Here is a 72,089-nt window from a genome sequence, read left to right on the forward strand (position 1 = left end):
ACTGGAGGGCGCACGGCAGAAGAACTACCGCGGAGACAAGGTAAACACGCAAGTCCACTTTACTGAGGGAGAGGCAACAGTTTTATAGGGGCTGGGGAAGGCTGATTGGTCGAAGCCACGCCCTGTTCTGATTGGTTGCCGGCGAAAGGTCAGTGGGCGGTACTGGACGGGGGAGGGGTGGTGGTTAGGGATTGGCTGTCGCTGTTGCTGGGGGAAGGGGCAGGGTTTAGGGATTGGTGGCTGCTGTTGCTGGGGTGGAGGGCAGACTTGAGTTTCCCGCCCACGCCTGGCTGTTGCTGCTGTCGGGGGAAGGGAAAAGGGCGGGCTGGATTTTTCCGCCCACACCTGGCTGTTGCTGCTGTCGGGGGAGGGGAAAAGGGCGGGCTGGATTTTTCCGCCCACACCTGGCTGTTGCTGCTGTCGGGGGAGGGGAAAAGGGCAGACTGGAATTTTCTGCCCTGCGCCTGCGCAGGGAGAAGGAAGAAGAAGGGTGCCGCCCCACAAGGCATCGGGTGGCGCCATCTGGGAGGAGGGGCGGCCGCGGAAGCATGGCTGCCGAGAAGGGGAGACCCGAGGGCACTCTGCGCCCATGCCGAGCTTCCTTCAGGGGTGGCGGTGGGCCCGACCAACCACCCTATTATGGGGGCAGCGGAATTAGGCCTACCGCGGCCGCTCCCCTGCCAGGCCAGCAAACCACACTTCAGCCGGAGGGGTGACCGCATTTCCCCCTTCTTTTCAAATAAGGACCAGGATGGCAGCAGCAACAAGTAGCTGAGGCCCAAGAGGCAGTAAGCAATGAGGGAAGCGGGGCTGAAGAGGGAGGTGAGTATGACGGGGATATAAATGTACAATTTAGGGGGTGGTATCTTGCCGTTGCAAGCAAGGGTGGCCAATGTCCAATTCTTGTTGATCTCGGCGGCTATAAGATCCATCTGTTGTTAAAAGTCCAGGATGATAGCGCGTTACAGGTGGTTGATCTCTTCTTGGCGGCGAAGAGCGGTAGAGGCAGACTGTGTGATGGTCTGGAGGATCGCAGCGGTGAGGACAAGTCGCGTCAGGGCACCAGCGACGGTGGTGGCGGCAGCGTCGGGAGTGGTGGAGACGTAGGCGAGGACAATAAGAAGGCCAAAGTCTTCACGGGTGCGAGAGAGGCCGATGTTAATGGGGCGGGCCGACATGGGGCGGCCCAATCTGCAACGCAGTAGGGGTTCAAGCGAAAAAAGGAGGGGGGCGGGGGACGAGAAAGGACGCTTTGGATGGCTGAGAAGAGGAGTGAGGTCGAGACAGGAGGAAGCTCCGCAGAAGTATGGGGAGCTGTTAAAAGCAGAAACATTATTAGATGCTAGAAAGCAGGCCGCAGGCCGGGGAAAGCGGGTTGTGGGCCGTTTTGCGGGCCTGGTGCTGCTTGAGAGCGATGGCGGCATGGGGGGCCGCGGTTACAGAAGACTTGGGGCTGTTTCAGAGAGATCTTACACCGGTGAGTGTCTAGGAGACCAGCGAGAGCCCGAACTTGTGGGGCTTGCTTAGCAGATAGGATGTTACCCATTGCTAATGGCCTTTTGGAGCCGATAAGAAAAGGGGCCCTTACCTTGAGAGCGCGGCGATGGGAGCCGAGGTGCGCGGTGAGACGAGGGGTCGGAGCCGATGGGACTCCGACGGTGGTCGCGGGCCAAGAGAAGGCCCCGACGAGGGGAGGGCGGGACGACGAGCAGTGGAGCAAGGCAAAGGGGAGCAAGCACAGAGGGGAGGAGGCAGAGGTGAAGGCAGGGGTGGAGGTGCTCAGGCACGCGCTCCTGAGAGTTTTATTGGCGCCTCTTAATCATAGCGGGTCGGTATAAGCCCCCGACATGGAAGGAGAAAGCCATCCAGCGATTCTCCCAGACCGCCGTGGATCATATGAGGTCACCAAGGTTCAGGAGCAGCAATGCAGAGCGAAAAGATAGGGGTGAGAAGAGAGGAGAGCATAGGGCTATGGTAGGGTGACTTCAGACGTGCAAGCGCGTGCTCCCGAGAAATCCAAGGCTCCTCTTAATCATAGCGGGTCGGTATAAGCCCCCGACATGGAAGGAGAAAGCCATCCAGCGATTCTCCCAGACCGCCGTGGATCGTATGAGGTAGCCAAGGCTCAGGTAGCAGCAATGTTGCACGAGAGAAGTCCCAAGGTGAGAAGAGAGGAGGGGTAGGGCTGTGGTAGGATTACTTCAGACGTGCAAGCGCACGCTCCCGAGAAATCCAAGGCTCCTCTTAATCATAGCGGGTCGGTATAAGCCCCCGACATGGAAGGAGAAAGCCATCCAGCGATTCTCCCAGACCGCCGTGGATCGTATGAGGTAGCCAAGGCTCAGGTAGCAGCAATGTTGCACGAGAGAAGTCCCAAGGTGAGAAGAGGGGAGGGCGTAGGGCTGTGGTAGGATTACTTCAGACGTGCAAGGGCGCACTCCCGAGAAATCCAAGGCTCCTCTTAATCATAGCGGGTCGGTATAAGCCCCCGACATGGAAGGAGAAAGCCATCCAGCGATTCTCCCAGACCGCCGTGGATCGTATGAGGTAGCCAAGGCTCAGGTAGCAGCAATGTTGCACGAGAGAAGTCCCACGGTGAGAAGAGAGGAGGGGGGGGCTGCCAGGTTATGGAGTGAGGCTGTGGTGGGGTTGCCTTGCCCCACGTTGGGCGCCAACTGCGACGGCTTGCTCGGTCGGTAGAGGTGGGGTCTGGCTGCGGACGAGGGGTCGGTCCAGCTCTGGACGAGGGGTCGGTCCCGCTTGGGACGAGGGGTCGGTCCCACCTGGGATGAGGGGTCGGTCCGGCAGCAGACGAGGGATCGGTCTCACAAGGGGTTGCGCGGTTCGGCTGACGGGGTCGCCCGGCGAAGCCGGCGACGAAGGGGTCGCCCGGAGAAGCAGGCGACGAACTGGGGACAAGGGAGGCCAGGCCCTTGTCGGGGGCTCTCAGGACTGGAGGGCGCACGGCAGAAGAACTACCGCGGAGACAAGGTAAACACGCAAGTCCACTTTACTGAGGGAGAGGCAACAGTTTTATAGGGGCTGGGGAAGGCTGATTGGTCGAAGCCACGCCCTGTTCTGATTGGTTGCCGGCGAAAGGTCAGTGGGCGGTACTGGACGGGGGAGGGGTGGTGGTTAGGGATTGGCTGTCGCTGTTGCTGGGGGAAGGGGCAGGGTTTAGGGATTGGTGGCTGCTGTTGCTGGGGTGGAGGGCAGACTTGAGTTTCCCGCCCACGCCTGGCTGTTGCTGCTGTCGGGGGAAGGGAAAAGGGCGGGCTGGATTTTTCCGCCCACACCTGGCTGTTGCTGCTGTCGGGGGAGGGGAAAAGGGCGGGCTGGATTTTTCCGCCCACACCTGGCTGTTGCTGCTGTCGGGGGAGGGGAAAAGGGCAGACTGGAATTTTCTGCCCTGCGCCTGCGCAGGGAGAAGGAAGAAGAAGGGTGCCGCCCCACAAGGCATCGGGTGGCGCCATCTGGGAGGAGGGGCGGCCGCGGAAGCATGGCTGCCGAGAAGGGGAGACCCGAGGGCACTCTGCGCCCATGCCGAGCTTCCTTCAGGGGTGGCGGTGGGCCCGACCAACCACCCTATTATGGGGGCAGCGGAATTAGGCCTACCGCGGCCGCTCCCCTGCCAGGCCAGCAAACCACACTTCAGCCGGAGGGGTGACCGCACAAAGCTTTAAAACATTTTTCATTTTATTAATACACCAATTTATTTTTACTTTATTTTAGTATTTCTAAATTATTATGAATTCTATTTCTAAACTTTAAACCCATCACTGTATTTCAATTTCCTATTTTAGGCAAAATATTTGACTTCATAGTTGAATTTGGCAATATATTAGACTTCAGATTTGAAGAAGTTTTGAACCACAGAGAGGTCCAACTATGGCAGATGAGGAACTCTGGCTTGGGGTGTTATTGATGGGGGTCACATGAGTGGGGGGGAGTTCTCCAGGGCATGTATATAGGGTACATAAAAATGTACTGATATATATTGGGTATTTTTATAGTAGTTACAGTTACAAACATCAACTGAGGAAGTGCTGAGTTCCTACCCAGGGCAGCTCTGTCACATTCCCTAATGAAACAACAATAATCCCCCAAGTGCAACAACAAAAATCAACATGGAAGGATGGTCCAATAATGAGCTCTTGATACTGATGACTATGATTAGGAGCCTGTGTGCCTGAAATATGAACTAGGCCTAGAGCTACAGGGTTCCTAAGAGTTACCTCCTGAAGGCCTCCATGTTGCTCAAATGTGGCCAATCTCTAAGCCAAACTCAGTATGTAAATGCATTACCTTCCCCCCAGTGTGGGACATGACTCCCAGGGATGAGCCTCCCTCGTGCCAAGGGATTACTACCAATCACTAACTGGTGATGCAACAAGAAAAAGACCTTGAATAAAAGGGTCAGCTCAGTCCAGCAGAATATCTCAGCCTACATATTGGATGAAGTGTTAAAAACTGTTTTTTGACCTTGAATAAAAAGGGGAAATGGTAAAGTCAAAAGAGTTTATATTGGTAAGAGTCTTCCAAGAAGAGTCAGGAGGTCATCAGAGGGGTCACACTTATGCACGCCTCAGCAGGACCCCAGAGAGAGACAAGGTAAATACAACCCTAGGTGCTGGTTCTTCTGAAGGCTATGGAGAGCCACAGGGTATAGGGTCATGTCAGATGGATTTGGAGTTCTGTGCTGTGTCAGAGGGCCCTACTTTGGAATTTGTGCTCCTGAGTGTGATAGAGCTAGACTCAGATGTAACCTTCCTACACACGCCTCTTGTCACTTTTACTGAACATGTGGTTGGTGCTAGGGATAGTGCATACTCAGGGGACTTGAATCTCTGGACTGTCCATGTGCCAACTGGGCCCTGAGCCTCAGCAGAGTTGCAACTCCTACTCTGGTTCATTGGACTTACCCAGGTCAACTAACAGGGAAGTGAAGATGGTCAAACACCACACTAGGGAATCAAGAGTGCCTACATCTGTAAGCAGAGGAATTGCATCCATCATCCATGTGGAATCTGAGCACCTTCTTGATCTAGAGGTGGAGGGGACATCACCATCCCAGGGTCCACAGAATGGAGGAATAAAATATGGATTAGAGTGGACTTACTGATATTCTACTATAAAACTATTGTGACTAGGAGTAGAAGAAATTGTAGCATAGAGAAGGAGAAAGTGACCACAGTAGTTGCTGAGGGCAGGGAGAGGGAAGAAGAGATGTGATGTGGGGTCATTTTGGGGACTTGGAGTTGTCCTAAATGATATTGCAGGGTCAGATTATGGACTTTATATATCCTACCTTAACCCACTGAATGCACTGGGGGATAGTGTGAACTACAGGGTAAACTATTATCTATGTGGTGCAGCAGTGCTCCAGAATGTGTTCACCAAGTGCAATGAGTGTGCCACAATGATGGAGGAGGTTGTTGGTGCAGGAGGAGTGGGGTGGGGGGGTGGGAGGCATATGGGAACCTCTTATATATATTTTAATTTTTTAAAAATAAAGTTAATAGATCACAAGGAATGTTACATTAAAAAACATTTTTTAAAAAACATAAGAGGTTCCAATATAACCCACTCCCCACCCCTCACATCATTTTTGTACATCGTATTTTTTTAGGATATACACGTCACAAAAAAAATTTACACTAAAAAATATAGTAGGAGTCACCACTCTGCTGAGGCTCAGGGTCCAACTGGCACATGGGCAGTCCAAAGATTCAAGTCTCCTGAGTATGGATCATCCCTAGCACCATCCACAGGTTCAGTAAAAGTGACAGAAGAGGCATGTGTAGAAAAGTCATATCTGAGTCCAGCTCGGTCACATTCAGGAGCACAAATTCCAAAGTAAGGCCCTCTGACACAGCACAGAGCTCCAAATCCATCTGCCATGACTATATACTGTGTGGATCTCCATAGCCCCAGGAGAACCAGTACATAGGGTTGTATCTACTCTGGCTTTTTCTGAGGTATGCATAAGCACAACCCCTCTGATTGCGGAAATACAAAGGAAAATGGATACTGGCCCCTTGGGTTAATGACACTTATACAAAAGAATTTGTGGAAAATATTTCTTGGAATTGCACCTATTTATGAATGGGTGGATAATAAAAATAAGACAGGACAGTATTTGACCTTTAATCAACCATATCATCTTAAAGCCTGTGTTAGAGATCCATTTGTTTTCATAACTGATAAGATAACTATTAAAGAATGACATTTATGAAAATGGTGCCTTGTATACTTGTCTATCAGAAAGTGTGTTGCAGGATGGAGAAACAATAATGATGGCAAGAAGAAGAGGCATTTGGATACCTGTAAGAATGATGTGGATTTGGCAATCCTCTCCTGAAAGCCAGTTGCTGCTTCACTTGGGACAAGAATTTCTGAAGCGAACAAGATGCTTTATTGGACTGCTTATTATAAGCATTTTGGTACTAATTGGAATCATTACAGCTGCTGCTACTGCTGCAGTAGTTTTACATGAAGCAGTACAAACACAACAATATGTATATGATTGGCAGTATATTAGGATTCTTTGTTGAAGAAGTTTTGGACCACAGAGAGGTTCAACTATGGCAGATGAGGAACTCTGGTGGGGAGTGTTATTGATGGGGGCACACAGGAGGGAGGGAGTTCTCCAGGACATGTATATAGGGAACATAAATATGTTAGGATATATGTTGGATTTTTTTAGTAGTTACAGTTACAAACGTCACCTGAGGGAGTGCTGGATTCCCTAGAAGCTTGCCCCTATACCATTTGCCTGCCCCCCCCAAACACCTTAAACGTGTGATCCTTCCTTATTATATTTCTAAAGAATTCTCTCAACAGTATAGTTTCAACCATATACCTGACATTCTCCCATATTCAACTGTTCCCACCAGCCCTCCCCCTAATTCCTTAGGTCATCTGACCCATCCTCCCAATCCTAGCCCCCTCAAGCCCACACAGCCCCACCCAAAGGTATCCCTATGCCCCCATCTTATCCCTCCCCTGTACAAATACTTACCTCCAACTTGTCATAGACTTCACCCATGTAGGTGTCAGCATGCAACCTTCCTCAAACCCCCAGATTCCTTTCAGCCTCTCTTCCACTCTTTAGCTCTCTGAGACAGCTCGGGTTGCTTGTTTCATATCAGAGAGGACTTGTAGTATTTGTACTTCAATGCTTGGCTTGCTTCACTGAACATAAGGTCCTCAAGATTCATCCATGTTATCACATGTGCTTGTACTGTATTCCTTCTTATAGCTGAGTAGTATTCCATTGTATGTATATACCACATTTTATTTAACCATTCACCTGTTGATGGGCATTTGGGTTGATTCCAACTTTTGGCAATAGTGTATAATGCTGCTTTGAACATTGGTGAACCTATATCGATTTGTGTCCTTATTTTCAGATCTTCTGGGTATATACCCAGCAGTGGAATTGCTGGGTCATATGGTAAATCTATAGTTAACTTTTTGAGAAACTGCCAAACTCTCCTCCAGAATGGCTGGATCCTTCTGTATTCCCACCAGCAGTGGATGAGTGTTCCCATTCCTCCACATCCTCTCCAGCAATTGTAGTCTTCTGATTTTTGATAGCTGCCCATCTTATGGGAGTAAGATGGTATCTCATTGTAGTTTACATTTGCATTTCCCTCATAGCTAGTGATTTTGAGCATTTTTTCATGTGCTTTTTAGCAATTTGTATTTTTTCTTTGGAGAAGCATCTGTTCAAATCTTCTTCCCATTTTTTAAATGGGTTGTTTGTCTTTTTATTTTTGAAATATAAGAGTTCTTTATATATGCAGGATAAAAGTCTCCTATCAGATATATGGTTACCAAGTATTTTCTCCCTTTGGGTAGGCTCTCTTTTCACTTTCATGACAAACTCCTTCGAGGTGCAGAAGGCTTTAATTTTGAGGAAGTTCCATTTATCTATTTGTTCTTTCGCTGCTCGTGCTTTGGGTGTGAAATTCATGAAGCTATTTCCTATTACAAGGTCCTGTAGATGCTTCCCTACATTGTTTTCCAAGATCTTTTTTTTTTAAAGAATTATTTATTTAATTCCCCCCCCCGCCCCCCCGCAGTTGTCTGTTCTCTGTGTCTATTTGCTGCGTCTTGTTTCTTTGTCCGCTTCTGTTGTCATCAGCGGCACGGGAAGTGTGGGCAGCACCATTCCTGGGCAGGCTGCACTTTCTTTTGCACTGGGCGGCTCTCCTTACGGGGCACACTCCTTGCACGTGGGGCTCCCCTATGCAGGGGACACCCTGTGTGGCACGGCACTCCTTGCACGCATCAGCACTGCACATGGGCCATCTCCATAGGTCAAGGAGGCCCGGGGTTTGAACCCCAGACCTCCCATGTGGTAGACAGACACCCTAACCACTGGGCCAAGTCCATTTCCCTCCAAGATCTTTATGGTCTTGGCTCTTACATTTAGGTCTTTGATCCATCTTGAGTTGATTTTTGCATAAGGTGTGAGATGATAATCCTCTTTCCTTCTTTTGCATATTGATATCGAATTCATTAGACACCATTTGTTGAAGAAGCCATTCTCTCCCAGTTGAGTGGGCTTGGTAGCCTTGTCGAATATCAGATGACTGTATATATGAGGATCTTTATTAGAACTCTCAATTCAGTGCCATTGGTCAGTGTGTCTATCCTTGTGCCAATACCATGCCGTTTTCACTATCGTAGCTTTGTAGTATGTTTTGAAGCCTGATAGTGTGATTCTTCCAGTTTCATTTTTCTTTTTCAATATGTCCTTGGCTATTTGAGGCTGCTTTATTTTCCAAATAAATTTCATAGCTAGTTTTTCTAGTTCACTAAAAAATGCTGTGTTGATTTTTATTGGGATTGCATTGAATCTGTAGATTGGATTCAGTAGGATAGACATCTTAATAATACTTAGTCTTCCTATCCATGAACAGGGAATATTATTCCATTTGTTTAGGTCTTCTTTGATTTCCTTGAACAGTTTTGTGTAGTTTTCTGTGTATAAGTCTTTTACATCTTTAGTTAAATTTATTCCTAGGTATCTGATTTTTTATTTACTATTGTAAATAGTATTTGTTTCTTGATTTCCTCCTGATCTTGCTCATTATTGGTGTACAGAAATGCTACTGATTTTTGTGCATTGATCTTATACCCTGTGACTTTACTGAACTCATTTATAAGTTCTAGAAGCTTTGTTGTAGACTTCTTGGGACTTTCTATGTATAGAATCATGTCATCTGCAAATAGTGAAATTTTGACTTCTTCCTTTCCTGTTTGGATCCCTTCCATATCTGGGTCTTGCCTCAGTGCTTGAGCAAGTACTTTTAACACAATGTTAAATAGAAGGGGTGGCAGTGGGCATCCATGCCTTGTTCCTGATCTTTGAGGGAAAGATTTTAGGATTTCACCATTGTAAATGATGTTAGCTGTGGGTTTTCCATATATACCCTTTATTATGTTTAGAAAGCTTCCTTCTCTTCCTATCTTTTGCAGTGTTTTTATCAAGAAAGTGTGCTGCATTTTGTCTAATGCTTTTTCTGCATGTATAGATATGATCGTGTGATTTTTTGCCTTCAATCTGTTAATGTGGTGTATTACATTAATTGATTTACTTATGTTGAACCATCCTTGCATACCAGGAATGAAGTCCACTTGGTTGTGGTGTATAATTTGGTTAATGTGTTGTTGAATACAATTAACAGGTATTTTGTTGAGGATTTTCACATCTAGGTTCATTAGAGAGATTGGTCTGTAATTTTCTTTTCTTGTGGTGTCTTTGTTTGGCTTTGGTGTTAGGGTAATGTTGGCATCATAAAATAAATTAGGCAATGTTCCTTCTATTTCAGTTTTTGAAAAGATTTTACACAAAATTGGTGTTATTTCTTTCTGGAATGTTTGGTAGAATCCACCTATGAAGCCATCTGGCCCAGGGCTCTTCTTAGTTGGGAGGTTTTTAATGACTGAGTCTATCTCTTTACTTGTGATTGGTTTGTTGAGATCATCGATTTCTTCTTTTGTCAATGTAGGCTGCTTATGTGTTTCTAGGAATTTGTCCATTTCCTCTAAATTGTCTTTCTTGTTGGAATACAATTTTTCAAAGTATCCTTTATGATAGTCTTTATTTCAGTGGGGTCAGTGGTGATATCACCCTTTTCATTTCTTATTTTGTGTATTTGCATCTTCTCTCTTTTTTTCTTTGTTAGTCTTGTTAAGGGTTTGTTGATTTTATTGATCTTCTCAAAGAACCTGTTCTTTGTTTTGTTTATTTTTTCAAGTGCTTTCCTATTTTCTATTTCACTCAGTTCTGCTCTGATGTTGTTATTTCTGTCTTTCTTCTTTCTTTGGGGTTAGTTTGTTGTTTTTTCACTAATTCCTCCAAGTGTGCAGTTAGTTCTTCAATTTTAGCTCTTTCTTCTTTTTTGAGGCATGAATTTATGTCTGTGAATTTCCCTCTCAATACAGCTTTTGCTGCATTCCATAAGTTTTGATATGTTGTGATATCATTTTCATTAGTTTCAAGGTAATTATTGATTTCTGTTGAGATTTCCTCCTTGACCTACTGTTTTTCTAAGAGTGTGTTGTTTAACTTCCATATCTTGGTGCCACGTCTGGGCCTCTGGTCCCTGCAGATTTCCAGCTTCACTCCATTGTGGTCAGAGAAATTATTTTGTATGATTTTGATCTTTCTGAATTCATTGAGACTTTCTCTGTGGCCTAGCATGTGGTCTATCTTGGAGAATGATCCATGTGCACTTGAGAAAAATGTATATCCTGCTGTATTTGGGTGTAATGTTCTGTATATGTCTATTAGGTTCAGAATCCTCTAATATGTTGTTCAAAGTCTGTTTCTTTATTGATTCACTTTTGAGATGTTCTGTCCAATGGTGATAGTGGTGTGTTAAAGTCCCCCACTATAATTGTAGAGGCATCTATTCCTTCACGTAGTTTCTCCAGTGTTTGCCTCACGTATTTGGAGGCACCCTTGTCAGTGGCATAAATGTTTATGATTGTTCTTCCTTCTTGAAAGATTATCCCTTTCACTAATATGTAGTGTCCATCTTTGTCTCTCACAACAGTTTTGCATTTAAAGTCTATTCTGTCTGATATTAATATAGTTACACCTGTCCTTTTTTGGTTATTGTTTGCTTGTAAGATTGTTTTCCAGCCATTCACTTTCAATATCCTTGAATCCCTGGGTCTAAGATGAGTTTCCTGTAGACAACATATAGATGGGTCATATTTCCTTATCCAATCTTCCAATCTGTGTCTCCTAACAGATGAGTTTAATCCATTGACATTAAGTGTTATTACTTTCAAGGAATTACTTATATTAGCCATAGTTCTTTGGATTTGTGTTTGTCATATATTGTTTGATTTTTTCCCCCTTTTTGTAGTTTAGTTGTCCCTACATTCTCCTCCAACTCTGTCTCTTCTGTTTTTTTCTTTCCTGCTGCAGAACTGCCTTTAGTATTTCTTGAAGGGCAGGTTTCTTTTTGGCATACTCTCTTAGTTTCTGTTTATCAGTGAATATTTTGAACTCTCCATCATTTTTGAATGCTAGCTTTGATGGATAGAATATTCTTGGTTGGAAATTCTTTTCTTTTAGTACCTTGACTATGTCATACCGCTGCTGTCTTGCCTCCATGGTTTCAGATGAGAGATCAGCACTTAATCTTATGGAGCCTCCCTTGTATGTGGTGGTTCTCTTTTCTCTTGCTGCTTTTAGTATTTTCTTTGTCTTGTGCATTGGCTAATTTGACAAGTATACGTCTTGGGGTGGGCCTGTTGGGATTTATGCTGTTCAGGGTGCATCGTGCTTCCTGGACATGTACATTCATTTCCCTCAATAGGTTTGGGAAGTTTTCAGCCATTACTTCCTCCAACACCCCTACTGTCCCCTTTCCCTTCTCTTCTCTTTCTGGGATGCCTATAATACGTACGTTTGTGCATTTTGCATCATCATTCAGGTCCCTATGTCCCTACTGGACTTTTTCTATCTTTTTATTGATTAATTCTACTATCGGCTTGATTTCAGATGTACTGTCTTCCACATCTCTAATTCTCTCCTCTACCTCTTCAAATCTGCTGTTATTTTCTGAGAGTGTATTTTTGATTTCTTGGATTGTGCTATTGATCCCCATCATCTCTGTGGTCTTTTTGTGCATGATCACAAATTTCTTCTGTATGCTCTCCAAGTGTTTTCTTAATATGCTTAACCTCTTCCTTCACTTCATTGAATTGGTCCGTGATACATGTTTTGAGAGCTTTAATTACTTGTTCAATGTTCCACTTCTCTTCCTGGTTTTTAGTTTGTTCATTGGATTGGGCCTTGTTTTCCTGATTATTGGTATGGTCTGTAGTTTTTTGTTGCTGTCTGGTCATCATTTTATCTTGTTGGGTTTATTCTGTTGCTTATCTTCTTATTCTAGTCTTGGGGTTTAATAACTTGTTGTTTTTGTGTGCATGTTAAGTCTTCTCTTTGTCATTTTTTTTCTTATTATTCTATTTCTTTGTTGTTGGCTAAGTTCCCTTGAAAGAAAATATTAGGTCCAGAGAAAGCAAAAATGGTAAGAAAAGAAAAATATAATAGTAGTGTTGATAGTGAATGTTAGCAGAAGAACCATGTGAGATCTAGGAGAATGGATATAGAACTCATGGAAGCTCTGTATAGTTATAATTGTAAAAAAGTGGAGTACCTATAATGAGATATTAAACTGAATATGGGGAGGAATATTCTATGAATTAAAAGGTCAGTGTGGTCAGGAGAGAGGGAAAAAGAAAAGAGAGGACAATAATGTAAAGAGTGAATAAATGATAGAAAACAGATTAGAGGTATTAGAGATAAAAAGTCAGGAATATTGGGGGCTAAACAGAGAGAAGTGGAATGTAAGAGAAACAATAAGTGATGGAGGAGAGAATGACGTAAAGGAAAGGGGATAGCATTGGTAGCCAAAATCAATACACACGGAAAAGAGAATATTGAGGATGAGGAAGCACAGCAAATAAGAAATGTTGCCTTCAGCACTAATATAAAAAAAGAAAAAAGGGATAAAAAAGGAAAAGGAAGAAGAATAAAAAGCAGAGCAAGAAAAAGAGAAGGGAGTAAAAAGAAAAAGAAAAAAAAAGTGTGGTGGGGGATAAAGAGGAAGAAAAAACAAGAAAACAAACCAACAAAAAAGACCAGACAAGGCCTCAGGCAGAGAATCCTATTCCCAACTGAATAAGCTGCTTAGGAGTCTGACCTTCCCCTTTTCCCCTTCCTCACTTCCCTCTCTCCCAAGGCAGCAGGAAGGCTGCATGAGGGCTCCTGTAGGAAAGTCAACTGGGTCCCTGGTGAACCAACTCACCTGAGAAAATAATGACTCTTAATTTCTTGAGAGAGCACTCACCCCTTGCCAGGAACCCTAAATATGCTATTAGAAGCCTGTAAAGCACGTCCTACTGTCCCTCTCCCTTAGGTGTGCTACAAGGGGGCTGGTTAATTTTCTGACACCACCTTCTCCCAGACCAAGTTTCCTATCCCAGGGTGTTTAGGTAAATTGGGTTCTCTCACCAGATTCACCTCTTCTCTCTTTCTAAGCTCTCTCCAAGTCAGCTAATATCTCCTCCAAACTCAATAAAAAGGGGGGGGGGGGACAGAAAATTGAGCCTGCACTCCTTGGCCTCTCTGCACCTGCCAAACTCTCCCACTCCCAGAGTTAGTCCACGGCCAGAGAGGAAGGGCAATGCTGGATTTCTGGGAGTGCTGGGCGCAGGAAACAGAGGCCCTGGAGAATGTGGACTCAGGGTACATAGGTCTGTGAAACATGGGCTGCGAGGGTTCAGGGGACACAGACTTTGGGTTCATGTGCTTGGGGAACACGGGGCTTGGAAACTCTGCCCCACGTCCGGGAGTTCTCAGTGAGCTCTGTGGCTCTTAGCCCTGGGGGGAAGGGATTTACCTTCCCACGGCTTCCAAGTTCAGTGTTAGAAACCCACAGTTCTACCTTGAGCAAGCACCAATTCTGCTGCAGTCTTGCCAGACTGATGTCCAGACACCTCCCGCCCTGCAGGTTCCAGAAACAGCCTGCTCCAGCAAGACTCAGTCACCACACAGCCAGCCGGTCTTTTGTAAGAGAGATGACGACAGTGTACTTACTCAGACACCATCTTGCCCTGCTCCCTCTTATATTTTTTAATGTAACTTTTTTTGTGTGATGTATATATCTTCAAAAAAATACAATTTACAAAAATGATGGGGTAGTGGGATGGAGAGCGGGATATATGGGAAATTCTTCTGTTTTTTATGTTTTTTTATGTTTTTTAATGTAACATTCTTTGTGATCTATTAACTTTAATTTTAAAAGTGTAAAAAAAAAAGTAAAAAAAATAAAGCTACTTTAGCAAGGAAAAAAAAACTAGTGAGAAAGAAACAGAATAGCGATATAGCAGTTTGCTATTATTGATGAATTCCAAAAGAAATATTGGATTATGTTTGTAAACTTATCTTTTCCTCTGGGCACATTAGATTATATTGGATTCATAAGTTTACTTGATTAAGTAATTATGTAAACTTCTTGTGCCTGTAGGGCATTGAGTCCCCACCCAACAAAGGGTTAAAGACATGGCAAAGGACAGAGTTAAGTGCTTTTGATGTTGGAGTTTTGATGCTGAAGTCTTAGGCTGGAGCCCCAGGAAGTAAGCTCACAGAGGAAAGAGAAGCCAGCCCCAGGAAGAGAGGAACCCTGAGCCCAGGAAAAAAGAAGTCTGAGGAAGGGAGGAACCAAAGAAGCCTGAACCCTCACAGATGTCGGCAGCCATCTTGCTCCAACAGGTGAAAATAGACTTTGGTGAGGGAAATAACTTAGGCTTTATGGCCTGGTAACTGTAAGCTCCTACCCCAAATAAATACCCTTTATAAAAACCAACCAATTTCTGGTATTTTGCATCAGCACCCCTTTGGCTGACTAATACAAGCAGCTATGTATGGCAGGGGAAGTTTAGAGAGATTGTGAGGTGATTATTAAGCAGAAGAGTTTTTTTGTTTGTCTGGTTTTTTTTATTTTTGCTATTATTATTAGAAGAGTAATAAAAAATGCTCTAATAATAATTAAAGTGATACATGCACAACCATGTGATTATACCAAATTCTATTGATTGAACACTTTGGATGGATTGCATGGTCTATGAATATGTATCAATAAAATTGATTTTTTTAAGTTATTTACATTGTTTCTGTAAACTATCTAGGTTTCTAGCTCATTTGTCTTTAGGATTCTTGGTATTTTTCACCTCAAATTTTTAAAAGCTATTTAGATGATAAGGATATCAAACCTTACTTATCATATAGGCTAAAAAATTTTCTAGTTTATCATTTGTCTTTTCACATTGTTAATGGCTTGTGGGTGTGACTTTCGGTGGGATTTGATTTTTGTTTTGGTTTTTGTTGGTTTGTTTGTTCTGCCTTTTAAAAATTCTTATTTTTGTAATCAAATCTATTAATCTTTTCCCTTTATTGTTTCTGGGTTTTGTGTTCATAATTAGTAGATTTTTCCTACATTCAGATTATATATTAATTAACTCATGTATTCTAGTTGCATGGTTTTATCTTTTGCCACATTTAAATTTTTGATACATCCAAAATTTAGACTGGTGTATAGTGTGAAGAATGAATCCAATTTTATATTTTTTTACGTAAGGCTAGTCAGTCCTCCTAACCCCCCATATTAAATACTCCATATTTCCTCTACTTATTTGAGATGTAGCCTCTATATATATTGTCTTTCCATATGCAATTTGGTCTATTTGGATTTTTCTGTTCTCTTCCAGTAGTCAACCTATTCCTGAACAAATACCATACTGTTTCAATTATATGAACATTATAACATATTTTAATATTTAGTACAACTAGACCTCTTCATTTCTATTTTCCTTTAGTTTTCCTGGCCATTCCTGTTTACTTGTTCTTCCAAATGAGCTTTATTTTTTTTGGTCTTTATTTATTTTTTAATGTTACATTCAAAAAATATGAGGTCCCCATAGACCCCCCACCTCCCTCACTCCACTCCTCTCCCCATCCAAATGAGCTTTAAAACAAACATTTCTAGCTTCAAGAAAATATCTGATCATACGTTCATTGGAATTGCATTAAATATATAAATTAACTTATGGAGAACTGACATCTTTATGATGTTGAATCTTCCTACCCATAAATATGGTATGTATTTCCATTTGTCAAGACTACCCTTAAATCTTTCAATAGTTTTTTATAGCTTTTCCTATACATTTTAGACTTTCCTGATCATATTTACAGCCACGTATTTTGTTTGTTTGCTTATTTGTTTTTGTTTTCTAATGTAAATTGAATCTTCTTTTACATCTTCTGTTTTTGTTGGTTATATATGGTATATAGATATCTATGTAACTTACAACCTGCTACTTTACTAAATTCTCATATTATTTTTAGTTGTTTTTCCATAAATTATTTTAGTTTTTCATCTATAATCATCTGCAAATGGAAATGATTTTGCCTATTTCTTTCCATAGTATTTCGTTAGGGCTTTTCCTGTCTAGGTACACTGGCTAATACCTCTAATATCAGTTTAAAAACTGAAGGATATTAGCGAACACCATTGCCTTTTACCTGACATTTTCTGGAAAGCCCCTAGTATTGTCACACTAAATAAGACACTGGCTGTATTAGTTTCCTAGCTGCTCAAATACCATACAATGGGATGACTTAAAGGACAGGAATTTATTGGCTTACAGTTTTGAGGCTACGGGAAATCCAGAATCAAAGCATCAGCCAGGCTATGTTTCCTCCCTGAAGTCTGTGGCATTTGGAGGCTGGCTGCTGGTGATCCATAGGGTTCCCTGGCTTGTCCAACTCACATCTCCTCCCTTCTCTTCTGGGTTCCACTGATCTCCAGCCTCTTGTTGCCCCACCATGACTTCTTTCTTTAAGTAAAATTTTATTGAAGTCTATCATTTATATATGAATATACATAAGCAATAAATGTAAAGTAAAAATTAAGACCTCACAAAACAAACATGCATACCATCATGCAAGGCTCCAATACATCTCCCTATCGCCAACACCTTGCGTTGTTGTGAAACATTTGTTACAAACTATGAAAGAGCATCATCAAAATATTTATTGTAATATTCAGCCCATGTCTTACATTTGGTGTATTTTCCCCCAACCCGCCCAATTATTAACACCCTATATTAGTATTATATATTTGTTATCATTCAGGAAAGAATGTTGTCATATTTGTCCTGTTAACCACAACCCATTATCCACCACTGGATTCCCTGTGTTACACGTCCCGTGCTTTGTACAATCCATTCAGGTGTACACTTAGTGGCTCTCATTTTCATCACAGAGCTGTGCTGTCATCACCTCAGTCAATTTTAGAATGTTTTCATTACTCCAAAAGGAAAAGTCCCACACTCTCTTGTACCCCGTTATGGTTGTCTTTTAGTATTGAGAAAAATACCTCTTTGCCATTGTTTCAAAATATTACAATATTACTGTTATTGCCCATAAATTACATTAGTTGTAATTTTCTGAATCACATTATTCTTAGCACTTTGTAAAAGAACATTCTTATATTTATACTATTAATCACAGTCCTCATCTACCACCAAAATCACTGTTACACATACCCTAGATTATTCTCTAGTTTCCTTTCAATTGGCATTTACTTCACATACTACCCCTTTCAGCCACAATCACGTTTATAAATCAGCAGTGTTAGTTATACTCAAAATGTGTAACTCACAGCTCTATTCATTTCCACACTTTCACAGTTAACATTATTAATAATACTGCATACATTAAGCATCATCTCCCATTCTCAATCCACCTTCTATTTCCTAGTAACCTATATTCTAGAGTTTTCATGAGTTTATTCTTTGTATTTAGTTCATATTAGTGAGACCATCTAATAATTTGTTCTTTTGTGTCTGGCTTATTTCACTCAACATAATATACTCTATTTTCATCCATGTTGCATATGCATCCTGATTTAATTTCCTCTTACGGCTGAATAGTATTCCATTGTGTGTATATAACATTTTTTAAATCCATGCATCAGTTGATGGATACTTTAAAACTTCAATATCACTCGTACCAGGATTTCTAGCCTCCATCTTGCCCTATGGATTTCAGACTTGCCAGATCCCACAATCACACGAGCCAATTCCTTATAACATAAACATATACATATATACATATACAGAATAAATATACATACACACACACACACATATATATACATATTTATACATATATCGTGTTGGTTCTTCTCTGGAGCACCCTGACTTCTTCACTGATGATAATTAAAAGGTCTGCATTAATGTTGTATTTAATGAGATTGACTCGAGTTTTCTGTTTGTAGTGCAAACTTTGCAAGGTTTTGTGACTCCATTTGGTCCTCATAAAAAGAATCAGGGAGTTTTCCTTCTTTTTATTTGTTCTATAATATTTCCTGCAGCACAGGATTATCTAATCTTTAAAAATTTATTGCATCTCCTATGTGAAAACATTTGGGTCTCGCAATCATTTGTGGGAAAGCTCTTTCACATTTTTTCCTATGATAGTCCGTCTATTTTGGCTTTCTCTTAATATGGGATCAGTTTGGTGAGCTGTCTTTTTCTTTAAAAATATCCATTTCATCTAGGTTTTAAAATTAATTTGCAGATGGTACACAATAGTTCCTTTTTCTAAAATTTACACTGTTGTGATGATTTTTTCTTCTTTGTCACTTCTAATTTTCTGTATTTGTGCTTTTTCCATTTTTTCTCAGGTTTGCAGGTGTTTTGTCTATGTTCCTCTTTGTGTTTTTTCCCTAAAGAATTAGCTTTTGGATTTATCTATTCATTATTATCCATTTCCTAACTCATTAATTTCTGCTTTATCGTGATTAATTTCATCCTCCTGGGGTTTATTTTCTTTGTTGTTCTTTACAAGCTTTTTGAGTTGTAACTTTAACTTATTTCTATTTTTTATTTTAATTGATAAAGATAATGAATGCTATAAAATTTCCCTTAAATACTGCATTAGTTATATCTCATAAAATCTAATATGCCATGCCTTTATTACTTTTATTCTAAAAAATTCTCCAACTTCATTTTGCATTTTTTGCTTTGACCAAAATGTTATTTAATATGTTATTTTGTTTTGTTTTATTTTATAATTTCCAGGTGGAAGAGCCTTTTTGGGGTGTTGAATTTTTTCCCATAATTTCTAGTATTACTGAATTATGGTCAGAAAATGCCTTTTCTATTCCTTGGAATTTATGATTTTCTTTTTTGGCAAAAACACAGCCAATTTTCATAAGGTGTGCATGTGCATTTGAAAAGATGGTTACTGTCTGAGGATTCAGAGTTTTTTATCAAATTGCTTAGATCTTCTATGGTCTTACTAATTCTTATACAACTGATGTCTTCAAAAAGCTACACTAAAATCTCCTAATTAAATGTTTCTATTTCTCCTTTCATCTCCTGTTTCCACTTTATTCAAGTTGATGCCATGATAGCGGTTGTGTAAACGAGCTGATATATCTTCATTATGAATGTCTGCCTTCAGCATTAGAAAATGCCCTTCTTTGCCTTGTTCAGTGTTTTTTCTTTTTCTTTTTGGTCTGAATTCCACTTTGCCAGATCAGATTGCACCCCCTGCTTTTTTTTTTTGTTTGTATTTCCCTAATATATCTTTATCCTTTTATGTTTAATCTTTCTGTATCTCTGTGTTTTAGGAGTGTCTTTTATTTATAGCAAAGCATCAAATGTTACTTTGTTAGGCAGAACTTTTTATAGTGAGGTAAGCCTATTTACATTTATTGATTTGAGCATTATGTTTGGCTTCAGTTCTGTCATGTTGTTTTACTTTTTTACTTTTATTTTTACTGTATAACAGAGACAATTTTGCAGACTTTATTCCACATGCTCTATTTCATTTTTGCTCTTCCTTTTTTATAGATTTTTGTATTTTGAAAAGTTTTTTTTTTCTAATGGTTACTGCACTAGAATAGTGATAGCTGCAAGATCTTTGCTCCTTCTCCCGTTGAGAGTTAGAGTCTGGTTCCGCCCCTTCAATCTGGTCTGGCCTTAGTGACAGCTTGTTCACTAGGATGCAGCAGAAATGGCATTGCAAGACTTCAAAGCCAGGTCACAGGAAGCCTTGCGGTGGCCATGCAGGTCTCTTGAAATATTTTCTCTTTAAGAAAGTCTCAAAGAAGTCTAATTACCCTAAAACTGCCAAACTAAGGAGGCCGTCGTTAGGCACTAGTTGAGAGTCCTAGCTGAATCCTGCCTTCACGTAAACCCTGCTAGGATGACAGAGATGTGAGCAAAGCCAGCTTGAACCTCCGGCCTAGCCCATCCACTAGCAATACCATTCAGCGACCTCCGCTGACATCGTGTGGAACAGGAGAGTAACAAATTCCAGACCCGCAAAATCATGAGATACGATAAAATGGTTGAGACTGTAAGCCACTAAGTCTTGGAGTTTGTTATGCAGAAACAGATCACTGGAATGGGTATCTTTATATTAATATCTATGTTAATAGATGCTTACACCCTCCTTTTTGTCTATTGTCTATTGGCTCCCTACGGTGAGCAATATTGAAATCAGTTAATAATACTTTCCTCCTCCTCTCCCTTTCCTCAGAATTAAAAGGATATTATAAACTATTTACTAAAACATTTGAAAACATAACTGAAATGGACAAATTTCTGGGGAAAAAATGTGAAAACTGGCACAAGCAAAAATAAAATTGGAATAAACAGAGCAACATTAAAACTTTTGAAATGATAACCAAAGATTTCCTCTCACCAAAAGCCCCAAGCCAAATGGATTGCAGAAAACTTCTAGCAAAGTGGCAAGAAACAATTAAATCCTTCCTTACCTAAACTGTTCCAGAAAAATTAAGTAGAAGCTATCAGCTTGTTTTATGAGACTGGTGTAACATTAATTCCAAAATTAGATAAGGACAATCTAATAAATATAAATTTAATATATATTCATGCACATAAAGTCTTTAAATAGAGTATTAGCTAACTAAATCCAACAGTGAATTTTTTACATCATAAAACACAAGATCAGAGTTTATCCTAAAGGATAAATTTTACTATTCTAGATCAGAACATCTATTAATATCATTTATCACAGTAATAGACTGGAGAACAAAATCATATAATTGTCTCAAAAGATACAGAAAAGGCATTCGATAAAATTCTATACCAATTAATAAGGGAAGGAGGTTGGAAATCTCTTGCCAAAAAAGGAAAAGAAAGGTCCTTTTATAGCTTGGGGAAAAATTACATTCCAAAAACTTCAAATAACTTCCATAACTAATGCAGAAACTTTATTTTTGCATTATATCGTAATCATTTTCAAACATATCCAAACTATAGATGATGATTTAACGAGGCCTGGCCCCTCCATTACCCAGCTCCAATAATTAACAGTTTTCCAATAGTGTTCACTCTACATCTCACTGTTGTAGTCACCCAAAGGAGATGGGTGGACTCCCTGCTCAAATTTTGTTTTGGATTTTGAGATTGGTGACACCACACATGCACCGAGAAGGTACGAAAAGGTTAATTACTCACATGATGGGGCTTTCTGGGAAGATCAGGGCAGATCCCCAAGGATGTTAAAAAATAAAAATAAAAAGGCTTGTGAGAGACCAAGGAGGGTCAATTGGCTTGAGGTTTTATGGTGGTTGGGGTGGGGCTGGAGTCAGGGCTCCTCTAACCGGCGGGGGCAGGCTTTCTTATCAGCTTCCCCAGATGTGGCACAGAAGAGGACAAGGGAATGGTAGGGCAGTCAAACATCAAAGGTGGAATCAGACAATCCTCTGCCAACACAGGTTTGCTGCTGCTGTGGTTGATCTTTTGGTCTCTTTCTAAAATAAATTCTATATCACACAGCCACACCTGGGAGTTTCAGTACGCATCTCCAACATAAGGGGTTTTCTTCATCACCACAGTTCTGTGATCATAGCTAATGTAATAAGCAATAACCCTCATTATTGCCAATCGTGCGCCAATGTTCAAATTTCCTCTGCTTGCTTACATGCATCTGTTTTACGGTTAGATTCTTTCAAGTTTGTTCCAAAAAGTCTATCCATTACCTTTGGTTGATGTGCCTCTTCAGTCTCTCCCCCCTCCCTACTTATAATGCCACTTATTTGCTGAAGAAACTGGTCATTATCCACAGAATTTCCAAAATTTTCGATATGACCGATTTCTTCTTTGTAGCATGGTTTACCTTATTTCTCTCTCTCTTGCATTCCCTGTAAAAGGATATTTAGACCTAGAAGATTTATTAGATCTGAGCTCATTTTTTGGCAAGAATACTTCATGGGTTCATTAGGGTTCATCAGGAGGCATATAAAGTTCTCTTTTTGCGATACGTAAATTGATAAGCCAAACCCAGGTATTATTAGCCTAATGAATACATTAAGTTTCCCAATCATTCTTTCACCTAATAACTTCAAGAGTCATGGGTGATCATTGTTTAAATCCATTATTTTATTAGAGGTTACAAAATAATCATTTTTCTAATATTATTCCTTCTGCACTGATTAGCTAGAAAGCTTCTATAAGGATTGCTTCTGTTAAACATTCTACATAGGAAAGGATTAATGCATGAAGCTTTCCTTTTATTTATCAGTTTTCAGAATAATGGCTTGGTGCCCTGGCAACTACCAAAAATTATGGATGTATTTTTTTCAGTATCATTATGAATAAATGGATTTTTATGTATCTGACATATTTCCATTCTTAGCAGTCAGTTTGCTTTTTTGATTACTCAGATCATCCCATCTTTGGCCTGTGAAAACCCCCTCAATTGAGTACTCTTCTGCTTGATATTACCAAGAGTCTTTAAAAGCTTCCTTATTTTCTGGCACAACAAAATATACTAGGCTCACCTTATACAATTTATATCCCCAACCTGGAATGAGCCATCTTGCCCAGGAGTCTTGTTTCATTTTGGTGGGAAATGGTAGTCAGAAATCATAATCTAACTTCTGGGGGCGCTCATGGCTATGAAGATATCATTGTTTCTAGACTTTTAGTGGCAGAGCTAGAAAATACATATGTTTTAGAGAAAATATATATATATATCATGGGTTCTTACTAATATTTCAAGGTCAAATTTATTTCCCTTTGATTTTATACTTCTACCTCTTTTATACTAAAAATCTTGGTTTCTAATGACAAAAACATGTTTTCTTTATCCTACAATATGTATATAATAATGACAAAATGACAAGACAATATCGTGACCAACAATAAGACTACTAAATGCAGTTTAAGATTTAGTCCACTAACCATGCACCAAAAATACTGTATTTTTTAAACAGTATCAAAGAATCCTTTTATGTGGTCATGTCACCAACTTATTAAACAATTGGTTCATTGGTTTTTACTTGCTTTCAATTTTTAGAGATCGAATATTGTATAGTTTTATTTTATTTGGGGGAGGGCATGGGAACCTTCACCAGGTTCTACAGCCAAAATTATAAAATCAGGAACATTCAGAGGAAGTCTAATTTCCATCCTTATCCTTTCCACCCTCCTCCTATCTCCTTATTTATATAACTATTAGTTTTTGGTATACCCTTCCTTTGTTTCTTTTTGAAAAGTTAAGCAAATATGTCTACATATTTTTATTTCCCTACATGTATTAAAAGGTAGGCTGCTATACATATTTTCTTTCTTTGCTTCATTCACTTAATGATATATCTTGGATATCATATATTATCAACTTATAAAGACGTTCCTTATTCCTTTGTATAGCTACATAGTGCTCCATTGAACACCAATTTTTATTTTTGCAGTTAGCTTCTAATTGGTGAAAATGTAAATAGCTTGAAATTAATACCATTGTGCATTTGTCACTTTGTATTTTTCTAAATTATCTATGTAATGTAGTCACAAAAGTAGAATTCCAAGATCGAGGAGTAAAAGCATATTTAACTTTGCTAGATATTGTAAAATTATCCTCTCTAGGGGGTGAGCTATTTTGTACTCCCATCAGCAATGTAGGAGTGCCTTGCCAAGGGAGTATATGTTGTCAAATATTAGGGCATTTACCAATAAGATAGTGAGAAAATACTTTTGTATAATTTAAATTCTTATTCCTTTCATTATGAATGAGGTTGGACATTTTTTATATTTTTAAGGGTCATTTACATACTTTTTTGGTGAACTGTCCACATCTTTTACTTATTTTTCTATAGAGTAGTTGATCTTTTGTTCTTCCCCTCCATTTTTAGAAGCACTTATAAACTAGGGATAAAACTCTTTGAGAGATATAAGATGCAAAATATTTTTCTAAGTTTGCAATAGTTTTATTTTAATGTAAAATTTATACAAACTCCTGTGATATTGGGAAAAGTAAAAGGAGGTCTATTAGCCCCACTTCTGTTTAAAATAGGAGTAGAGGCCTTGGACAACATAGTCAAGAAAAAGAAACAGGAAGTGAAGGGATTCAAAGGAAAGGATACAATTATCATTACTTTCTGATAACATGATCATCTTTCCTGAAAAACCAACAGAATCAGCAAAATAAATTAATAAAAATATTGAGCAAAAATGATGTTATATGATCAACTTCCAAAAATTAATAACATTGTGCTGAACCAGCAATAATCAATTAGAAAAATTATTTTTTAAAAACACATGTTTTTCAAAATAGCAAGACAAATGTTCAGTATTAAGGAATTAACCTAGATACTCTATAATTCTCTATGGCGGAGTTTTTAAAAATCTATTAAAGGGCAAAAATGGTCAAAATAGAGACCCAGTAGCTGCCTTTGGTAGGACCACATGCGAGGTCACAAAACAACTCTCAACGAATTCAGAAAGATTCAAATCATACAAAGTAATTTCTTTGACCACAATGGAAGGAAGCTGAAAGTCAGGAAGGGGTGAAGAAGCAGAATGGAAACAAAGATACGGAAGTTAAATAATAGACTCTTAGACTATCAGTGGGTCAAGGAGTAAACTGCAAAAGATATCATTAACTACCTTGAAACAAATGAAAATGAAAACACAACATTTCAAAACCTATGGGATGCAGCAAAAGCAGTGCAGACAGGGAAATTTATAGCCATAAATGCCTATATTTAAAAGGAAGAAAGAGCTAAAATGAATGACCTAAATGCATACCTACAGGAATTAGAAAAAGAACAACAAACTAATCCCAAAGCAAGCAGAAAGAAGGAAATAAAGATTAGAGCAGAACAAAATATTTTAAAGAAGTCAATTCTTTCTAAATTAATATACAAACTCAATGTAATCCCAAATAAAATTCAAGCTAGATTTTTGAGGAACTTGATGAACATAATCTAAAATTAATGTGACAGAATAAAAGTCCAAAAATAGTCATCAGTTTTGAAAATGAAAACTAATAGTACTAAGATATTCTTCAAAGTCTGTTTTCGTTCTTTTTTTTTTTTAAAGCATGTTACTGGGAAAGGGGCACAAATTTACAAGACAGAATAGAAAACAAGAAACATTTTTTAAAATTTTTTTCTTTATTGAAGAAGTTGTGAGTTTACAGAACAATCATGAAATATAGGATTCCCATACACCATTCCACCATCAACACCTTGCATTGGTGTGAAATAATTGTTACAATTTATGATAGCACATTTTTGTAATTATAATTTTTATAATTTAATAAAAGTCTATGGTTTAACTGAGAGTTCATTGTTTTCAGAGAAACGAATTTTTATATATGTAAACTTTAGATATATATAATAAAAGTGGCACTATATGTCATTGAGAATAAGTCATCTGTTAGTAGATGGGGTTGGGAAAACTAGATCATTATATGGAAAAGGGAAAAATTAGTATCATACTAAATCCCTGTCTAACCCTATATACAAAAGTAGATTCTAGAGAGATTAAATATAAAAGTCAAAACTATAAAACTAACAGATGATAATGACTTAAAGGTGGGAAGGACTTTTTAAAACACCTAAAATACAATAATATTGACTAATTTGATTACCAAAAAGTGAAGATTTGGTTCAATGAAGGATACCAGGGACATCGTTAATAGTTAACAACACGAGAAAAGATATTTGCAATGTCTAAAACCAGCAAAGGATGAATATCTCTAATATACCAGGGCTACTTGCACAAAACAGGAACTCCAATTGAAAAATGGGCAAAATATGTGAATAGGCAATTTACATAAGTGCAAATTAAATGTCTAATAAGCATATGAAGAGATTTTCAAACTCATAATGAATGTGAGAAATGCAGATTATAAGAACAATGAGAAATTATTGGTGAATCAGCAAGACAACAGAGTGAGACCCTCCAGGGTTCTGTCCTCCCACAAATCTTTTGAGCAACAAGCAAACACTGGAAGAATCATCCTTCCCAGAGCTCCAGAAAACAATCAAAGTGTTGCAGTAATTGAGCAAGTGCCAAATCAAAAAAATTGGTAGGAAAACCTGGTGGCACCTTCACTAGGTCTTCTTGTACCCCTTCCCTGGCTTGAGGAAAGTTAAATATAAAATTACCTTATAACCCAACAGTTTCACTTCTAGATATATAACCAAAATAATTGAAAGGAATCCAAACAGATATTTGTACACCAATGTTCATAGCAGCATTATTAACAATAGCTAAGAAGTATAAACAAACCAACAGTCCATCAACAGATGAATGGATCAACAAAATGTGGTATACACATACAATGGAATAGTATTCAGCCCTAAAAGGGAAAGAAGTTCTGACACACACTGTAACATGGATGAACCTTGAAGACATCAGGTTGAACAAAATAAGCCAGACACAAAAGGACAAATATTGTGTGATTCCACATATATGAAATAGCTAGAATCTGTAAATTCATGGAGGCTGAAAGTAGATTATAATTTACCAGGGGCTGGGGAAGTTGGAGAATGGGATGTTAATGGGAAGTTGGAGAATGGATACAGAGTTTCTGCTCAGGGTGGGGGAAAAGTTTTGGTAATGGGATGGTGGCTGGTAGCACAACATTGTGAATGTAATTAATACCACTAAATGGTATATTTGAAAGTTGTTAAAATGGAAAATTTTACATTATATATATGTTACCACAATACCACCACACCATGGAGCCTAGAGTGCCTACAATTGAGAACAGGAGGATTGCATCCAGTATCCATGTGGAATCTAAGCCCCTTCTTGACATAGATGTGGAATAGACACAACTAATCCAATGTCCACAGAGAAAATGTGGCATTGGTGTGGGAAGGGTGGCCATGGTGGCTGCTGGGTGCGGGGAACGGGAGGAAGAGATGAGACCTGGAGGCGTTTTCGTGACTTGGAGTTGTCCTGGGTGGTGCTTCACGGACAATTACGGGACATTGTAGATCCCCCCAGGGCCCACTGGATGGAACGTGGGAGAGTGTGGGCTATGATGTGGACCATTAACTATGAGGTGCAGCGATGCCCAGAGATGTACTTACCAAATGCAATGGATGTGTCATGATGATGGGAGAGAGTGTTGCTGTGGGGGGAGTGGGGGGTGGGGGCGGTGGGGTTGAATGGGACTTCATATTTTTTGAATGTAATATTTTTTAAAAAATGAATAAAATAAAAAAATTAAAAATAAAAATTTTTATAATAATGAGATTATTTTGTCCCATCAGTTTGCCAAAAGTTAGAAAGTTGGAAGATACCAAATATTGGCAGGAATTTAGAGATAGAGAAATTCTATACAGTCCAGGTGGCATGTAGGCTGGTCAAGCAATCCTGAAGAGCAATCAGGAAAGATGAGTAAAACTGAAACTATAGTATGACCTAGGAGTGCGTTCTTAAACATATATATTTATTTTTATATGTTTGTATATATGTGTATGTGTGATCTGTACATATGTATTGTGTATGTCATAATTTGTCAAGTCTGCTGTAGCAAAATACCACAAACTAGTTGGTTAAATAACATGAATTTATTGGTTCACAGTTTTGAGGCTATAGATCCAAAATCAAGGTATCAGCATACCATGCCTTCTCTGAAGTCTATAACATTCTAGAGGTGGCTTGCTGACAATCAGTCTCTGTCTCTGTCACCTGGTGATCTGCTTCTTTCTGTCTCCTCCTGTGGCTAATATTTCCATGTCCCAATTTCCTTTTTTTAATAAAGACTCCTATCATAACTGATTAAGGCCCACCCTAATTTGGTTTGGTCTCATCATAGAAGGAGGATCTTCAAAGATCCTACATCAACTAGTTCTACTCACAAAACCAGGGATTAGGGCTTGAACAGGTCTTTGTAGGGGACATTATTCAATCTACCATAATGTATATGTATGTGTGTGTATATATGCATGTGTGTGTATATATGCATGTGTGTGTGTAAAGTTTTTTCTGAGGCATATGTATACACACACACATCCAAGAAAAACTCTTACACAGGATCATAAAAGGTATTCATCACATCATTGTTTGTGGTATCTTAGAGTTAAAGTTACTCTAGGTGTTCACAGACAATAATGAGCAAAATGTGGCTGATGGACTCTATGAAATACCTGCAGCTGTAAGACAAAACAAGCCAGATAAAAAACAAGATTAAGTAAAACAATAACTGAAATAAAACAAGAAAACAGAATGCGACATTTCTAATTTATGAAAATTAAAAAATAATTCATATATCCACATTTTACAAGAACTCATGCAATTAAATGGATACATGTTAAACTCACTGGAGCAATTGCCTATGGGGGTCAAGAAGAAAATTGGAGAGAGAAGTGGGAATAATGGGGAAAATATAAATAAAAATTAAATGGGAGGGGGATAACATTAGTGACAATCACAGAAAAAATTCCCCTCTAAAAGACAATGAAAAAACAACAAAATTTGTCAGAATCAATTTTTTTCAGAACTCTGAAAATTAACCAAAGACTTGCAGCAACCCAAGGATTGTTTAGTCAAGATAAATAACTGAATCTTGGTAAGAACAGCAAGTTTTGTGGTGCTTTACCTTACCCTAATTCCATTCTTTAATCCCCAGCATAGTGGAAGCCTTGAAAAATAACAGCCTGCATTCCTGTTACCAAAGGGAGCAGAATGGAGCTGGAACTCTTTCAAAGACTCATTCCCAAAGAATAGTCATTATTCAACCTCTCTTGTGGCTTCCTGGAAGATCACACTTAAAAACGTGTCTTTATTTGACCTTACTCAAATTCTCCCAATGATAAAAGCCCCTTTTCCCTGGAAAGGGCATTTGTAAACTGTCTTAAAATCATGGCTGTCTGAGATGGTACAAGGCAACATATAAGGCAAACAATAGGCTAACTAAAAAACTTAAAAGGAAAATCTGAGGGAATGAGATGTCCATAGGGGCCTTGAAAAGGTCTAACTTATTCCTGGGAATCTAGAAGTCACACATCAGCTGTGCTCATGCTCAGGAAAGACCTGAGAAGCACTAAGTCTCTGGCTAACATTAAGACTCTGAGCAGAAAGGAAGTGAAGGCTAAGGCTAAGTGGTAAACTGTCTGACTGAATGTTTAAGTCATGGTCCAATATGCACACTAGAGCCCTTTAGCAGAGTCTGAGAAATATATTGGTTCCAGGCAGTTAAGAAAAACTCTGTCCAAACATTAGCTGACCATTGAGTTAAAACCAGAGATTTCCGAAGAAAATGTGGCATTGGTGTGGAGAAAGTGGCCATGGTGGCTGCTGGGGGTAGGGAGTGGGAGGAAGAGATGAGATGTGGGGGCGTTTTCAGGACTTGAAGTTGTCCTGAGTGGTGCTGCAGGGACAGTTACCAGACATTGTATGCCCTCCCATGGCCCACTGGGTGGACTGTGGGAGAGTGTGGGCTATGATGTGGACCATTGACCATGAGGTACAGCGGTGCTCAGAAGTGTATTCACCAAATGCATGAATGTCTCATGATGACGGAGGAGATTGTTGTTATGGGGGAAGGAGTAGGGGGAGGGGGGTGGAGGGTATATGGGGACCTCATATTTTTTTAATGTAATATTAAAAAAATAAAGACAAAAAAAGCAGAGATTTCACTAGCAACACACAAACAAAGAATACAAACTTTACAGAATTAGTTTAAAAGTCACTAAAAAAAAAAACAAAAAAACTAAAACCAGCAAGCCCTAAAGGTCAGAGAATCTGAATTCCAAAGTTGCCACATTGTATTATTTTAAATATCCAAATTTGAGCAAAATATTACAAGGCATGCAATAAAAAGGCTCATTCAAAAGAAAAAAAAGCAATCAATAGAAATTGTACCTGAAGAAACTCTGTTGTTGGATTTACTAGATGAAGACTTTGAAACAGTTACTTGAAAATACATTCAAGGAGCTAAAGGAAACCATGGCCAATAACTAAAGGAAAGTACGAGAATGATGTCTCACCAAATAGAGAAGAACAATAAATGAATAAAAATTATAAAAAGGAACCAAATAGAAATTGTGGCATTGAAAAGTACAATAACTGAAATGAAAAATTCACCAGAGGGGCCCAAGAGCAGATTTGAACTGGCAAAAGAATAAGCAAACATGAAAACAGATCAGTTAGATTATCCAGTCTGAGGAACAGAAAGAAAAGGAATGAAGAAAAATGAACAGAGCCTAGAAGCCTGTGGGACACCAGGAAGCATGCCAACATATGCGTAATGGGAGTCCCAGGAGGAGAGGAAAGGGGAAAAAAAGGATAGAAAGAGCAATAGGGTAATACAGTCAAAGTGCTAAAAGAAAAAAAACTGTAACAAGAATTTGATATATGGCAATTCTATCTTTCAAAAATGAAGGAGAAATTAAGATATAGTGCAATAAAAACTGAGAGATTCCAGTCTGAGGAGCAGAAAGAAAAAAAATGAAAAACATGAAGAGAGCTTGAGGAACCTGTGGGACACCATCAAACATACCAATATACACATCATAGTAGTCCCAGAAAGAGAAGAGAGAAATAAAGGGGCAGAAAAAATATTTGAAGAAATAATGGCTGCAAACGTCCCAAATCTGATGAAAGCTACAAATATACAAATCCAAGATGCTAAATATCAAGTAGAATGAACTCAGAGAGATCTACACCCAAAAACATTAAAATCAAACTCTCAAAGGCCAAGAATAAAGACAGACTTTTAAAAACAACATGAGACAAGCAATGCGTCACATATAAGGAATCTTTAATAATAAGATTAATGTCTGACTTCTCAATAGAAACCATGGAGTCCAGAAGACAGTGAATGACATGTTTAAAGTATTGAAAGAAAGAACCCACAACCAAGAATTCTATATACCCAGGAGGATTGAAAATATATGTTCATACAAACACTTGTATATGAATACTCATAGCAGCATTATTCATAATAGCCAAAAAGTGAAAACAACCCCAAGGAACTGATGAATGTATAAACAAAGTGTGGTATATCCATACAATGGACTATCATTCAGCCATAAAAAGGAATGAAGTACTGATACATGTGACAGCATGGATGATTTTGTAAACTTTATGAAAGTGAAAGAAGTCAAACACAAAAGGCCACATATTGTATGATTCCATTGATATGAAATGCCAATACAGGCAAATGTACAGAGACAGAAAATAGATCAGTGGTTGCCAGGGGATGAAGAGAAGGCAGGTGAGATGGGGAGTGACTGCTAATAGGTGCCGTCACTTTGGGGATGTGATAAAAAAAATGTTTTGGAATTACAGAGTGGTAATTGTTGCATAATCCCACAAATACACTAAAGGACACTGAATTGTACACTGTTAAATGGTAAGTTTTATGGCATTAGAATTATGTCTCAATTTAAACAAAAAAAAAACAGAAGACTTTGCATAGACCAATAATAAAAAGGCACCATATATCCATGAGTATAACTCAAATCTCAGTACCTGGAAGATGGAGAGGAATATTGAAAAAAATGAAGTTGGGCAGACATGGGAAAACCTGTCTTTCATGCATTGTTGGTGTCAGGGTAAACTGACACAAACATTTTAGCAAGCAATTTAGTAGTATCTATAAAAAATAAATCTAATACTCTACAATTTAGGATTTTCACTCACAGGAATCTAAAAGCAATTCGTGACTGGCACAGAGTGAGCACTCAGTGAATAGTCTTTCCTATTAAAAAGGTGATAATCATAGGGAGAGATAATAAGTTATGCAATAAACCTCTGCATCCAAATTCAACTCCCATTTCTGCTTCTTTGTAGAAAAATAATACAACAGTGCTTATACCATAATGTGGTATGATCATGAACTTTTTGCCCCTTCAATCTTTGCAAGCTACATAAAGTAGAAAGATAAATTCTCCTCTAAAACCTGAGGTCTAGACACAAAGAATCCTCATGTAGAATTCCACTCTCTATGAAAGAGAAATACTAGAATGGAGATAGGATGGGAGAAGCAAACAGAGCTTGAGGCTCAGCAAGATCCTGTGAAGCTGCAGAAAAGCCAAGAAATATCCAGAGACATTTAAGCATGAAGCCTCCTGAAAATCAGCAGTGACTGCAATGATCGATAAAATAACAACTTACAGAAAGAGATGCCCAATTGTACCTATGTCTTTTTTTCCCTTTGAATCTTTCTCCAAATCATGACAGACCTTTAAATGTGGCATTGCTAGTGTGTATAATCACTGTGCTTTGCTTATCAAATAAAGAGTTCTATCTATGCAGAAAAAGCCCAAGGAGAGGAAAACATGTCAGTCTACATTCCCAAATACTCTTACCCAGGTCTTCCAGCCTGTGAAGACATACCTTGGAGTCAGCTTCTCCAAATTGCAGGTCCAGAAGCAGGGAGAAATAGCTTCTGAAATCCACTATATATCCAAAAGGTGACAAGTGACAGCCAACTCTCCAGGGTATCATTGCAGCACTTCCTGAAGCTGGTTCCGTGAAAGCATGAATTGTCCATCAGCCCCCCTGCTCCCAACCCCAGGTGCCGCCCTTTGGCCCCACCTATGCAGAGTGGTGAGAAAAGGTGGGGAGACAGGGATTGTGACATAAGCAAAGGCCCTCAGGCTGATATATGTAAATGCCAGCCCCTGAGCGCCCCAGTAGGGACACCACCTGTGAAGGCCCCACAACAGCCAACCTGTTGCAGCCACGGGCTGACAGCCTCATCAGGGGGGAAGGGACCCCTCCACCGGAGAAGGGACAGCAGGGTTCTGGCATCAGAAGCCCTAGGGGGCGGGCTGCCATCATGTAGGCGCCATGGAGACTGCTATGTGTGTCTGCTCACCCTGCTGTACATGGCAGAGGTGTTGCCCGCGGCTGTGCTCCTGTCTGTGCTGCAAGTTCCTCTTCACCTCGGAGCGGAACTGCACCTGTTTCCCCTGCCCCTACAAGGATGAGCGGAACTGCCAGTGCTGCCACTGCACCTGCTCCGAGAACCCCAACTGCCACTGGTGCTGCTGCTCCTGGGCCAACGACCCCAACTGCAAGTGCTGCTGCACGGCCAACAGCAACCTCCAGTGCCACTACTACGAGAGCCGCTGCTGCCGCAATGCCACCATCACCTTCCGCAAGGGCCGCCTCAAGAGCATCGGCACCTCGTAAGTGCCAGCACCCAGGTTGGCTAAGGGAAGCTGGGGGCCCTGGGCCGGCTCGGAGGCCCACGGGGCAGACCAGTGCAGTCCGTGGGCCCATTTCGCCATCTGCAAAAAAGGACGGTCACACTTTTGTAGCACTGAGTATACCCTAAACAGCTATGAACCACATACAGACCTGAGTTCCACTTCGGAGCTCTACCAGTTGTCTGAATGAGGGCTGTGGTCTTCGGACCCTTGACTTCCTCATCTGCACCCACTAGGAGCAGCTCGTCCCAGGTGTGAAAGAACTTGCAGGCACTGCAGGCATGACCCCATCTAACCCTTGCATTGTCCACATTGCACTGATGAAGAAATCAAGCCTTGGAGAGGTTAATTTGCCCAGATTCACAGAGCTCTTGAGATGCAGAATTTGAACCCAGGGTCTGTGGTCTTAACTTTAAAACGCTATACTGCAAAACAAAGTCTCCCCATACATGCCATGAACTGGAGGTGCTTTGTAATCTGGTATGCGATCTTAAAATGCAAGTTGCTCTAACGCTCCCTCCACGGGACTTATTATCTGCACCATTTCTCGGGCAAAATAACGACTTCCACAGGCCACTTTTGACCTCTGTGTAAGTACCACGGCCCCAGTGAACTCCTGCTAGCCTTCTGTTCCTTCCCATCCAGAAGTTCTAGCACTTGTGGTCTCAGTTACTCCTTGGGGGCATTAGCCCCCTATGCCAGGCATTACATATCCCTTCCTGCTCTGGCCAAACAAGTCTTTTATGGCACGTACGAGCAAAGTTTGGAGTAGTCAGGGCAGACTACTTTCCTAGAGGAGAAAAGATCAAAGCTGAGCCCTACAGGATAATAGAATTTGGAGAGACAGACAGAAGGAGTCTTTTGAGGCTAGAAAAGCAATTCTGTAAGCAAGGGTTTGGTGGATTTGGGGAAGAGTATAATGCGTGTTGCAATTAAGCACTCCGTAGAGGCTTAGTGGATGGTAGACTCTCCACCAATGCACCTCTCGTTGGGGTGTTCACACAAGTAGGGATCCTGGAGACAAGTTAGGGAATTCTGGGGTGTGGAGAGTATTGACCACGTTCCCCTCCCCTCACAACTGCTCTCTGCGCCATGTATCAGCCACAGAGAGGTGCTCGGGCCGTTTCAGCAGGGGAGGGTCAAGATTGACAGGAACCTTGAAGAAATGGCTGAGGCCAGAGGCTCCCAAACTTTGCTGTGCATCAAAATCATCCGGAGACAGGGACATACAGGAAAGGCAAGAAGGCAAAAGCAGAAGGAAACCGAGCCACAGAGTCAAGATAAAAACCCAAACCTTACTGATGTGATCAGAGGTGAAAAGATAGTCACAAATTGTTTCTGTTCACACCTCCGTTCCCACAGCTAAGCCATTTCTTTTCATACACTGCTTTTGCCCTGATCGGAGCTCTTAGAACAGATACTTGAATTTTACGAGTAAGCTTTTATTTCACTCATAGCACTTACAATATATATGAAATGAGCCCCAGACACTTGGCATAAAGACAAAGAATCTTAACCCGCACGCACAAGACTTAGAAACACACACTTTTCAAGGACTTGACCACTGTTCTCCTCTACTGTGGGCATTCGCTGGCTAGCAGCAGAGGCAAGTCATTATAACGGTCACGTGTATGTACCAGCATTTAAGCACTTACCGTGAATTTTAGACTTTGCAGAAATCTCATGAAGGGAGTACAAGTGTAAGCCTTGATTTCCAGATGAAGAAGCTGAGGCTGGAGGAGCGGTGCCTTCCATCACACTCTTGCCCCTCACCTACTGATCCGGTGGTCTGAGCACAGGTCTCCAGGGTTGGCACAGCTCCTGTCCTCCAGCTGCCCCCAGGAAAGGCCCCAGGAAAGGCCCTTTACTCCCCACTCCTATGGGTTCCAGTCTAGGTACAAGGATAATGCCAACAACCTTCTGGCAGAAACGACCAAGAGCACACCTGTAGTTGGACAAAATTGGATTTATTGACCCACTGAAATAAGTGAGAGCATACACCACAGGAAACAGTGAGGCGTCTCAGTAAAAGAGCATTAATAAGGTATTATAGGATTGGGGCTGGTGTTAGGAGAGGAAGTGGGGGGAAATCGCTTAATGAGTATCTTAATCTTATCTAGAAGGTGGAAGGAACAGAGTGAGCCTGCAGCTGCAACTGGTAAAGCAGCAGTGGTCACTCATACTAGCCATGATGGAGGAAGTCTGGGCTTGTGTGTGGTTGGAACAATGTTCTTGTTTTCTTTCTGCTCGATCCATCACAGCCACATGGTGGCCTTGTCTGAGGCCAGTGTGGGTGATATTTCTTATGTCCAACAGGAGACCCCCAGGTCTAGCTCAAAGCCCCAGGCCAGGCCCCGCAGTCAAGATCTGCTTTCCTCTTGTTCAGAAGTAACAACGAGCAGTTGTAGGGCACTTCCTGGGCTCCGGGGACTGCTCTGAAGGTATTAGCTTCATTTAAGCTTCTCTAGAAGCCATAGTTTTTAATTTTGTAATGAGGCAAGAGGCAGAGAGAGGATAGCTAACTTTTCTGAGGTCACCCAGCTAGTAGGTGCTGGGGGCAGCTTCAGAACCCGGGCACCCTGGCCGCCAGGTCCGGGCCCGCCGGCACCCTGGACTGCCTGGCAGTGCCCTCACGCCCTTTCAGAGCCTGAGAAGTGATCTCCTGAGCCTGCCTCCTGAATCCCCTGCGTTTGCTCCCACTTTCAGCTCCAAGACCGCCCTGCACATCGGCCGCAGCGATTCCCAGATCGACGAGGCCAAGCAGGCGCAGGGGAGGGGTCACCTGGTGGACCATCTCACCTGCCCCATGTGCAACCGGCTGCGCCTGCACTCGTTTATGCTGCCCTGCAGCCACTGCCTGTGCGAGAAGTGCCTGCGGCGCCTGCAGAAGCACGCCGAGGTCACCGAGAACTTCTTCATCCTCATCTGCCCCGTGTGCAGCCGCTCGCACTGCATGCCTTACAGCCACAAGATGCAGCTGCCCGAGAACTACCTGCGCGGGCGCCTGGCCAAGCGCTACATGCAGGAGCACGGCTACCTCAAGTGGCGCTTCGACCGCTCGTCGGGGCCCGTGCTCTGCCAGGTGTGCCGCAACCGGCGCGTCGCCTACAAGCGCTGCGTGACCTGCCGCCTCAACCTGTGCAACGAGTGCCTCAAGGCCTTCCACTCGGACGTGGCCATGCAGGACCACGTCTTCGTGGACACGAGCCCCGAGGACCAGGACGAGAAGATCTGCATCCACCACCCGTCCAGCCGCATCGTCGAGTACTGCCGCGCCGACCACGAGCTGCTCTGCGCCTTCTGCAAGACCGCCTTCCACAACGGCCACGACACCGTCGGCCTCATCGACGCCTGCTCCGAGAGGGCCGCCGCGCTCTTCAGCGCCATCGCCAAGTTCAAAGCAGGTGGCGCACCCCTCCTTCCCCCGCCGGCTTCAGACACGGGCGGGAAAAATGAGTGAGGGTCTTACCTCCACCTGGCGAAGCCCTGGAAGTCCCGGGAAACACTGAGCCACCCTGCAAATCCCCGGTGGGGTGGGCTACCCTTGGCAACTCCCCCCCCCCCCAGCCACTTAACCTCCCTGCACCTTATTTTTCTCATCTGTGCTATTTGGGGTAACAGCAATAACTCCCTCGTTGTATTTTTGTGAGGATCCGATGAGTTACTCTCTGCATATCATACAGAAGAGTATCTGGTACCTAATCAGCGCGCGCAGCTTCTGTAAGTACAATTATAACCTTCACATCCCGGGGTCTCATTTTCCCTATTGGAAAATGAGGGGTTTGAGTCCACAGGACCCTAAAGTGCTGTGAGCCTGCCCGAGAAATGTCGTCACGAAAGCTGGATTCCTTCAATAGTTGCCCAATTTGTAAGGGGAAAAATTAAGTCACGGTAGAGAATTATTTCAGTTTTAAGTTTTCCCCCAAGAATTTTCCCCAAAACTTACAAATAACAAAGTAATGGCAAACACGAAATAATAAAACTCAGAAACAGCCAATAATGTTCTATTTAACAGCTTGCCTCCTCATGGCTATTTTATATTGGCTGCATATAATATGTTTATAGTTTCTCTAAGGGAGACTGACCCAAGGTTCCAAGATGGAAGCAACAATATTTCATAAGGTTCTGAAAAAAAGTTCCATGATTTCCAGGCATTTTTCCACCTGCTTAGACATGAGAATCCCAAGAATCCTTTCAGGGCCCTCCCGCCTACCCCCATAAAAGCTCCCTTGTCTAGAGACCTCCTTTATAGCAGGCCTCAGCATATTAAATCTCATCATCTCAATAATCCTGAACCACAAGCATTAAAATCTCCTCCATGGGGTTCAGAGAAGTAATTAATGCCAGACAGCTGCTAAATGGTCAGACCAGTCTATCTGACTCCAATGCTCATGTCAATTCCACATAAATTTGATGGCCTACTCTGTGCTAAACAGTGGCCAGAATCTAAAGATAGATTGAAGGATGGAAAGGAACCCATGATCTATTTCCTCAAGGAGTGTGGCCTCTAGTTAAAGGACCAAAGTGAACCAAGTCAAGCATGTCCTTTTACTTTATCTGATTTTTCAGTCTTTGCCACTCACACAGTTCTGAACACGTATGAGAAGGGGCAGGTTTTCCCTGAGCTGCAGAGAAGGGTCCCCTTTGGGTGCAGAGCTATCTGTGTCAGAACAGGCTTTGCTAATTATCACATCACCCAGGACGCTCGCCAGCTTGAATAATTCAGGAATGCCTTCAATGCCTCGAGTGCCTCATACCCAGAAACACTGTGTCTCAATTGACATTTATTCCGTTTGGGAACCACCAGAGCCTCTGTATTAAGGAAACCCTCCAGGAGCCATGTTACCAGGCAACCGTGTCACTCCATTGCTTTCTCAAGGGCTGATTCTTCTCAGGTGGGCTTCACTGCATGCCCAGGCCTGGGCCTTGCTGGAGTCCCTGGGGGGCTCAGCATGGGGAAGGGGCCGCTGCCGACAGCCTTCTGTGGTCCTGCACATCTGCGGGGATACCTGGGTCTCCCCACAGAGAAGCCCACTGAGAGTCTAGGGCACCTAAAACTCAGCCGTGAAGTTCGATTCAGGGTAAAGGGGCGCCAGTACAAATTCCGGAGAGCCCTACAGGTGGAGTGGGGACAAGAGCCGCCACCATGCAATATTCAGTTAGATGTAGGTGAAGAACTCAGCATGTCCATCCTTGCTGGAGGAACTGGACAAGAATTTTAACCAAGGTTCAAACTTGCTCTTGAGAATTGGATTCACTTTCTGGAAAGGAGCCGTGAATCTTCTTAACCAGATCCCCAAGTACAGCAGTTGATCTGAGAACAAACTTTAAGAAACTCTGAACCCTGGAGCAAAGATCCAGTTTGGGCTGATTGTTTAAAGCTGTGGGGCCAATGCTGGTTGCACATTGAAATCAAACTACCGATGTCTGTGTCCCACTCCCCAGATTAAGGGGTTTGGTACAGTCTGAGCAACAGAGATTTTCTAAAAGCTTCCCATGCGATTCAGTGCGCAGTCAAGACGGAGAACCACTGGATTACAGGGAGCTCAGAAGTTTAGCTCCTTGCTCCTCAAAGCATGGTCCAAGGGCCAGCAGCGCTGGCATCAGCTAGAGCTTGTAGAAACACAGAATCTCAGCCCTACCCAGAACTCCTGTACAAAAATCTGCATTTTTAACAAGATCCTGAGGTGATTGCTTGGATTAAGTCTACACCTAGCTGCAAACTCCCTTACCTGGATTCCTGAGCCCCCAACTCCAAGCAACAGATTCAGAATCTCAGCAGATGAGGCCAAGAAATATTTTTTAAAGTTCCCCGAGGTGATTCAGGTGCTCGCAGGGGGCTGAAGGCCGTAAGTGGAGCAATTAACATAAGCTCTGGAGGTAGAAAGTGGAACTTGGGACAGGCCCTGGTTTTCCCTCTTTTCTCTGTGTAACCCTGGACAGCCACTTAACCCCTCTGAGCATCAGTTTCTGCATCCATAGATGGAAGCAATAGCTTATTCATAAGAAGGTACGTATAATATGTGATAATATAAGGGCTGGATCCATAATAAGTATTTAATAAATAGTAGCTAGTTTTGAGTGTGTTACCTCAAAGTGACCTTGATTTGACCTTGCTCTAAGACTAGCTCTTGCAGAGCTGTCATATTTGGAAGGTTTAGGATTCCAGGTGCTCTCACGTTTGATCTCTTCCTTTTCTCTTCCCCCTCATCTCAGAGATTTTTGTCCTACCTCTCAAGACTTGCTCTACATAACCTTAACTAATTTCTAGTAGAGCAAGGAATTTCCTATCCAAGTATCCTTGACAGCAGGTAACTACTGAATAGTCAAAGAAACGAATCCATAATGTGGAATTTCAGCTGCCATAAGTCACAGTAGGGTTTGCACTTGGGGGGTTGGTGGGGAGTACTTCCCAGAGCCACTGAACAACTGTCTGCTCAGCCCCATCTGCATCTCCTCCTTGTCTCTTCTGAGCTGGTGTGAGGAGGGGGCAGGCAGAAGGGTAGGGGTTGCAGACCACCAGGCCAGAAAGTGACATTGCTGACATTGACCCCGAAGATGACAGGAAAGAAGACAGAATGGGTCTCGCTCAGCAAGCACCTTTCCAGCACCTTCTACACACCCTAGAGCTCCTCATCTGATGGAGCTCTAGGGTTTCTCTAACTCAAATAACATCATTGCTACGATGACCGCCATCCACAGAGGAGCAGCCTACTCTGGACCCAGGAAGGTGCTCAGAGCCAAGTGCAAATGGTCACCCCCAACGCCTGAGTTAAATTTGGTGAAGATTATAGTCAATCAGTTCAGTGCAGAGTTGGCCTTCCACGGGGAGGACCCTGACGATAGCATATGCCACCAAAAGGTGGCCTCTCTTCAAACTGTTGCCTGACACCTACACCTTTTAAAGCCAACAGAGCTGTTCATTTCAGACAGAGACGTGCCTGGCTTCCATGTCCTACCATCCTCCACTCGGTGGTGTCACAGTCCTCTCAGATTTACAGCTGGATCCCTCGTGCCTAGAAGGGCACTTGGCATGTGATGAGCATCTAGTAAATATCTGTTGAGTGACTGAGTAAATGTAAAATCCACGTACCATGAGAGGGTACAGGATGAATTGGATCGTGTGGGTTGTGTTGATGATTTGTTTATTCATCTACTTGTTTATTACAATTCAGTGGATTTTTAGTCTTTTCACAGATAGGTCCAACTATCACTACAATTTTAGAACGTTGTCATCACCCCAAAAAGAAAACCTATAGCCTTGAGCTCCCCTTGAGGTTTAACAGCAGACCTTTCCTTGGAAGAAAATGGGGGAAAGACGAGAGAGAGAGCCCAGCTGAACCATGAGAGAGACACGAGTGCCCCTCCCCATGGAGAAAGCGCTTTTGAAAGAGCCGCCTCCCTGAAGGAAAACTGCTAATTTCCCACTGTTGTCTGGGACTGGCTTCTTAGTGAATGAGGCAAGGCGTGTTCAGAGGCAGTCCTCAGGAATTCTAGTTCTAATCCTGCCAACGTTTTACTTTCATAAAGGGAAAAGCAGGGCCAGGTCACTTCACGGCATCACTGCTTCTCTAGTCCAACTTGCACACTAACGAAGTCGGGTGAAAACCAGTATCAAGGGTGGCCTTGAACTTTCAGCCTCAGAGGCAAGGCCTCAGGGATTACTGTTATGGGGTAGAAATATGCCAGGGTGGGACGGCTAGTTACATCTGAGGGAAGAATTACGAGAATGAGGAAGGACAGGGTGTGCTGAGGGAAGCCCAATCCATTTCACAAATCTAATCTAGGGGTTCTCAGACCAGCCACAAGTTCTCAACTCCCACTCTACTCGCTTCCTTGGAGCTCAAGGTAACTTGTTGCAGTTTGCCACCAACCTTGACCTCTGGGGAGACGAAAATTTTAACTGAAGTCACTAACTTGGTTGTTTTGCAGTCCGATACGAAATCGACAACGACCTAATGGAGTTCAACATCTTAAAAAACAGCTTTAAAGCTGACAAGGAGGTAAAGCGGAAAGAGATCCGAAATGGATTTCTCAAGCTGCGCAGCATTCTTCAGGAGAAAGAGAAAATCATCATGGAGCAGATAGAGAACCTGGAGGTGTCCAGGCAGAAAGAGATTGAAAAATATGTGTATGTCACAACCCTGAAAGTGAACGAGATGGACGGCCTGATCGCCTACTCGAAGGAAGCCCTGAAGGAGACGGGCCAAGTGGCATTCCTGCAGTCTGCCAAGATGCTGGTGGACCAGATTGAGGACGGCATCCAGAGCACCTTCAGGCCAGACCCTCAGCTCCGCCTGCACTCGGTGCACTGCATGCCCTTGGATTTTGTGGAGCTCTCCGCTGCTATGCATGAGCTCTTCCCCACAGGGCCCAAAAAGGAGTGCTCCTCCGGGGACTCGCTGCCCTCCGCCTACCCCATACACTCGGAAATGATGATCGCCAGGAAGGTCACTTTCAGCACCCACAGCCTCACCAACCAGCAGATATACCAGCGCAGCTCCTCCTTGCTGTCCTTCAACACCTCCGGTGAGAAGACCAAGGTGGGTCTGGAGGCCTACGGGCGAGCCCAGTCTGCCACACCTTGCAAGCCCACAGATGGCCTCTACACCTACTGGAGCACAACCGCAGAAGGCCAGCCTGCGCAGAACAGCAGCAGCTTCCACCATTGGTACTCATTCAATGATTGCTCTGTGAAGACCCCAGGTCCTCTTGTCATCTACCAGACTCTGGTGTATCCAAGAGCTGCCAAGGTAAGAAAGGATCTGGGCCCCGTGGGGAAGGTGGGAGAAGGTGGAGGGGAGGAATGGCAGTGGGTATTCCAGAAAGGTTGCCTTTACCTTTTTAGCCTCTAGGATCCAGTCACTCACATCTGCTCCTCTGGACTCCTTGTTGTCAATACGTCCAAAATGAATATGTTCCCGGAATCGTTAGTATTCCAAGATTGACTTGAGCAAGTCAACTTATTTAACCCATCATCAGAAATACATACCTCTGAAAGTTGCAACCCCAAATGAAAGGCAGAAAATGGGTTCTCTTTTAATAGAGAAGCCAACCTGGGACACCAAAGTAATTTGAAGGAATTACATGGGGATCGTAATATTTCCCAAAGGAAAATTTGTAAGAGGAGAGAGCACTAAATTGGGATTAGAAGTGCAAGCTCCAGTATCTATCAGTTGTAATTCCTCTAAATTCCTACCTTTCTAAAGAAAATATTCAGATTCTCCATGATATGAAATGATTGAAAGATTATTCCTCAAAGGCAGTCCAACTTTTATCTCCTGCGAATCATTTGGGGTGGGGTGGGAGGTTCTGTCCATCACACTGGCCTCAGGAGACATGGCTCCCCTTTACCCCCATGACCTAATGTGGACATGTCTTTCCAAATGCAGCTGAACCTAAATTCAAGTGTTTACAGAATACTCTATTAAAATGTAGGGAGGAAAAAATATTAACATTCAGCTAGGTATTCCATTAGAGCTTATCTTGCTTCACCTTGATGTTTCCTACAGGGACATCTAGACCAGCCCAGAGCCTCTCTCCATGTGGCAGAGCACATCTTTGGCCCCATAATCTGAGAATACTGCCAAAGAATTTTAGCATCCTGAAGTATAAACTAGTGGTTCTCAAACATTAATGTATACCTGGGAATCTTAAAATGCAGATTCTGTTTCAGTAGGTCTCAGTGGAGCCAGGGAATCTGCGTTTCTAACAAGTTCCCAGGTCTTGCCAATGCTACTGGCCCACAGACAAAGCTGGTCCCTTGTGCTGTCAGAACACAACTCAGTATTTCTGCCCTTCACATAAGAGATGCCCACACTGCACAGCTGAACCAACATTTCCAAACCATGCTAGATCACAAGGCCTACAGTGTATGTGGCATTGGCTCAGGGATGGCACTAGGACACATCTCCAGGTCAACTCTGACCCTTCGGGAGGTTGGCAGGGTCTTGCTCTGGAGGGAAAGGACCATTCATGTCTGCCCTATACATGGGCTTGGGGTATAGCCACCCCATACCACCTAGTAGTCAACCCTGGATGAGCTCAAGCAAGAAGCCAACACAGAAAACGCTAGTCCGGTACTGTGTGTGCCTCTCAACCATTAAGAAAGGATACCTAGAATATTACTAGACACTGGGATTAAATGTGAAAATCTCATCGATTCCTATTTTAAGGTCACGGAATTCATGCAGGAATCATAATGCTCAGTAAAGCAAAAGAAGACGCCAATGTTGACATCTCTCTCAAATTATAGTTGACAGTCATCTTTAGGATTTTGGCTTAGGAAAATGATATGCTTAAAATTACTTTTATAACTTGTCAATATGTCTTAAAAATCCTTAAGCAATTTTTTAAAAACTTCTTAATTTTATTTCTAGAAACCTTTCCCAAAGGAACGATTAAAAATTCAGGTAAAGACTCATGCCCCAAAATGTTTATTACAGCATTATTTATTTGAGTAGAAAATTAGAAATAACCTAAAGTGTTCAACTATAGAAGGATCAAATCATTTGTGGGGAACTTATTAAAGATGGTGCTTTACTGAATTTTTAATGATATAGGAAGATAGAATAACTGAAAGAAAGCAGGAATAAATGTAATATAATCCAAATTAGGTGCATTTGTGTGTGTGTGTGAGTATATACATATTAGACATATATATTCCAAAATTAGAAAGAAACAGCAATGAATTATTAACTAAATTGTGGGCTTATGAGTAATGTTTATTTTCTTCCTTATACTTTTCCAATTTTTTCTCAAGTATTTTACATTGAGGATGTTTTGTTTTGGTACTCAAAAAAAGTTGATTTTTATAAGTCATAAAATTTAAAATTTATAAATATATAAAAATAATTATACATTAATATAATTGCATAACTTCTTAAATTTTATTAAAGATAAAATAAACATTAATTTTTTAATAAAAGCATGAGATATTTGTTAAATGCAATTATTATAAAAAATAAAATATTAATCTTTTAATTATATTTTTAATGTATCTTCACAGGAGCCGATATTTTATGCTTTGAGTGGGAACATGGCCTAATTCATGTGTTCCTAATGCTCTCTCATTACTTTGATACCTCATTTCACCTCTGTGGAACTCCATTTCCTTGTGTATAAAATAGAGGGTTGGAATAGATGAACTTTTCAGCTTCTGGTATTGCGTGGTTCCATCGGAAGTTCCATTCTGAGCCTCATCTGTGAGATGGGATAATAATATCTATCCTCCAAGGATTTATAAGGACTGACCGAGTTAGGGATCGCAGTGCCTGACACAGAATCCAGTGCATACCAGGTGTTTGATAAATGGTAGCTCCATTGGTCAGTGGCGTCAGAAGGAGGATGGCCACCTCCATGCCGACTGCCAGTAACAGAACACAGAGGGACGTGGCAACATCATGTCAGGCTCACCACGCGGCCTTCCAAGATTGTTGCATGAGCCTAGTTCAAAGTAATCAGCAGCTCAAGGGAATGGAGTCAGCTTAAATTCACCCCCATAAATAGTCAAGAGTGCACATCTTTAGGGGAAAGAAAGCTGACGGGCATGTGCTAGTACTGTACCAACATGTTATTTCTTCCATAGGTTTACTGGACATGCCCAACAGAAGACGTGGACTCTTTTGAGATGGAATTCTATGAAGTCATCACTTCCCCTCCTAACAACGTGCGGACAGAGCTTTGCGGGCAAATTCGGGACATAATGCAACAGAATCTTGAGCTGCACAACCTGACCCCTAACACCGAATATCTATTCAAAGTTAGAGCGATCAATGAGAACGGTCCTGGGCAGTGGAGTGACATCTGCAAGGTACTGAGCACACTATTTCTCAGACAGGTTTTCTTTATATACTCTGGATGCAGCTCTTATAGGATGATGATAAGGCCATGGAACCCACCACATGACTGTCCTCTAGTTCCAAAGGTCACATGAGATCTTGCCTATAAAGCGATTAGCTCAGTGTCTGGCCTCTAACAGACCAAGACGTGAGGGAGGCTGGGAGCAGGATTATGCTGCTGCTCCGTAAACCAGCAATGAGCCTTGGGTCAGGGGAGCCTCTCAGTTCCATCCAGGGGTCAGTGCCTGCTTTTGGAGCCCAGCACCCACCTCACCCCACACAAGAGCCGATGAGTGGGGTGGGAAAGGCCACCTGGCTGCTTTGACCACCCACAGCCAGTGACCCTGTCGGTTGTCCCAGAGCCCTTCTGTCCTCAAAGAATTCTCGTCAGAAGACGGCTCCCCAGGACTGCCGCCACCCTTCACAGCACGAGCTGTTCACAACGGGCTTTTCCTTCTATCTAGTTCCATCTGCTTTCTCAGGATTTTGGAAGTCCTCAAATACGTCTTGCCCAGGAAGCCCTCTCATTTTCCAAAGCCGTCTCTAATTTTTTTCCCCCAAATACATCTTCTGTTATTTTTAGAAGGTAGGGCCAGGGGCCAGTATGAAGAGAGGGAAATGTGTTGCCAGTCTGCCGTCTCAGTCCCACTTAGACCTTTCCTAGGTCGATATCTTGTCGTCCCTCTTAAACTATGAACTCTTTGAGAACAAAATCCACATCTAATTCATCTTTGTTTCTCTTGCAGTGCTTACCACAGCACTTTGCGTATAGCAGATTCTTAACGGTTACTGAATGAACAGATGAGTGAAAATGTGGCCACACAAATGAAGATGTGAGCGAAATGTCGAAATTAGAGAGTAAAGAAATAAATTAATAAATGAAATTAATAATTACAAAGTACAATAAGATGTCTGCCAGCTCTTAAGCGTTTTAATACAATCAGTCAAGAAATAACATTGTCCCTGAAATTGTGTTCATGCGATTAATTTACACTCTCTGTAAGGAAAGAACTCATTCCAGTCCCTTTGCTTTTTAACACAATTTCCAAATGAGCAGAACCCTAATTAATGAGGTTTTCTGGAAGCTTCATTTTTTTCTGACACAGAGAGCTGCAATATAGATTTTTCTTTCAGAAGTAATTCTTCCTCCCCTCTTTGTGATTATATTAGCATTCCAGGGGAAACACTGGTTTCCTTAACATTTGTCATGATTTGCATAAGTAAAGGCTTCAAAAGCAAATGAAAATAAGATGGTGTGTTTGAATGACATTTATAAAGCTTCATAAAAGTAATAACATCAGCTTGTTCCTATAAAATCAAAATATTTTTCCTTTGGCATCAGTTCTGTGCAGGTATCCCTGAAAGGTTTTGTTTAAAATGCTGCAGTGAGGCAGGAGAATCATTTCTTATCCAAAATGCAGTATTCCATTGTTCATACTTTTGTAAAGAAAGTGAAATAACACCTTTTCATTTGATTTTCATAGGCTGAGGCTTGTTGATTTTTTTTAAGAAATTTTATTTGGAGTGTAAGACGTCAAGCATGAAATAAAGTTTAATGCTTTCTGAAGATCCCATTTATTGAAGGCTGACTCTGTGTCTGACACTGTGGATTCATTCTCACTTTCCCAGCCACTTGGAAAGGCAGGAAGTAATTGTCTTTCACAGTTGAGGAAACTGAGGGTCCGAGAGGGAAAGAGTTTGGCTTCATGTAACACAGAAGAGCAGCTGAATGGAAGCCTGCACCTGGGTCTAAAGCTGCAGCTAGCTCTTTGTCCCCCTGTACCACCATCAGACACAACAACCTTGGGGCAGGGTGGCTCAGCCCTGGGGATAAGTTAGTGCCTCAATCTCAGAGCGTGATGTCAAAACCAACAGGAATGAGAGCTGAATTTTAGATTTGTGAGAGGAAAGACTGTGCACTGGAAAGAGTGTTGGCTCTGGGCACCAGTCCCATCTCCACTAGGCTGTAAGCAGTGTGAGTGAGGTGCCATATTGGTCGGTCTTACTCACTCCTCTTTGCCCAGTGTCCCAGCTGAGAACCTCTGCCAAAGAAGGGGTCCAATTTTTTAAGACATGATATATGTTTTTAGGAAAGTCATGTAATCCTTTGGCCTCAGTTTCTCCTGCTGCTCTTCCTGTAATCCTCAACATACCAGCTGACCACCAGTCCACTTAATTTGACTATCTCCCACTAACTAGAGAATTGCCATTTCCAGGAAATCTTCCTGGCAAAAATCTATCTTTCCATCCATGTATTTGTATCCTGTAGCTGCTGAAACAAATTACCACATACTTTGTGTCTTCAACAATGCAAAATGTATGATCTTATAATTCTGGAGACCAGAAGTCCAAAATGGATCTCACTGGGCTAAAGTCAAGGTGTTGGCAGGGCTGCATTCCCTGCAGAGGCTCTAGAGAAGAATCTGTTTCCTTGCCTTTCCCAACTTCTACCAGCTGCCTCTATTCCTTACATTATGATCCCTTCCTCCATCTCCAAGGCTAGAAATGTTAGTCCAGGTCCTTCTTAGGCTACCATCTCTCTAATTCTCTTCTGCCTTCCTCTTCCACTTTTAAGAACCCTGGCGATTACATTGCACCCACCCAATGATCCAGGATAATCTCTCCCTATCGTAAGGTCAGCTGTTAGCAACCTCATTTCCATCTGCAACCTTAATTGCCCTTTGCCATGGAACATAACATAGTCACGGGCTCCTGAGATTAGGTCGTGCACATCTTTGGAGGATCGTTATTCCACCTATCACAAGGTATAAACTGAATGTCCAGGTTACATCAAAATGGTACTTTGGAGCAGGTGTAGCTAGTGGTTGAGCACCTGCTTTGCACATACAAGGTGCCAGGTTCAAGCCCTCATACCTCTTTTTTTTTTTTAAATGGGACTTTTCTGGGTCTTTCCCCATGGCTTTTGAAACATGCAATGACCCCCATCCACACCCCTCCCCTCTAATTCCTCCACAGTCTGTCCTGGGAGTCCTTATCAGGGGTCCTACTTGTGCTCACAGAGTAGTCCCACCATCTGCTGTCTCTGCAGCAATCTTGCCTTTCTGGCCAGAAACTCCAGCCACAGAGCAGGGCTGCCTTGCGTTCCTGGTGACGTAATGTTGGGTTCATGAAATCACCCTTTGGGTTTTTCCTCTCTCCCCATGCTGAGACATGCATCATCAGGGATCAGGGTTAGAGGACAAGCTGTGTATCCAACACTACTCTATACTGAGAATAAGTACCCTCAGACCCACCCCACACCCTCCCATGCACAGGGGCTCCATGCCTTCAAATGAAATAAAAATGGTTTGCATTCTCTATCTCCTTAAGATTCATTCTTTTCAAAAGAGCTCCTTGACCCTTCATGCAAAGAAATCCCTATGGTCCTTCCCTACTTGCCCTCCAGACACATTTAAACTCTGAAGTGAGAGTAATTTAGGCTCAAGTTGGACCTATTTTTTAACAGCAGATACAGAAGGTTGTGTTTATCATATGCCACAGACCATGAGTCCATTATCAACATGGTTCTATGCTAGACCCTTTCTTATTCATTCCCTTTTGCAACCATTCCTCCTTAAACAACCATTTGAATATGATCTTTTATTGTTTTTATGTATTTTTAAGCGATGTGTATTGCTGCTTGGTATGTGTGAGTTACTAACTTACACAAATAGCTTTGTGTTACCTATGTTGTTTCTTACCTCTTTTCCCTAAACACAACATTCTATGATCCATCCACGTCATTAGGCACGTTTGGCCCCTGACCCCTAATGCTGCCTCATCCTTCAGATGTGCATTTGTTCACTGCATTTTACCTGTCTACTCAGCCAGGATGGACACCCAGGTGACTCCAGTATGCAGCAGTGAGCGGCCTCATGCATGGCATCATGAGATTGTGGGTGGAACGGGAGAGTGAGAATTTTCCTGGGATGTATAGGAGGGAGTGAAGTCACTGAGTCATAAAGTATGTGCATAATTTATTTGACCACATATGTATATCCTCCCATCAGAAATAGATGAGAGGTCCTATATTCCAATCCCCATAATCCAGCTATTTTGCTGGCCCAATAGGTATAAAGTGACATCTCCTTAGTTTTTTTTTTTCCCCAATACACAAATTATCTCTTTATTCATGTATTGCTTTGGGTCCATCTTTCCTGGGTAAGGCGATAACATCCCTCTCTCCCCAGGTTTGTCTCAATCAAATGGTATGGAGGTTTTCCTAAGTTGCTTGAAAAGTGGGAACATTTAAAAAAAAAAAAAAAACCGCTTTCCAGTGATTTTCATTTTAGTTCAAATCTCTGTTTCAAAATTCTAAACAATAAGTCTCTAAATGTGCACAAAGGGAAGCTTTCTTCAGGAATCTGAAGACATTAAAAGGGGAAATACTCATATTCTTTCCATAAGGTTGAGTGGAAATGTAACTTGATCCATAAAAAGATTAAAACCCAGGATTAATGATAGAGTGATAGATGTCATGTAAAATCCCTAGTGGGAAAACAGTATGTATTCTATTTTACCTTTATTTTATATCAGGAATTAGATAAATTATGTTAAGACAATCATTATCACCATCAGTATGATTTGCCTGCCTATGGTTAGGACAGGAAAAAGATGACTGGAACAGTAATTTTATTTTTATGTGCTTGTTAGTTTTGAAGATTTCCTCTTCTCTAAACAGCCCACTCATCTCCTTTTACCATTTTTCTATTGTATTTGTTATCTTTTTCTAGATGATCATCAGGAATTCTTTATATATTCAAAACAATGGTTTTTGACACTGCTAATATCATCTCCCATTCTGACATTTGTCTATTAACTTTGTTCAAATTATATATAGTTCACGAAATAGTAGAAATCTTCAATTTTGCTGCGATCAAACTCATCAACTAAATTTTTCCTTATAGTTTAACCTTTTGGAGTTTTGTTTGAAAAGTCCCTCCCTAGACTTAAATCACAAATTTTACCTTTCAAATTTAGGTGTTTAATCCATCTAAATTCACTTTTGTATGTAGCACTGGTAGGGATATTGTTTTTTGCCATCTAGTGAGCGAGCCACTTTTCCCAATACATCTATCTAGCAATGTCATTTCTCCACTTCCTCAAGGTTGCCACTTTTGTCTTATATTAAATTCCCATATATTTGGGAGTCTTCCTCTGAACTCTCCATTTATAGTGCCTTAGTCTAGTTGTCTGTTCTTATGCCAATACCGCACTGGTTTTATCGTTGTTGTTTTTTTTTAATTCCTGTCTTGATAAAGTGCTAAGTCAAATCTGCCCCTTACCCTTCTTTCTATTTTAAGGTTTATTTAACTAATCACAAAAATTCATTCCTTCATTTAATTTTAATGTAAGTAGATTGAATTCCTTTTTTTAAAAATTCCGGCTAGGATTTGATTAGGAAGCACTGAGTCTCTAAATTGATTTGGAGAGAATTGCTATTTTTGTAATATGTCTGACCATTTACTCAAATTATCCTGTAGGCTTTTAATTTTTTCTTATAAAATACTATGCAATCCAGGACAAGCTGGGTAGTTTAAAGATTTTTTTTGATACATGAATATTATTTTATATTTGATTGTCTTTACTAATGTGTTTCTGATTTAGAATAAAAATTATGGGTGTTTGTAGGTTAATCTTGATTCCAACAATTTTGATAAACTCTTTTATTACTATTATTCTGAGAATCTACTGATTCTGCTTCTTTTTCCAGGCATATGATCCTATCATCTATAAAGATTGATGATTTTATCTCTTTCTTTGGAACCTCTATTCCTTTTCCCTTGCTATAGCTTTGGCAAGGACCTCAAGTACCAAAAAAAAAAAAAAAAAAAGGTAGCAATGATAGTAGATATCCTTATCTTATTCCTGTTATTAAATTTTCTCCATTGAGCTATGATTTTTTATTTAGTTATGTGGTGTATAATCTTCATTAAGTTAAGGAAATTTCCTTCTATTTTTGATTTGCTAAGAGCTTGTACATAAATAGGTTAACCTTATGAATTTTTTGTGGTATTTGAGATAACCTTATGATTTTTCTCTTTTAAGTCATTATTACTGAAATGAATTACATTGATTGATGTTCTAATGCGATACCCTATATACATTCATGGAATAAACACTATGTGAACATTGTGTATTATTTTTTAGTATACTTGGTTTCAGACAGTTCATATTTTATTTTAGATTATTGAATCTATAGTCATAAGCAAATTGGACCTATAGTTTCTTGCTTATATTGTTTTGTTTTTGTCTGGTTCTGGGATCAATATTACACCAGCTTCATGAAATAAGCTGGAAAGCATTTACTCCTTTTTTATTTTTTAGATCTCTTTCTGAAATGTTTGGTAGAATTCATCTGGAAAACTGGGGCATCGGAGCCTGGGGCATTTTTGTGGGGGAAAGGACACCAGCTACCTCAATTCCTTTAATATTTCAAGTTCCAGTTCTCTGTTTTCTCTTCTCTCTTTCACCTGGACCCTCTTGCTCATAGACATCTCTCAGTCCTCCCAGCCCATTCACACATCACACATGGTCTTTGCCTTCGGGATCCCAACTATGCCTTAAGGCACAGCTCAAATCCTGTTTTTGTCATGAGTCAATTCCTGACCCCTGGCAGCACTGCTATCCTTCCTCTTTGCCCTCTAATAGCTCTGTGCTTATATCCTATACTGTCTCAATTACGTTATCATGCTCTATATTATCTCCAATTTTACGGGCAATAGGTAATCCGTTGTCATAACATGACTGTACCTTGCAGGCAGTCCTGTTTTCTCTGAAACTGAAAATAAATTTTGTAAAACTAGAGAGCATAATGCTAATAAGCATCTAATTTTTTTCTCCTTCCTTTTGGAATTCACAGATAGTTAAAAGCTTTGTGTTTAGAGACTTTTTTGTGTTTTGGGTAAATGTTCCACTTCACCATCCAAACCCCGCATGCCATCTGCCACTTGAGCCCTCATCACCTAGGCAGAGCCCATCGATCCAGGGCTCTGTCCATTCCTGTCTCTCATGCCTGGGTCTCAACCTTGCTCCCTAAATGCCTCTTCAGTAAATGTGTATTGGGAAGGAATGGGAAGGCTGCCAGACCAGAGCAATGGAGAAAACTGCCACCTTCAGGGTAGAGCATGGAGACCCAGCCGTGTCGGTGAGACTTCCAGGAGAATCCAGCTAACACCTCCATGCCCTATAATCCTCTTTTCCAGGTAGCACTGACCATTCACTGGACTCAAAGATAACAGAAAGTGTTTCTGCTTGCATAAAAGACAAACAACTGGTAGATTTATGTATTATGGTTCTATTCACCTTTCCTCCACTTTTCCAAGAAATTTCCCTTTCCATAACCTGTGTTGGGTCTAGAGATGAAAGACTATCATTTCCCCTACACTCCAAACAAGATGCTCACTGTCTAATAAGAAAGGCAAACACATTCGCTGAAACATACAACTGATAAGAGCTGTAAGAGATAAGTACCAGGTACTGGGGTCGGCTATGGGGGACAACTCTATGGTGAAGGCCATCTGGGGTCACAGCCCCATCGCCGTCATCAGCACTCAGTCACATGAGCTGCCTTGGAGGAAGTGGGACCTGAGCCATATTGGCTTTGGGACGTGGGAAAGCTACCTAATCCTTCTGAGCCTCAGTTTCTTCGGCTGTACAATGGGTCCAGTGGGGCCTGCCTCATGAGGCTGCCGTGAGGAGTCAATGATATGATGTCTGTAGAGCTGACACAGAGCAGAGCCGGCTCTCGAGGGCTGCCATTTCTCCTGCGGCTGGGGCCACGGCTCTTTGCTTCTTCTTGCAGGTGGTGACACCGGACGGGCGTGGGAAGAACCGAGCTAAGTGGGGCCTGCTGAAGAACATCCAGTCTGCCCTCCAGAAGCGCTTCTGAGACCCCGCAGGGCAGACAGCAACCTCTCAGAGAAGCAATGCAAAATAGGCATATATATACACATAGGTATACGTATTTTTCTCATCACATTCTTCAAGGAGGTTATAGACCAATGTGCCCAGACCCCTGAGCTATTCCAACAGGAGTCTTCTAAGCGCTAATAAAAGAAGTGCCTGGCTTCACGGCTTCCTGTTTCCTCATCACAATGAAACTCAGATACGAAACAGCGAGTCCGTGTCCCCATCAGTTGAGGCCTCCCTCGAGGCTCAGCGTTGAGTGGTGTGTGGTGGGGTATCCACCAGGCCTCCGGGTGGTGAAAAGAGCACTCTGTTTGTAGTTAGGACCCCTGGGTGCCTTCTGATCCTGGTCCAACTAGCTTTGGGTGTTTGAGCCAGTCACGACAGGGAGCTCACTATCTTACAATGAAGTCTTATCCCTGCCCAGCAGCTGGCGTTCTCAGAGCACTCTTCCTAATTACTGAGCTGAACTTGCCTTCCCACAACGCCCGCCTGAGCCTGCTTCTGAGTCATGAACAATGGGAGAACGCTCTCCTCTCCTCACTCCTCCTGGGCCCCAGAGGGAAGGAGGAAGGATGGAAAGCCTGCTCCGAGGCGCCTCCTTGAAGCAAGGCGTGAAAGGATGGCAAAGTCACGGGTCTGCTCCAGCCTCCCTGAGCGCTGGGCTCCTTGCCTTTGGGGTTGCATCTGCCCGGAATGGCCCTCTCCTGAACGCCGCCCCCAATTCTGCTGAGCCAGCAAATGCTTGTCTTCAAGACAGCTCAGCCACTCACTTCAGAAAGCCTTTGCTGATCCCAGGGATTGACAGCCATCTCCTCCTCGGGGTTCCCAGTAAACAGGGTCCTCCTCTCCAACCCCTACCCCCCAAAGAGATGCCATTCCAACCCCACGATATTTAAGAGCTCTCAAATTTTCCCAGCCTTTAGGACATCCTCTCCTCCATCGTCACCTCCGCAGCACCTGGCACGATGAGGCGCACACCTCACGTCCACAGGAGAGAGGGAAGAACTCCTGCTGGAAGACGGGCAGACCCAATGACCCTCCTCTGACCATCCGCAGATACCAGCCTGTGCGATGAGGGTCTGCACGAGGGAGTGGGCATGGGCAAGGGAAGGAAAGGGCCATGCCTGGTTTCCGCCTATTCTAATCTCGTCCTTCTCATCAGCTGTCCCCCTGGCGGGTGTGACCATCCAGCCTCACCAGAAAGACCCCTGCTTTGCAACTCGTTACTTTGCCCAGTAGCTTAGTGTCAGAGCCAAAAAAGGCCCATTCCCCATGAGAGGTCTCCAGCAAGGATCTTCTGATAATGCAAGACTATGAAACTGAGTGGGTTCCTGCCCTCCTGCAACAACATTGCAAGAAGGGACACCCCAGGGAGTTTCGTTATGATCCTATTACGATGATGATGGCTTGGATTCACCATCATATTTGGTATTACCATATAATCATTTCTGTAAAAGGTTTGAGAATCATCATTAGCACAGAGAGACAATTAAATGACATGCCAGCAGGGGTGTACTATACTGATAAACGAAAATGAAATTAAACTAAAAATATAGAACTGTAAGAATATAGCATTACAATGATCATACTTTCTAATGGCACAAACAAGGATGGCCAGAATTAAATAAGCCACTGCACACTAATATTGCCCTTCTAAAAAATATGGAAGCATGCATTTAATGACCAAGTCAGCTGGATTCTCTGAGAAGCTCCCTTAACTAGCAGCTGAGCCATTTCTACCAAATGTAAGACGGGCATTCTAAATGGCTCAGTGGAACCTCCTGCACATCGTTTGGTCATGGAGGTTCTGATACATAGGGAGGCCCCTCCCAGAACTCTTCTGGAGATGTAGAAAGCACACTGGGATACAGAGGGTCTGCTTTAATACCAGGTCTACCCCGACCTGCTGTGTGACCTTGAGCAAGTCCCTCTCCGGCTGGGTAGCAGCTCCCTGATCTTGGCAATAATGTGGTTTAATTAGAGATATTTTACAAATGATTGCCAGCAAAATGGGAATAATGCCCCCTGCCCTGTCTCATGGTAGTGTTGTTAGATCCAAATGAGTGATCTACAGGAAAGCATGCTGCAGACTGGAAAATACTATTGGAAAGGGTAAAGTTTTATAAGATGCATGTTAGTACTTACATGTATAAGTACGCATGCCAACGCAATGTATTCATAAATACATACCCAGACCTCTGTGCCACTATGTTGAGTCCTGCTCTGTCTGCATGTCTACATACTTCAACATCCCTATCAGCCTCCTTTAGAGAAGAGTCTAGGACTACAGAAACAGTTGATGAGTACCAGTGTTCACAAGAAAACATCTTGCAGCATGTCAGTCCAGCTCTAGCGAAGGGATACCCCCTCTCGGTTCATTCATTCATTTAGCACATCTATACTGAGACCTGGGAACTGGGCAAGGTGCTGGGGACACAGTGGTGAATTAAACAGACGTGGGTCCTGCCCCACAGATCTTACCGTCAAATGCGAGAGATGAAAAAGTGAGTAGGAATGTAAATATGTATATACGTGGAAATGACAAGAAGTGCTAGAAAGGAAGGGGGCATTAAGCTGGGTATCAACTCCAAAGAGTGTCAGGGAAGGGCTCCCCTAAGAGATGAATTTAAAGCTGGTTCCTCAAGAATGGGAAGGTACCAGCCTACCATGCGCGTGACCAGCAGAGGTAACGAACATTCCAGAGAGAGGGAGCAGCAGGTGCCAAGGCCCTGAGGCAGGAAAGGGGTTGGCATGTACAAGAAACAAATACGGTCAATACGGCTGGAGTTCAGGAAACAAGGAGGAGAGAGGGGCCATAAATGGCCTGGCAGGGCGTACAGGACATTTCGTAAGTGCCTGAGGGAACTGTTGAAGGGTATTAAGCCAAGGAGACCCACAATCCTATTCACATGTTACTAGTACTATAGTATTTTTTCATACTGTGGGGAAAAATGAGTCTCGGGTCCAAGAGAAAGGCAGGAGGATGTTAGCCATTGGCTGGGTGCAAAAGCATCGTTATTTGGGCAGGGGAGAGGAATTGGAGAATAATTTTGGAGGTGGAATCAACAGTTCTCTCTGGCCAGTGGAGTAAGAGGGGGGCAAGGAGAGGATTCAAGGATGATGCCCACAGTTCTGGATTAAGCAGCTGGATGGATGGTGGATCCAGACAGAGGAGAATGCACAGGTTCCTGGGACATATCAGAGTTCTGCCTGGGACAGGTGAAGAGTGAGGTGCTTAAAGGACATCCAAGTAGAGTCAAATCGTGGCAGTAGAGTAGGTATCAGCCTGGGTTCAGCCAGGAATGCAGAAACCATAGCAGTTATTTTAGCAAAGAAAATCGAGAGGGCTGAAGACAGAAAAGGGATCCCAGGATAACAGAAATAGCAAGTGTAGGGAGCAGCTCTCCCCCCTAGGGCTGGGAAGAGAGTGGGGTTATCGGAACCTAACGCTCAGAGGAGGAGCCTGCTGACTGGGATACCTGAGGGACTTCCATAAGGCTGGTTCTAAGAGAGTGAGGGGGGAAAAAAAGCTGGAAACTAAAAGTAACCACTGCTACGGGTTCCACTGCCAAAGCCAGGGAAGGGCTAAGGCTGCAGCAAGGCTGTGCAGTTGAGAGCAAGACAGAAAGGAGTCCTCGCTCCTCCGGGCTTCCTCTGGTGCCCCCTATTGGCAGAGCCGAGCAGAGCGGGCGGGCGAAGAAAAATGCAGACGGCACAGCACAGAGGACAGAAAGGCAAGTCTGGAGCTGAGAGACGACAGTTTAACAATTCCAAATCGAGAGGGGGCTTGGATCCCATGTGGCTGATGGATGTGATTCTCCTGCTCGCAGTTGTAGGCACTCTCGGTTCCCTGGTGTGGCGGTTGACCATCCTCACCTCCCTGTTAGCTGACCTGGGTAAGTCCAACGAGCTGGAAAGTAGGAGTCACCACTCTGCTGAGGCTCAGGGCCCAGCTGGCACATGCGCAGTGCAGAGATTCAAGTCTCCTGAGCATACACCAACCCCAGTGCCAACCACAGGTTCAGTGAAAGTGACAGAAGAGGCATGTGTAGAAAAGTCACATCTGAGTCCAACTCCATCACACTCAGGAGCACAAATTCCAAAGCAGGGCCCACTGGCAAGGCACTGAGCTCCAGAACCATAGAGAACACTTCATTAGTTTCTGTAATCAAACCCATGTAGATAAGACCTTACATAGTAGAGTGTGTTATCCTTGTACAAAGAGAAAGAATAAAAGTTTAACATTTCTAGTTTAACATTTCATAATAATAATAATCAATACAATTGTGTGAGACTAGAACTCAAAGGATAGGCCTGGCTGAGGACACAAACACAGCAGTCAGCAGTGGCTACGACTCTGACTTCCTGGAATGACCCTGGGGGCCCGGAACTCAGCTAGGCTCCGCAGGGTGGAGCAGAGGGCATGAAGCTAGCTCCTGTCTCAGGGAGTCTCCCACCGGCTGGGATCAACCACAAGGCAACCGGAAACCACCAAGGGGTTTGAACACGTGACTGCCTCTGGAGCTACGGATCCCAAACCCAGAGGGCTATCAGAGTCACCCATGAAGGTTTAGAAACTACAGAAACGTCCCTGACCTACTGACCCCGTTCTGCACATTTGGGCCTATGCATCTGCATTTTCTAAAGGTCTCTCAGTGATTTTGATGAGCAACCCTATCCCAGACCAACAAGCATTCGGGACCCCCAAGTTGGGCGGCTGGTGTTGTCAGAGGCTGGTTCCTGCTATAGTAGGACTGAGTTAGGTTTTGAAGAATGAGCAGGAATTGGACACGGTGAAGGGCTGAGGAAAGGCTACCATGAGGAAAGCTTGCAAAAATGCAGGGAGGCAGGAATGATGGAAAACTGGGCTGGATGCCCAATAGATGCTCAAACCATGGTCACGGATTTGAGCTGGTAAACTCTTGGTGTTTACCGCGTGCCATACCCCCCTCTTTTTAAGAGATTAAGGGTTTGGGGGAAAATGTTGATACAATTGCAACTGTTACTATTTCAACAATTGCTCCGCTCCAAATACAAAAATAGATAAAACCCAGATTGCACTCAATGTGTGTCTAACTGAGAATGAAAAAAGTGCCTGAATTTAATCTGGGAGCCTGAAGAGAAAAGAAGGGAGAAACCCCAGGGACCAGAGAACAAAAAACAGCATGAACCCCAAGTGGTTCCGAGCACTCCTGCCCCCACACCTCCCTGCCTCGGCCCTGCCAATGCCTTCCTGGTGGATGCCGTCGCCAGCACCCGGTCCTCTTCCCCACACTGGGACTCGCCCGAGCACCTGTGCGCACGCGCACCGACACACACATACGTGCACATATCCTCTGCATTCGCTGGACCATGCCATCTGCTCTGAGGTCACGGACAACTTCTGAAACAACAGGACTCACAGTGAGCTCTGAAGGACTGGAGGACTGAGGAGACGTGTTTCTGCAAGAATGCCTTTCTATCTGTGACAGGACTAGGATGGGGCAAAGGGGAGGGACTGGTGCATTGGAGGAGGGTAAAGTGGGGCATTTCCCTGTCACCCCGGTTTCCAAATGATCTGTGCGGCCATTTCAGGTTGCAACCAAGGCGGGGGCGGGGGGAGTACTTTTTGGCTGGAGAAGAAGCAGAAGACTCAGATTGTCTGGAAGCTCCCAGAAAAATGAATACTTCAAGGCAAATAACTGACCAAATCTAGAAAAAGTCACAGTATGGAGAGAAGTCCAAGCAGACATGTGTTATTGCAAAAATGAACTGGCCCAGTGGTTCAGAGTACAATTCTGAGAGTGTTCTCTCATGAACTATAACAAGTGTGCAATACTTGGTGTTAATAACAGGGGGTATATGGAAAAATGTACAGTGTACAATATGGACCACAGTTAGTGGTAATACTCTGATCATGTTCTTCCATAATCTGTAGCAAATGTTCCACAACGATGTAAGGTGTTGGTGGAGGGGTGATATACGGGAATTCTGCACATTATGCATGATCACTTTGTAAGCTCACAACTTCTCCAATAACAAAACAATTGAAATAATTCACTGGTGAAGCCGTGAAAAAAAAGGAACTGGGCCCAGAAGCTGGAAATTTTTCATAGCAAGCTGTAGAAGTTAGAAAATAAGGTCTAAAACAGAGTTCTTCAGATGCTGTGAATCTGTGCATGACTTCATTTCCATTTCTTAAATTCCACCAGGAGCCACAATTTCTAAATTTTCCTTCAGGAAAAAAAAAAATCATTTAACTCAGAAATAATGCTTTCTATATAAAATGGTAGCTGTTTTGGAGTTTATTTCTTTGAATTTTTTCCCCCTTCCAAGAAAATCAGGAAAAAAGGGAGTCTTTCATCTTAATAAAGCCAGATGTTGAAAGTTTCTCTCTGAGTACCAAAACAGACCACAAATTCACTCAGTAAGATTTGACTGAGCGCTGCTCCAGCCTGTCCCTGAGCAGACGGACAGAGAGAGCCGGCGCCGCTCACATGACTCAGAGGGAGAAACCAGGGCCGGCTCCTGTGGGGCGGAGTGTAAGAGAGACGGAGCCGCGTGGGCCCAAGTGCCCGGCGGGCTTCACGGAAGGAGTGGAACATTCCCGGGGTCATCCGAAGTGAAGGAAGTTGGAGGAGCAAAAAGATGAGAAGTAGGAACACTTAACAGGGGGATAGTGTGTAAACAGGATAGTATGTCCAATGCCAGGACTGACAGGACTGGAGAGGGATTTTGTGACCAGTTTCTTCTGTGGCTAGCGGGGACCATTTATACTTTGGGACGCTGGAAATCAATAATAATGATAATAATGAGAGTAGTTGTAATGGTACTAGCTAACACTTCTAAATTCCAAGTACTGTAGCAATTTACATATACTGGTTCATTTCGTTCTCGCAGCAACCCTATGAGGTAGACACCCTTATTATTCCCATTTTCCTGATGGGGAAGTGGGGCACAGAGAGGTTAGGTTGTTTGCTCAAGGTCACACAGAGAGGCTGAGACAGAGCCCAGGGCTAGAGCTGGAGGCTGTGATGGGAGGGCCCCTCCCTGCCTTGGCCTTCACCCTTCACCCGGAGGAGGCCGAGGGGGAAGGCATGGGAAGCTGGCGCTGGGCCCGGGCCTGGCTCCAGAGCTGGCCCTGCACCCTCGGGTCCTCCTTGGTGACTTGAGCTACTTGGGGCCTGGAGCTTACAAGATCCGTGCCCTCGGCGCCTTCATTACCGCCAGGCTTGGCTCTTCCTCAGCAGGGGAGCTGGGCCTTCCCCGGGGACCCGCGGGGAGGGGTGCTGCCCTCCTCGTCCAGGGCCAAAGCGCTCGACACGGCCCCCGGGCAGGCAGGGCGGCTTCCTGGTGGGAGGGGGCCCGCGGGCTCCAGGGCGGCTGAAGAAAGTTCTCGGAGGAGGGAAGCTGGGTGGAAGGGCTGACCCGGGGTCCCAGGTCCTCCCCTCGCCCGGGCACACCCGCCGACGCCCTGAGCCCAAGTCCACGAGGCCCTCCCGGGACTGTCGCCAGGGACTGTCGCCCGCCTGCCGCGGCTTCCCTGCCCGACCCTCCTCCGGGGACGGTGAGAGAGGGGTCCCCGATGCCCCAGGGCCTCGTTCCTGTCCCCCAGGAAGGGTTCGTTTCCAAGTTTAAAAGAAGCCTCAGGGCTCGTGCAGGCACAAGTGAACAAGTGAACGCACAGGGTTTAGAGACAGGAAAGCGGAGACTTGCTCGGACGAGCTCGGTCCCTGGGGGGGTGTGGAGGTGAGAACAAACCCTCCCCCCTCCCCCCCACCCCCCGCCGGAGGGTCCTCACCTCACCTCCGGGGAGGAGCAGGTTTTCCCAATAGATCGGCCCCTACTGGCAATGCAGGGTCGCCCTCCAAGTCCTCCACGAACAGCCACGGCGGGAGGCTGAAGACCCCGACAGCTTGCGGGGGTCCCAGGAGGACACCCTCATGTGAGCAGCTTGTCTCCCTCTGCGGACAGTGCCCTGGAAAGACCGACAGCCCCTATCTTGCCCCTCTCCCTCTCCCTCCCGCCCCACTCCCCCCCACTCCCCCCTTCTTCTTTCTCTCTCTCCCTCTCCTTCCCATCCTCCCCCTTCTCTCCCCTCCCCCTCCCTCTCCCCCTTTCCCTCTCCCTCCCTCCCTCACTCTCTCCCCTTCCCTCCCCCTCTCCCTCTCCCTCCCCCTCCCTCTCCCTCCCTCCCCCTTCTTTCTCTCTCCCTCTCCCTCTCCCTCTCTCTCTCTCCCTCCTTCCCTCTTTCTCTTTCTGTCTCTCTCCCTCTCTCCCTCCCCCCCCCCGCCCCTCCCCCGGCCCTGTAGAAGGGAACAGTAAAGCCCACTGGGAAGACAACACAGGCTCTGGCCGTGCAGATGCTCAGTCATTGAGAAACGCCACCATTGCCGGTGTTCCTTCCCGTTGAGCCTTGACATGGCCCGGACTCCCTCTGTGAATCTGGGAAAACGACAGACCCGGGGGAAAAGCACATACGTGCAATTTCTGTCACAGGATTTCAGAGGGGTCCAGAAGGCCCTAACCCCACCCGAGGGCCCCACATGCAGGAGTCCTGGGGCTCCCACGGCGGGAGAACTTGCCCGTGTCTGAGCTCACTTGTTCTGTGCTGACGTCACAGCGAGGCCGCTCGTGGGAGGCCTGTCACCCACACCGCCGTGCACTACCCACTCCTGGGCTGGAGACACCCAGCTAGTGGCCACGGAGCAGCACAAGAGCTCCAGAATTTGGCATCCACACCAAGCACTCTTTGCAGACTGAAAAAGTAGCAACGCGTATCACACACCCGAGCTTGTGTTTTTCAAGTGTGGAAAGCTGCTGTGACGATGAACAAATACGAAATGAGTTACGAAAAGCGCAAGCACCGGCCTTTGGAGGTCATGGAAATGTTTTGACATTTAAGGGGACCCTCCAATCTGACAAGGTCAGAGACCCCTGCTGTGGGCCAGCCGCCCCCCTCTGGCCCCCAGCCCAGTGTGGGCATCCGTGACAGAGGGTTGCCTAGGCAATGCCCGAGCGGCTGGCCTCCCAGGGCAGCTCGTATAATTGCATCGGAAGCCTTCTAGAAGGCGGTTTCAACAGAAGACAGTCATGCCACGTCCAAGGGTCTTTTTATTTAGCTCCTGCAAATAAGCCCCATTTCCAGAGTCCTTGGGCTACAATTTCTGTCCACGGCCATTTTGTCAGTTTCTACACCCATGAGTCTTACACAGAGAGAGGAAGATTTTGTGTGAGTTCGTCTTCTTTCTCTTTTATCTTTCTTCAAGTCAGAGAAACTAAAGTTAGAAAATATGATAAAATCATTTTGGCTGATTTTCAACTATTGGGAGCCTACGTTTCAGCTTGCCTCCAAATCTGCTGCTCAGTCAAAATGGCAAGTTTAAACTGTATTCAACCTACCCTGCTTTAGCCAATGAAAATATGAAGAAATTAACAAGAGACACCTCACGGCAAGAGAGTTGAGGAAATGGACTCTTTTCTAAATGTTCTCCATCACCTCTAGGCACCCTCCTCTGGTTCCAAGGCTGTGCCTCTTCTAGGCCCTCTTTATTAGTTTTTTTATTGTCTTTTTTTTTTAAAGATAAATACATCACACAAAATGTTACGTTAAAAAACATAAGAGGTTCCCATATACCCCACTCTCCGTCCCCACCCCACCATCCTTCCCCCACCCCCCCTCACCCCTGCTCCTCCCACATCAACATCCCCTTTCATCAGTGTGGCACACTCATTGCATTTGGTGAATACACCTGCAGCACTGCCACACCGCATGGACCACAGTTTACCTTGTAGTTCACACTCTCCCCCCGTCCATCCAGTGGGTTATGGCAGGATGAACAACGTCCTGTGTCTCTCCCTGCAATATCATTCAGGACAACTCCATGTCCTGAAAATGCCCTCCATGTCACACCTCTTCCTCCCTCTCCCTGCCCTCAGCAACTCCCATGGCCACTGTCTCCACATCAATGATGCTATTTCTTCCATTGCTAGAGTCGCAACTGTTCTACAGAATACCAGCAAGTCAACTCCAATTCATGTTATATTCCTCCATCCTGTGGACCCTGGGATGGTTATGTCCACTCCACCTCTAAATCAAGAAGGGACTTAGATCCCACATGGCTGATGGATGGAATTCTCCTACTTGCAGTGGTAGAGGCTCTCAGTTCCCTGGTGTGGTGGTTGACTATTCTCACCTCCCCGTCAGCTGCCTGGGTAAGTCCAACGAACTGGAGAAAAGGTGATGGTTCTCTGCTGAGGCTCAGGGCCCAGCTGGCCCATGGCCAGTCCAGAGATTTAAGTCTCCTGAGCATACACCAACCCCAGGGCCAGCCACAGGTTCAGTAAAAGTGACAAAAGAGGCATGTGTAGAAAGGTCATATCTGAGTCCAAATCCACCACAATCAGGAGCACAAATTCCAAAGTAGGTAGGCCCTCTTTTTATTTAGCCTTCCAGATGAAGGAGGTTCACTCCCTTCTGTCTGTTTCTTCCTTTGTAAATGATTAATTGCCTGACTTACCTGCAATTCAATAAATCTTCCAGTCTTTTATCATTGATATAAAGGCAATGACCACCAGGGGTTTTGAGGGGAGGGAGAGAAGAATAGGGCAACCTGAGGAAATTTGGGGACATTGGAATTGTCCTTCATGACATTGCAATGACAGATACAGGCCATTATACATTTTGTCAGAACCTGTGAAATTGTGGGTGCAAAGTGTAAACTAAAATGTAAGCTATAGGGAAGCAGATTTGGCTCAACTGATAGAGCATCCCCCTACCACACAGGAGGTCAACAGTTCAAACTCCGGGCCTCCTGACCCATGTGGAGCTGGCCCACACGCAGCGCTGATGCATGCAAGGAGTGCCATGCCATGCAGGGGTGTCCCCCGCATAGGGGAGCCCCATGCACAAGGAGTGCACCCTGTAAGGAGAGCCATCCTGGTGAAAAAAAGTTCAGTCTGCCTAGGAGTGGTGCTGCACGCACAGAGAGCTGACGCAGCAAGATGATGCAACAAAAAGACACGATTCCTGGTGCCCCCAAGAATGCAAGCAGACACAGAAGAACACACAGCGAATGGACACAGAGAGCAGACAACTGGGGCGGGGCGGGCGGGGGAGAGAAATAAAAAAATAAATCTCTAAAAATAAAAAAGTAAGCTATAGACCATAGTAGTAATGCTTCAATATTTGTTCATCAATTTTAACAAATGAACCACACTAATGAAGGATGCTGCTAATGGGGGAAAGAGGGAGAGGGGAAATGGGTGGGGCATATGGGAATTTCCTATATTTTTATGTAACATTTATGTAACCTAAGGCCTCTTTAAAAATAAAAAATTAACAAAAAAAAGAAATCTTCCAGCACAGGGTGGCATTAGCAATGTATAAGTCGGAGAGTCCAATCACTGTCATCATTTGTTCTGGAAGTCTCTGGGTATGTCTTTTTCCATATCTTTCTCCTTTTCTCTACTTTCAAAAGGGAATATATTATTTTGATAAGCAGAAAAGAAATAGGTTGAAAATATTTTTAAATAACTACTCTAATAGTATTACTTAAATAACAAGGGCAGTCAAAGCAGAATTGTCATTAGAAGTATGATATAAAGAAAGATGAATTTCTTTCCACCCGACGCCGCCCGCCCCCCTGCTTCTAGCTTCTCTAATTTCTCATCTCCTTCTAGCTGCAGATACCCGTGGTCCCTCTCCCCACCTCACATGCTCATCTCTCCCCCAGAGCCTCCTGCCTGCCCAGGACTCCTCAGCCTGGTGATGTTTATAACTGACCAGAGCACTGAATTCAGAGCCCAGACCCCCGGCCCCTGCTTCAGACGCAGCACCTGTATTCCTGGGGGGCCGGGGAGGGGGCAGCACCCAATAACCTCTGAGGCCCCATGGCTGCTCCCCCTCATGTCGGCCCAGTTTTTTGTCCTGTAAAGTCCCATGAGGGCAAGGGCGCTGTCTGTCTTGCTCATTCATGCTCTCCTAGTGCATGAATTCCTGACACATAGTAGGTGCTTTATGAGCCGTTTGTTGACTTAGTGAATGAGTGGATAAATGAGCCCTTGTGTCACTTCCTCACCGCGCTTCCCACGGCATATGGCGCCCCAGCCTTCCTCTTTGCCGATAATCAGACTCCCTCTCTGGGCCCACCCCAGAGCTCCCCATACTGCTTTGCTGTCCCCCAGCCAAGGGCTGGCTCTTCGTCTTGTGCTGTCCGCCTTTGTCTTGTGCTGTCCGCCTTCTGCCGGGTCCTGACGCTACCTCATCTGGCTCAGGACATAGATGCCCCGTCTCCACGCCCTCCCCAGGACTGACAGCTCCCAGAATTAGACCTGCTGGTATTCTGTCCCTGAGTGCTTCATCTGCCCCTGCCAGGGCCACCCTCTGCAGCTGCGTAAGTTACACAAGCCCCACCTGCCTGACCCTGCCTCCGCCCACTCCCTCTGCCCAGATGAACTTGAATGCTGAGGCCTCCAAGGCTCATGCTGCAACCCTGCAGGGATAATCACCCTATCAAAACCACTGCAGGGACTGGGCATCTGCCACCGTACCCCGTGCCAGGTACGTAGTTTACTCACATAGTACTCATTCCCACATCAACCTTGCAACATTGTTACTATGCCCATTTTATAGATTAGGAAACTGAGGCTCAGAGAGGCTTGTAAGTTGTCCAGTGACAAATAGCCAATAAGTATAGGGGCCCAACTACGTTCTTTAACTGAGAACAACCGTGTTTTCCTTTACTCAACAAAATTTCTTTTGATTTCAGAATATGTAATAATGTAAAATGGTGGAAAACACCTTTCAGAAGAGAGAATGACTTCCTCGCAGTCCTCGGGGGTGCTCCTGAGTTATTTCCTGGATGATCAAGATCAGTGCCCCTGCTGAGGCTACCGCCTCCAGACCAGTGGCAGATGTCACCGAAGATCCAGCTCTTTCCCCCGATGTGGTCTCAAAAGCTAGGTCTACATAAGGCCTGAGAACCTCAACCACAGCCACCACACTGCATGATCCCAGGTATAGACCACATCGCGCATGATCCTCCCTGAAATAGTGCAGTGCGCAGCCCGTGCAGCAGTTCATGGTGATTCTGACCACCTCCAGTCCATCAGAGTTAGCATTCAAAGGCGGCAGCTCTGCCATCCCTGGGTAAATGCAGAGCCTCCTCTAAAGTAACATACAAGCATTCTAACAATTCATTTAATTCCTTTTTTTTTTTTAAAGATTTATTTTTTATTTATTTAATTCCCCTCCCCTCCCCCGGTTGTCTGTTCTCTGTGTCTATTTGCTGCGTCTTGTTTCTTTGTCCGCTTCTGTTGTCGTCAGCGGCACGGGAAGTGTGGGCGGCGCCATTCCTCGGCAGGCTGCTCCCTCCTTCACGCTGGGTGGCTCTCCTCATGGGTGCACTCCTTGCGCGTGGGGCTCCCCTATGCGGGGACACCCCTGCGTGGCAGGGCACTCCTTGCATGCATGAGCACTGCGCATGGGCCAGCTGCACACGGGTCAAGGAGGCCCGGGGCTTGAACCGCGGGCCTCCCATGTGGTAGACGGACGCCCTAACCACTGGGCCAAAGTCCGTTTCCCTCATTTAATTCCTTAATGCAAATGCATGTCTTCAATAAAGGGGAATTTGAGGGACAACATCAGAACAATTGAAAAGATACTTGGAGGCAGGAGGCCTCACCTAAAATCATCTTACTCAGACACCTGCTGGATGCGTCTGCAGGTTAACCCATATAGAATGGTATCCGTGTTGGCCTCAGTGGATCAAGAATGAGGATGGGAGTGGGGGTGCTTCATGGGTAAAGGAGACTTAATTTGGGCTAATGGGAAGTAATGGTTTCCATCTGTCATGTTGTTCTCAAACCCCTGGTCTCCTCCCATAGTGGATGCTGGGATCTCATTATTAAACATGAGTGTATACGTTCCATGGCGTGTGTGGTGAACCCAGGGACTCCGGGCACAAGTCCTAACTCCATCTAGCCTATCCCCTAAGTGACTATTGCTGAGCAGGCAGCCAGTTCACCCCGGTGTCCTGCAGGTCAGCTGGGCTCAAGGGAAAGACGCCAACTGCTGCTGCCCGAAGAACTGAATCTCAAGACTCTCCTTTGGCCGTAAAACACTCTTTCAATCCCTCACTGTTGGTCAGTGTGTGCCTAACACAATTTAGGGAGATGAGAGGGGGCAACTGGGAATATTTTTGCCTTTGTTTTCTCTAAACCTGAATCGAATTTATCATTGAGACTTCCCATTTTCACATCAGAATTGCAGGTCTACAAAAATTTAAAATAGTTCTAAAAAACATAAAATAAAATAGTTATAATGCCTCCGCTACAGTGGTTGTAAAGAAATGCTGTAAGGATATATTATCTGGGGTTTGAATTTCTCCATGAAAAATAGAAATTAGAACAAACTTTACTGGAGTTTATGGCTAATTCAGCAATTCTACTTTTACAAATATATTTTACAGAAATACAACAAGCATATAAAGATGCATTCCAGGGACATTTACTGCAAAGTTTTTCAAAATAACAAGATAACAACAACAAAAGTAGAGAGAAACAGCCTAAATATCCACCAGTAAGAGTTTGGTCATATAGATAATGATATCTCCATAATTTGAAATCCTATACAGTCGTTAGAAGGAATGAGAACAGTGCTGTGCTGACATGGGAAGGCATTCATTGATTGTTGTTAAGGGGGAAAGAGCAAACTATGTGAGAGGAAGTACAGCATAATTCAATGGTAAGAGACCAGCGAGTGGGACTTTTCCTTTGGTTGACTGATGCCCCAAAGCTGAGAAGAGAGTGTGATATATAGCTACCCATTCCCATGAGGAGCTACACTAGATTCATCCATGCAGGGCTTCTAAAAAGACAGCCAAACCAATTCAGGGCAAGTGGATGTGTCTCAAGCAATTGAGCTCCTGCCTACCACATAGGACATCCTGGTTTTGGTCCCTGGTGCCTCCTTGAGAGGACAACCAAGACAGTGAACTGACATGAAGGGTCGGCACAGTGAGCTGACGTAACAAAAGACACAAGGAGGAAAACATAATGAGAGGTACAGCAAAGCAGGGAGTGGAGATGTCTTAAGTGATTATCCACCTCCTTCCCACATGGGAGGCCCTGGGTTGGGTTTCCAGGGCCTCCTAAAAGGAAGATGAGCACACACAACGAACAGATACAACAAGTGCAAACAGTGAGGGGAGGAGAAATAAATCTTAAAAAAAAAAAAACACTGCACTCATTGACTCTAAGGGAAGAGCTAGAGAATCTGTCTCCTCTACCCAATGTGGTGGCAGGGAAGGGTGCCTCCCTAGAAGGACACATACCAAAGTACTCACTCTAGAATGCTCAGTTCTGTGTTTATATGTGTATTGTTTTCATTCTGTACATTTTTACATGTCAAAATCACTTAATTTTTATACTAAGTACATGTTATATTAACCATGCAAGTAGAGCCATTTCCTATTTTGATTTCCATTTTGGGAAAACAAGTGGTGCAGGTGGGCTCCTGCGGTGAGGCGGACCCCTCCCTGTCTCTTCCCAGTCCCCTTGCCTCTGACAATACAATTCATTCCTCAGCAAATTTCCCTTCAAAGATTTAGCCTGTGGCAAAAGATATTTTATAGCTTTTTGTTTAATATCCACCGGAGAATTGTCATTTGCTTTTACCAGGTACTTCCCCAAAACAAGGAAACAAAAACATTTGAATGGCTGGAGCAGTTCGGCTCTTTCTCTTTTAGGTAAGAAAGGAATCAGAACCTTGCAGGGTAAGGAATGGAAATCAGGACAGCGGCTCCTGTCTGAGCAGTGACCACACTCCCCGGATGAGCCTGAGCAAGGCCTTCCACCTCTCTGGGCTTCCTTTTCCTCCCACGGAAAATGGCCACATCCTCTCTAAGGTACGTCCAAACCTTTGTTTTTTGTTGTGGTGGAAAATCCCCGAGCCAGGTTGATAATCAGAAGATCTGTGTTCTTGTCCCTTCTGTTCCACCAAGGAGCACTCTGATCAGCAAAGGACCTAATGTCTTCAAGCACCAATTTCCCTATCTTTAAAATGAGAAAACAAACCACATCTGACCCACCTCCCAGGCTTTGCTGTTGTTTTTGTATTTTGCTTATCTAGTGCTACAGAACATACTACCACAAAACTCAGTGGCTAAAAACAACCATTTCTGCTGCTCAGGATTGTGTGGGTCAAGAATTTGGGGAAGGACTTGGATGGGCAGTTCATCTGAGCCATGCATGGCATTAGCTGGGACCACGGGAGGATCCATTTCCATGAAGGATTCTGTATTAGCCAGCCAAAGAAGTGCTGATGCAAAATACCAGAAAGCTGTTGGCTTTCATAAAGGGTATTTATTTGGAGTAGAAGCTCACAGTTACCAGGCCATAAAGCGTAAGGTACTTCCCTCACCAAAGTCTGTTGCCACATGTTGGAGCAAGATGGCTGCCAGGGTTCAGGCTTCCTCTTTCTGTTAAGGCTCCGTGGTCTCACCTCCTTCCAGTATTAGCTGTAGGCTCAGAAAAGTCTCTCTCTCTCCTGGGGCTCATTTCTCTCTGTTTTCAGCTGCTCTGCTCACTCCACAAGGCCAGCTGTAGACTATCAGGTAAATGGCTTGTCTCTCTTCCCAGGGTGTCTGCCATGTCCAATAGAGTCTTTTCTCTTTCCTGATGTGTCTGCTTCTCTGCATATGTACGTCCTGGGGTTCCAGCATCCAAAATTCTAACTCCTCTGCTATATAGTTTTCTCTGTGAGTCCCTCCCCCTTGGTCCTACTGACATGGCCCAATCAAAGCCTTAAAAATTATTTAATCAAGTAAAAGTGAAACCTGAGTCCAATCCAATCTAATATGCCCAGAGGAACAAACCAGTTTACAAACATAAGCCAATATCTATTTTTGGAATTCATAAACAATATCAAACTGCTACAGCTTCTTTGCTCAAGATCTGGCCCAACAGTTCCTCTCTCTCCATATCATGTCCCACCCAGAGCCCAAGCATGGCGTTTGGCCTTTGTTCAGCATGAGATCTCAGAGAAACCAGGATTGTTATATGGTGGCTGTCTCCCACGTGGCAGGAAGCAGAAGCTGACTATCAATAAAGGGTGACCTCTGGAACTGGCCCAGCATGACTTCTGCGGTATTTATTCCATAGGTCAAAGTAATCACAGTCGCTGCCCAGATCAAAAGTGGAGAAATCAACTCTTCTTGAAAAGGAAGTGACAAGGTTGTCTTGCAGAAGAGCAGATGGGATAGTAGGTATTTTTGTGACAAACTTTGGAAAATAGAATCTGTCGCATATTGTGTCTGTTGTTTTTCTGGATGTAAATTATAATACATGTGGAACCTCTTTGAAAGATGAAATCTCCATGCATCTATCAAGTGCCATTATGAGCCTCATTTAAAGTTTCCATTTTTAATCTACTTTGGCTAGTGTGACTCTGGGGTAAGCAATGAGTCCAGTTCAAATGCACCTACAGTGGCCTCCAAAGTACTATCAGTCCCTTAGATCGACTCCAATTAGGGCGGCAGAGTAATTCCTTCAACAGGGCTCTTTTGGTTGAATGGAGATTTGATGTACTCAGTCATGACATGCTAGATTATGATCTAGCAACTAACAGCCCCAAAATCAATGACTTAAGGCAAGGGAAGTGTAACTCTCTCTCTCACTCCATCGCTTTCCCAGGTTGGCTGCAGTTCTGCTGCTCTGAGTCCCAGGATAGCAGAGCATGCACCATCTGCAGCCTTGTTGGGCACCAGGGCAAAGGGATGGGAACGTGGCAAATTGCACTTTAGCTCTTAAAGTCTTTCATCCACAAGTGAGACACCTCACCTGTACCCACATGCCACTGGCCAATGCAAGTCTCGTGACCATAACTGATATTACAGGTTGAAGGGTATCCCCACAAAGAGATATTCAAGTCCTAATCCCCAGTCCTCTGAGTGTGGCCTTATTTGGAAAGACCATCTTTGAAGATGTGATTAAGATAAGACCAACTGGAGCATGGTGGGTCCTAGTCCAGTATGGTGCATGCACATGTAAGAAGGTGGGGTTTGGACACAAAGAGATAGACACAGAGGAGGAGCCCATGTGACCCCAGAGGCAGAGATCGGAGCTGTGCTGCTACAAGCCAAGAAAGGCCAAGCATTACCGATGACCACCTAAAGCTAGGAAGAAAGGCAGGCTCCTCCAGGCCAGTTTCAGAGGGAGCACCTTCCTACTGACACCTTGAGTCCAGACTTGTAGCCTCCAGATCTGTGAGAGCACAATCTTCCATCCTATTAAGCCACCCAGTCTGTGCTACTGTGCTATGGCAGCCCTAGGAAACTAAGACACCTGACCTGGAGGGAAGAGGGGTGTAGAGCCTGCCATGCCCCAGAAGGAGGAGAACCGTAAATATTGAAGGGCTGCGTTCCTAACTACCTCATTTGGATTGAACTTCTTCAGAAGTCTGCTCAAGGACACTTTCTGAGCTCCTTCTCAAAGCACAAGAGGCAGAGAGAAAATGCATGCTGCAATGTTGTCTTTCCTCCTCTAATATGCGGTGTTTTTTTTCTTTGTTTTCTTTTGCCAAGCTTTTATTTGCTATTTCTTGTGAGACATTTCCCAGAGGAGTGACAGCGGTTGAAATCCTGACCCTGCCTGGAGCCTCAAAGAGAATAAAACGTTCCCAGGGGGAGTTCCACAATAGTACCCACTTGCCAGCTCCACGGAACACGTGGAGACGCCCCACGTGACCCACAGACCCACCTTAGTGAGCCTCCACGCAGAGGCTCGCGTTCTTGGCTGAGACTGTGGTGTGCTCGCAGGA

At 43.6% G+C, this 72,089-nt stretch overlaps 1 protein-coding gene across 3 annotated transcripts; it reads left to right on the forward strand.

Annotated features, from left to right (window-relative positions):
- The first annotated feature begins 33,030 nt into the window (after positions 1-33,030).
- On the forward strand, positions 33,031-54,594 carry TRIM42 (tripartite motif containing 42). Of its 3 annotated transcripts, XR_009185417.1 has the most exons (6): positions 33,031-33,518; positions 36,246-36,943; positions 41,472-42,292; positions 45,127-45,351; positions 53,184-53,336; positions 54,207-54,594. XR_009185417.1 is itself a non-coding variant. In XM_004447990.2 (5 exons), the coding sequence occupies exons 1-5, from the start codon at positions 33,178-33,180 to the stop codon at positions 53,268-53,270; spliced, it is 2,172 nt and encodes a 723-aa protein (XP_004448047.1). In that variant the 5' UTR covers positions 33,031-33,177; the 3' UTR covers positions 53,271-53,448. The 3 variants fall into 3 exon arrangements, 2 of the variants coding, with proteins under 2 accessions (XP_004448047.1, XP_058151052.1); XM_004447990.2 differs by lacking the exon at positions 54,207-54,594 and having other exon boundaries at positions 53,184-53,448; XM_058295069.1 differs by lacking the exons at positions 53,184-53,336; positions 54,207-54,594 and adding an exon at positions 46,126-46,309.
- Positions 54,595-72,089: the final 17,495 nt, after the last annotated feature.

This window comes from Dasypus novemcinctus, chromosome 4, assembly GCF_030445035.2.
Source record: "Dasypus novemcinctus isolate mDasNov1 chromosome 4, mDasNov1.1.hap2, whole genome shotgun sequence".
Classification (NCBI taxonomy): Eukaryota; Metazoa; Chordata; class Mammalia; order Cingulata; family Dasypodidae; genus Dasypus; species Dasypus novemcinctus.

Bases quoted from the DNA above. Each gene is read 5' to 3' on its own strand.
- TRIM42 (XM_004447990.2), top strand. From the start codon at position 33,178: ATGGAGACTGCTATGTGTGTCTGCTCACCCTGCTGTACATGGCAGAGG. The intron at 33,519-36,245 runs GTAAGTGCCAGC...TCCCACTTTCAG, and splicing joins CTCAAGAGCATCGGCACCTC to CTCCAAGACCGCCCTGCACA. The intron at 42,293-45,126 runs GTAAGAAAGGAT...TTTCTTCCATAG, and splicing joins TGTATCCAAGAGCTGCCAAG to GTTTACTGGACATGCCCAAC.